The sequence below is a fragment of the Populus trichocarpa genome, chromosome 13 (genome assembly GCF_000002775.5).
Source record: "Populus trichocarpa isolate Nisqually-1 chromosome 13, P.trichocarpa_v4.1, whole genome shotgun sequence".
Taxonomy (NCBI): Eukaryota; Viridiplantae; Streptophyta; class Magnoliopsida; order Malpighiales; family Salicaceae; genus Populus; species Populus trichocarpa.
Window position 1 is genome coordinate 6,890,865 of NC_037297.2, and position 72,089 is coordinate 6,962,953.

The 72,089-nt window shown below is 31.8% G+C and overlaps 5 protein-coding genes across 10 annotated transcripts; 3 read left to right on the forward strand and 2 right to left on the reverse strand.

Moving 5' to 3' along the window:
* The first annotated feature begins 16,715 nt into the window (after positions 1-16,715).
* On the forward strand, positions 16,716-21,207 carry LOC7465637 (histone acetyltransferase MCC1). 4 transcript variants are annotated; one of them, XM_024584087.2, is made up of 8 exons: positions 16,716-16,876; positions 17,003-17,057; positions 18,321-18,534; positions 18,647-18,791; positions 19,226-19,325; positions 19,419-19,647; positions 20,635-20,735; positions 21,052-21,207. In XM_024584087.2, coding segments are annotated over exons 3-8 (684 nt in total). In that variant the 5' UTR covers positions 16,716-16,876; positions 17,003-17,057; positions 18,321-18,427; the 3' UTR covers positions 21,054-21,207. The 4 variants fall into 4 exon arrangements, with proteins under 4 accessions (XP_024439855.1, XP_002319255.1, XP_024439854.1 ...); XM_002319219.4 differs by having other exon boundaries at positions 16,717-16,876; positions 20,635-21,207; XM_024584086.2 differs by lacking the exon at positions 16,716-16,876 and adding an exon at positions 17,244-17,429 and having other exon boundaries at positions 17,005-17,057; positions 20,635-21,207.
* A 147-nt stretch (positions 21,208-21,354) lies between these two features.
* On the forward strand, positions 21,355-22,787 carry LOC7493910 (protein EXORDIUM-like 6). Of its 2 annotated transcripts, none has more exons than XM_052446546.1 (2): positions 21,355-22,038; positions 22,236-22,787. In XM_052446546.1, exons 1-2 carry the CDS (start codon positions 21,507-21,509, stop codon positions 22,658-22,660), a joined length of 957 nt encoding a protein of 318 aa, XP_052302506.1. In that variant the 5' UTR covers positions 21,355-21,506; the 3' UTR covers positions 22,661-22,787. The 2 variants fall into 2 exon arrangements, with proteins under 2 accessions (XP_052302506.1, XP_002319256.1); XM_002319220.3 differs by having other exon boundaries at positions 22,239-22,787.
* A 6,340-nt stretch (positions 22,788-29,127) lies between these two features.
* On the forward strand, positions 29,128-56,642 carry LOC7493911 (THO complex subunit 7A). Of its 2 annotated transcripts, none has more exons than XM_052446586.1 (3): positions 29,128-29,308; positions 29,511-30,101; positions 56,348-56,642. In XM_052446586.1, exons 2-3 carry the CDS (start codon positions 29,511-29,513, stop codon positions 56,477-56,479), a joined length of 723 nt encoding a protein of 240 aa, XP_052302546.1. In that variant the 5' UTR covers positions 29,128-29,308; the 3' UTR covers positions 56,480-56,642. The 2 variants fall into 2 exon arrangements, with proteins under 2 accessions (XP_052302546.1, XP_002319257.4); XM_002319221.4 differs by lacking the exon at positions 56,348-56,642 and adding an exon at positions 30,954-31,197 and having other exon boundaries at positions 29,131-29,308.
* LOC18104186 (bark storage protein A) lies at positions 38,279-39,996 on the reverse strand. Its single transcript, XM_006375932.3, is given in 6 exon segments — positions 38,279-38,585; positions 38,684-38,860; positions 38,945-39,036; positions 39,039-39,129; positions 39,384-39,542; positions 39,647-39,996. Coding segments are annotated over 6 exon segments (978 nt in total). The 5' UTR covers positions 39,935-39,996; the 3' UTR covers positions 38,279-38,414.
* Positions 56,643-64,159: 7,517 nt separating the features above from the next.
* LOC18104187 (bark storage protein A) lies at positions 64,160-70,612 on the reverse strand. Its single transcript, XM_024582957.2, has 6 exons — positions 70,467-70,612; positions 65,550-65,704; positions 65,287-65,445; positions 64,860-65,045; positions 64,572-64,748; positions 64,160-64,476 (listed from the first exon to the last, which is right to left on the reverse strand). Exons 1-6 carry the CDS (start codon positions 70,597-70,599, stop codon positions 64,309-64,311), a joined length of 978 nt encoding a protein of 325 aa, XP_024438725.1. The 5' UTR covers positions 70,600-70,612; the 3' UTR covers positions 64,160-64,308.
* Between the last annotated feature and the right edge of the window lie 1,477 nt (positions 70,613-72,089).

Consider the following 72,089-nt stretch of genomic DNA (forward strand, 5'->3'; position numbering starts at 1 on the left):
TTGTTCACTTTTTAATACTTTGCTTGTTAAATGGTTAATCTAGATTTATGTTGTATAACACTTGGTACAACAAATACTTGGCACTTTCATAGCCCATACTGTATGGTATAACCGACACCTGAGCTATGAAAGGAACTTGATTTGTTGTTAACATAAGTTATAATCATGAATGCCTGACAACATTTACAAGTATTAGCATTATTCGAATAAGATAACTAATGTAATCATGTTAACAATTTATAATCTGATTGGAACCTCCTTTGTGTGTGGTTTCCAATTGAATAAAAAGAGTTTATACTATACTTGTTTGAAATACCATTAGTGGATCCTCTAACCTTGACATTTGTTGTTATCATTGTTTAATCCTTACGTTAATCTTCCATCTCAAAGTCCTCATCAACTTCTTCCTCTTCTTCTTCACTATTATTATTATTGTTGTTATTGTTGTTGTTGTATTATTGTTATCTATAATTTATACAATTAACCTCCCTGTGGTTCGACCCCGGTCTTGCCGGGTTATTTATTACTTCGACACTCCTGCACTTGGGAGAAGACATCAATCTTTTGGTCGTGTCATTCAGCCTATATCTCGAGTTCTAGAAGTCCAAATGAGCTCATTTTTGTTTTGTTGGAAAGCAGAGACAAATTCCATAACTTTCATGAAGATTATCTATTCAAATTATGATGTTAGCTATGACGTTTTGTTCAGACAAGAAGATAATGGTTGTCACCAAGTAAAGAGGTGGCCGCCCACTCAATAATTAGTAATCAAATCAATAGTTTCAAATTTTAGCCTATAAAAGGAGGCATTTGCCATACATTTAGACATTTTGGTGTTCAGATCAAGATCATTCTCTCTCTTTGTATTTTGTAATGTTCAAGTTTTGTTTTATGTTATATTAATCTCTTGTTTATGCTTTTCATTTCCTTTACTATACTTAGTTAACTTATATCATGTTTATGTTCTTATATTGTTTATTTATGTTTTTCTTCTTCATGATGTTTAGCTAAGTTAATTTTGTCGAGGTGAAAAGGGTACACTAATGGTGTAAGAATAAGTATAATATAAACTCAACATGGACTTTAATGTTTGATACTAACATGTTTTGTATTTGTTATCTTACTCACTCTTAATACCTTGCTTGTTATATGGTTAATCTAGATTTATGTTGAACAACCCTTGACACAACAAATACTTAGCACTTTCATAGCCTACTATATGGTATAATCGACATTTGTGCTATGAAAGGAACTTGATTTATTGTTAACATAAGTTATCACAATGAATACCTGACCACATTTACAAGTATTGGCACTACTCAAATAAGATAATTAATATAATCATGTTAATAATTTATAATTCGATTGGAACCTCCTTTGTGTGTGGTTTCCAGTTGAGTAATAAAAAGAGTTTATACTATACCTATTTGAAATACCATTAGTGGATCCTCTAACATTGACAACTGTTTTATCATTGTTTAATCCTTACATTAATATCACATCTCAAAAATTCTATTCAACTCCTTTTCATTTCTTGTTTATAATTTTATATAGTTCACCTCCCTGTGGTTCGACCCCAGTCTTGTCGGGTTATTTATTACTTCGACACTCCTGCACTTGGGATAAAACATCAATCTTTTTATCGTGTCAAATAACATTTTCATGATTAATTTTGTAAGGAGTAATCATGTCAATAAAAAGAGTTCCAAGAATAATAGCATGATTAATATCAATAGTAACGACAAAGAAATTTTTGAGATAAAGCCTGTTATTAAAAATTGATGCTTGAGTTTTATATTTAATATCTAATTTAGTATTATTTGCTGCAAAAACATTTTCAAAAGTGTTTTGTAAAAACCATTTTGGAAATATTCCTTCATTAATACAATTCAGATTTGCACCTATATCGAATAAGGCAGTAATGTCTATTTTAAAATCATTTGAAAAAATTAATGAATTTTTATGATATATTTTTTAAAAGTGATTTGAGTTAAAACATGCAAAAAATCTTCAGGAACATGTTTAATGTTTGATAATGCATGATTTTCTAGGGTTTGGTCTTTTATTTCTGGTTTAGAATCAGAATAATTTTCTAATTTTGAGAGAAAGTGTTGTAAAATAGTAATCTTTTTGTTGAGCTTGTTTGAGGTTTTATAGTTCAATCTTAAGGGTTTTCTTATTCAGATTATAGATTTGGGATAGTAATAAGAGGTTTGAATTTCTTCTTTTCATTGAGAATTTTGGTAAGGTCATAGGCAAGGTTGTTAAAATCGCGATTTTAACACGGCACGGAAAATACAAAACAAACTCGGATCGTAAAAACGGATCGTAAAATCATAAGGAAATTTTTTGACAATACTTGCACTGAATGTTTTTTGAATTCTTATCAATATCTATATCATGTTGTCATCCTACATCAAGCCTATTACCAGAGGAATTATTTCTAGATGTCATGTGTTCAATAATTCAAGAATCAATTTAAATCAACCTTGTAATCAATTCAAACATGATTATTAGAATCAAATTGTGATCAATACAAACACAACTTAGATATTTTATAAACATATTTTATTTTGGAAACATCATCAATAAATAGTGAATAAAATTATGACTATATCAAATTGCACATCAGTACACTGTAAATATTATATCATTTTAAATTTTTTTATAAATATTTTTAAAATGCAAAAAAAAACAGGATTGAAAAAAATATTAAGTGTTATAGATGTTGGTTTAGAATTCAATATATATACAGGAGTTTATATGTGAGTTCCAATTTTTTTTTTAATTTGATTTTTTTTATTTTAAGTTAAAATTTTTTAATATTTTTAAATTATTTTAATATCTTAATATTGAATTTTAAAAATAAAAAATATTTTTTAATATTTTTTATAAATTATTTTAAAAAATTATTATTATTACAATTCCACGCAATTTAAAAGAGAAAGCTGGGCTACTTAGTTTGGTATTGTCATGTTAAAGTGTTCATTTTTATGTCAAAAACTAATCTTGAATGTGACTTTCTAGCAGCAGAAAATGGAACCTCTGTAAGATTCTTACTTTTCCTTCGACAAAACTAACCATTGACATAGAGTGGTCTGTGCTTGGAGTTGCTTCGTGTGGCCAACAATGTTTTGCCTGAAAGGTCGCTTGGAAGGATAAATTGGGCGGTTAGCATCAAATAAATGGTGAAATGACATTTAAACAAGAAATTTCGGGAATCTGCAATATATAATGGTTTTTTTGGTTAAAATCGTAAAAACAGTTGTAAACTCGCGATTTCATCCGATTTTACCCGATTTTACCGATTTTACCCGATTTTAACCCGATTTTACTTCTTTTCGAGTTTTTAAAGCAATTTGGCACGTTAAGCATGTATTGACTCGTAAAATCGTACGATTTTACGAGTCAACTCGTGATTTTAACAACCTTGGTCATAGGTGTTTATACTGGTTGATGGCAATAAAGCTATGGTGTTTCTAAATTATTGAAAGAACTTAGGAGTTTGTCTAGGTATGTTTTTTATAGTTAAGGGTCATCATGTGTTTTTATAGCTTCAAGAATAAACTCTTAATCTTAGGTTAGAACATGTATTTGTTTTGAAGTGGTGTGGTTTGATGTTTCTAAGTCAGAATTAGATGTTGCTAACTCATCTATTTAGAAAAGTTCTTCAGAAGGGTTTGATAGGTTAGATTCAGTATCATATGCCTTAATCAAAAGGTTTTGGATATGGTGAATGACTTTCTCTTCTAAATATAGTTCATTTAATTTTGTATTGATTCGATAGAATCTAGAGGTATGGCCTTTCTGGCCATATTTGTAACATGTAATGTTTTTTTGGTCAAATTTTGGTTTGGATTTTTATTTTGAATGAAAAGGTTTTGTTGGCTTTTTAGTAGTCTTTTTATAGTAAGGCTTAGTTTTGGTATAAAGATGTTTTTTTTTTATATATTTGTGGGCTATTCTTTTGTGATGTGGCTTATTTGGCTTTGAGGTAATAAGTTTGGAGTATGAACCATTACAGGTTAGCCTTGGTAGGGACAAATTAAACTATTGGCAAAAATTACCTAGTTCTTATTGAGTTCTTCTCATCTCCCATTTGAGGTGTCTTTGAAGTTTAAAATCTTAACAAGCTCTCTATATGTTAACTGGTCATAAGAGACTGTTTTGAAAACAAAAGTATCTTTAATTTTGTTTCTGACTCTTTCTCCTAGAAGGGTTGGCAATCTAGCAAGGAATTTTTCTTTCTAGAAAGATTGGTTTGAATCCACTGAGTTTTTTACATCTAAGGTTGGAAATGAGTTCAACATTTTTGTCTTTGAGATGGAAATGATCTCCTAAAAAATATAGAGAAATAGTTCAAATAAGGGTTGAGATTGCATCTTAGATGGTGTTTCTGTCAGAGTTAAGAATGAGTATTTGGTCTTTATTCATTTGGATAAAGTTAAGGATCTCAAGGTGTTGGGTTTTAGTGAGATGGTAATCCCACCATCTTTTTAACTGGCCAGAAAATCCAACTATAAAGAGCTCAGCTATAGCTTTGTCTAAGGTTTTAGTTTGAGTTTTATAGGCATTGGCTATTATGGTCATTTGTTGTAAGGTGTTTAAGATATTGTATTCAGACATTTCATCTTTGTTCCATTCATAAAGGGAAGAGGCATTGAATTTGTGTTGGTTTATAATTAGTGGTTCATTATGGGTGGCTATATCACGAGCAATGGTTGTTTTAGGAGTAGGATTCTTCCAAATAAGTTTATTAATTTCAGGAGTTTTTTCCTAAAAGGCTTCTCCATCAGAGGTTTGGGTTTGATGATTTTGGATAGTGTTTATGTGGCTCGTGGAGGTGTGAGGATTGTTGCTGACTTGAGGGGTGTCAGGAGAAATCAAGGTCGAGGATTAAGTTTCAATATGGTTAAAGTGATATTTAATGGCTTTGAGAAAGTCATTTATGTTATTATGGAATTGAGTATGGCTTAGTTTTGTGATTTTGTATGCCTTGATTACTGAGTTTTTTAGTTTCTGGTCTATGGCTTTTGTAGCTTCAACCAGAGGTCCTTTAGATTTGTTTTTCTATTTTAGTCAACTGTTTTCTTATGATATTGAGTTGGTATTGGTGAAGTTGTTTTTCTATATAATATGTTTGGTATTTGTAGTGATATCATTACTTGGGTTTTTGTAAGGGACAGCATCTATAGTCTGACTATTATGTGGGATTTTGAGGTTTTTTAAAGGTGGATGTTCAGACTCAATGGAAGTACCACTAACAAGTTCCCAAACAGGAGTTTCACTTCTAAATATTATGGGACATACATGTTTTGTAAATGAATATGCAATATGATGTTCAGTTATATAAAATAATTTGAACCAATCAAAAAACAAAATTTGAACTTTATGTAATGTAATGAAATTATAAGAAATTTTTATATTTCATGTTTTTCTTTCATAAAGGTTTTGAAAAACCAAGATCTCTTCTCAGCATTATGGTTGCTATAAAAATCATTAATAAAATATTTTTTTATTTACAATAAAATCTACTTCAAGAACATTCAGCTCATTTTAGATGTTTTCAGTTACAAATGAGAACATTAGAGAGGTTGGAGGAGAAGGTTGGTTTGTGTTTGAATATAATAATTTGAGTATGTTTGTGATATAATCGGTATTTTGGAAACTAGTGCTAGGAATATCAAAGGTTGATTTCATAGATGAGTTTGTGTGGTAAAGCATATTTATAACTGAGAAAATCTCAGAAATTCTTTCAAGATTTATTATACTTGATGTAGAAGATTCATCTAAGAATCTAGAACTGATTGATCATCTATAGAAGGATAGTTTAACTTCACAATCACTATATTGGGTTATGTGTCTGAGTTGAATATTTGGTTATTGTGGTTGAATAAACTTAGGCTGAGTGGCACCTTCAAGGATCCATTCTTCCTGTAGGATAACATCTTTCCACTATATAGATTTAGGAACTATTATGTTTCATTTGGAAATGTATGTTTGAAGGAGTAAAGTTTCACCTTTTGGGATTATATACATATATATATCAATCAATTGTTACATGGATTATATAAATTACACTATTTAACTTATTTAATCATATTTTATTTAGAATTATAATTTATATTTGGGTCAATATATCAAAAAATCTAATTGGTCCCACACATAAAGAACAATTGATAAGAAATTAAAATTGGATGATTAATTAAGTGTGACTTAATTGTAAATAAGTATTGTCGCACGTGAGCGGCGTTGCGGCGATTGTCCACCACTCAAGGTGGACTGTAAAGGTCTATCTGACAAATATGGAGAAACAAGGAATTCTTGTCTCTTATCAGTAAAATATGGAAGTCGCCACCTAGTATTTTGATCACTAGGAACCCTAACTGGTCTCAGAGATAGGGTACAGAGACTGGTTGCGTAAAGGAAAGGTATTAGCACCCCAAATACGCCCTACCTAAGATAAGCTGCATTGTTTTGTCGTCTAATAAAATCGAAGGTTTTGGTTGCGTTTTCTAATTGTTGGTCCTGTCTGTCTCAGATTCAAGGAAAGCCCTTCTCAATAAGAAAATTCTTATCTTAATGGGGTGAAACCTAACCGTTCTAGTGTCTGAAAAAAAAATTGAATATCCAGAATACGTATTACATGTAATGTCGTACCCCGGATACTAAAAGACAAACAAAATAAAATTTTTGTTGTTTTTAAAATTTTGGCCAATGTTCTCTTGACTTTAATAAACTGGTTATTAAAGCCAAAATGCATGTTAAAACATTGTTTTTTGGTGTATGAAAACACAATATGATTTTTTTTTAGCTTTGAGACACTTGGCCGTAACACAAAAACATTTTTTTCTTTCTTCAAATTTTTTTTTTAAGTTGACGAAAACTAGGTGTTTTAATATCGGATTTTTTGTAGTTTTATGGCATAAAATACAGACTGATATTAAACAAAATAGCTTAAAACAAAACGCTTGGAAATCGTAAAATTTTAAACATATATTTTTTTTGCTGGGCCGGACCCGACCTACCATTGTTGGGTTGGACCGGACTCAGCCCAAGATCCATGAGCCTAGCCACATCAGATGGTTACTGTGTATGAGCACAGTAACCATCTTCACCTCGCCTACAGAGGCGTGCACCATGCATGTCCTGCATGGCAAGGGAAGAAACGAAAGCAAAAGAAAAAGGGGCAAAGTTTTTAACTGGAGAAGTGAAACTCAGCCTCAGTCGTCAGTGATAGCCAGCGATGGCGGTGGTTCCAGGCGGGGGCGGTGTTGGTGGCAACTCCTCCTCTGTTTTTTTCTTCTTCCTTTTTCTCTGTTTTTCTTCTCGTTTTTTTTTCTCTCTACCTCTCTCTGTTTTTTCTTTCTTTCTTTCTCTCCTCTCTCCTCTTTCTCTTCTTTGCCCTGTCCTCTCTTCTTGTGCTCTCCCCCTCTGTATTTATAGGTAAAAACAGAGGGGGGAGAGAGGTCGGGGCGGCCACTATGCTGCCGTCCCACGACTGCCCGAGGAGGCACGTCTCCTCCGTTTCTCTAACACGTGTCAAGGAGCCACGGGTCAGCTTAGCAAGTGGGTACTTCGGGTCGGCGTCTTTTTGAGTTTTTTAGAGGAAGAAAAGTCGGTGAAAACAGGGGAACAAAACTTTCTTCTTCCCATGTTTTCTATGCGTCCAGAGGAAGAAGAAAAGCTACAGTGCCTTTCAAAACGACACCGTTTTGGTTTCTTTTTTTTTTAACAGTGTATGAAACGGCGTCGTTTTAGCCAAAACGCGCCATTTCATTAAATGAAAACGGTGCCAAACTTATGTCAAAGTCCAAATCGGTCTTCAATTTGTAATTTGTTCAATCAAGTCCTAAATTGCAATTTTGATTTAAAAATCAATGCAATTGCATCCCTGCCAAAAATCAAACAGCGGCCCTGAAGTTGGTCGCCTTTTTCACTTTGATCATTGGTCTTGAATTTATGCAATTTGACCCTCAATTGATCAAATTAACTCTCAAAAATTATTATTTGACCCCAGAACTTTAATTTCTTCCCATTAAAGCCTAAATTGACTTCAAAATCAACTTTTCTTGCAATCAAGCCCTCCATAAATTCAATTAAACCTTCACTAAAATTTAATTGAGTCCATAAACATCTGATTTTTGGACTTTTCTTTCTCAAATTGAATTTTCTTTGTCAACAAGGCTCTCATCAGTCAACAAAATATCGTCAAATTTCAATCTTTGTATTTTAGAACCTCCTCAACCAATTTTTGACTATTTTCTGAGCGTTCTAGCATCCTCGTTTTATTCTTATATTTTTCTGATAATATTTTTGATTTTTTTGTATTTTTTGAAGAGAGAAAAAATGTGAATTGAAGAATAACCCAAAAATAGGTTATGATAGTAAATAAGTTTTAGAAATTAAAGACTGAAATGTAGTTTATATATGGAATTACAATTCTAGACCTAGAAAAATCAAGTAGGGTTATTAGGTTTCCATATAAGTAAAATGTTATGCTTAATAATTTATGTACACAAGATTAGATACACCTATTAAAATAAACAGAGTAGAGAAAAGAAAATGCTAGCACTTAAGACATAACAATCTCTCTCTTTTAAAAGGGTTTTAGGGGATTTCTAATTTAGTGTTTCATGTGAATTATTTTTTTCATGACCTGAACTCGGATCCATGACCGACAACGCAAAAGTGGTGCCTAAGATGACACCCCACCTATGCCAAGCCTCATAAAACAAATTATACAAAATTCGTAGCGTTTCATAAACTTTCAAGATATTCCTCAAAACTAATAAAAACAATTAGTAATTCAAAATACTCATTACATTAAATAAAATCCAATATTTGAAATAAAAATTTAAACTTTAATAATAAAAAAAATATAATAGTGGAGCGTCTAAGATATTAAATAAAAAAGAATAAGAAGAAAAAGTCTCGCGGAAGTAAGTAAGACATATCAACAAATAAAGTTGCAAGAACTCCCAACCAAAGGTTAACCTGCTTACAGAAGCTAAGAACATTAAAATAATATTAAAAATCAACTAAGTGAAGGAATAATATGTAATATACATTGTAGATATTCATAAGTTATAGGCCAAAATTTGATAATATATGTCTATATATACTGCTATGATAGTAATATGGTAGTGGAATACATGTCAAATAATAGATAACATACAAAATCATAAAGTTTCGATAATAAACGAGATTTACTGCCCTGATAACTGTAGGAGGATTAGTTGTTATAGGCTATTGCCTCTCTCACTAGCTAGATATACAGACTATTATGTTTACATAGACTAATTACTCTCTGTTAGTATGGAATTTCTAACAAGTATACTGATATCAAGACATAACAAATACTCGTATAGTTATCAAAGCAAATGAATGTCATATCGAATAGAATTTCATTCAATGAAATGTGAGTGTAAATTCAAGAATGGATGAGTCCTCAGAAAATAAAATAATATATATATAAATATTCAAGAATTAACCAATTGTACTCACCATATAATAAAATACATATATTATTTATATTACATGCATATTAGAATCCTGATTTGCTAGTCTCCCAAACTGCAAATCCCAAAAATAATCGACAAGTTCCTCAAAAAAACATAATTTTAGTCCTCATATCAGTTTGTTTTAAGCCAAACTAACACCCTAAAACATCAATTAAATCTCTTAAATCATTCAAACCCTAAAATAAAACTTAACCAACATATTCAAGCATAAAAAGAACATCAATATTTTACCTTAGAAACCCTTAACTCTAACTTTCACTTTTTCTTCCCTTTTCTTCTTCCTCCTTCCTCCTTTTTATTTCTTCCCCTCTTCCTCTCTTATTGTCCTCTCTCAAAGAATCATGTTCTTAGTTTTTTTACTTCCTATTTATATATCAAAACATATGAAAATACCCAAAATACCTATCAATTATTTATACCCTTAACAATGCATAAAAATGCACCATTAACTTTTCAAATCCATTTTATTTTTATTTTGGGGTATTATAGTTGTTAGAGGTCAGATAATTGGTGACTTATAGTTTATGACAACCTAAACTTGAAAAGTTGATAAAATCTCAAAAGAAGAAATAATCTTAAGGTAATATTTGTTCAAACCCTAAATGACTTTAGATTGTCTAATGGGATTTTTGGCGACTCCCTAAAAAATTTTAAATTACTATTTATACTATATTTATATGTTTTTAGAGACCCAAGATGATCACGTGGAGGAAATTGAATGGCTCTCCAAAGCTAGATTTATTAGGTCAATAAGATATATTGGATAGATGTCAAACATAGTCCCTATATTAAAAAAGAATGGCAAATTAAGGGTGTCACACCTGACATCGCGACATTATGGAAACCCATCCTCTTTCCTAAAAGAGAAAAGGGTATTTGTGTTTAGAGGGAGAAATTTTTAAAAGTTGTGTTAAATGTAAATGAGTCAACATCTAGTATTATGATCACTAGGAACCCTTATTGGTCTTTTAGAGTTTTGAAGTAAGAAACTGATTATGCTAAAGAAAAGATGTCATCATCCTAAAACATCTCACTTGAGGTAAACTGCATTGTTATTTGTTTTTTTATTTCTAATGGTCTATTGTGCCTAATATACTAGTGATTTATCTATATTTGTAAAAAAGAAAAAAATAGATGTACTACAATGAGTTAAATTCTAGGTGGATGGTTTAAGTCTATCCATGCTAAGGTTTAAGATATTTTGTCATTCCTAATAGCTTAGTGAATTGACATATATATGACCATTTACTCTTAATCATAACATGTGACCTATTATGGTCTACAAAGCCATGTCAATAAATAATTAGGTCGGTCTTTATTGGACTCATTGAACCCAACCCAAATCCTATTAAGAATTGTCACTAAACACTTTGTTTATGCAATAGTGGCCCATGGATAATGGCTGGATAAAGTCCATTTATCTTATAACACCAAGTATCACTTATATTTTTCTGAATGAAGTTCTATACCTTAGCCTTAAATATCCAAGCAATGTCCTATTATATGTTCATCTATTTGGAAGTAGGATCCAGTAGCATGAATGTTCTTTTTTGGACTTGGTTTGAACAATGATCTCTATGGATTCATTTTCCTTAAGATGTGTTGCTAAGATTAGCAATCACCTTAATATTTCAAGTATTAATTGTTGCCCTGAATCAATATTGTATACACTAACTGGTAAGACTTGTTAATGATGTATATTTATAGTAAGTGGACAACTTTATTCGATCATCAAATTTCTTATATTTATCCTTATTATTGGTATGCATTTTAAAATGTAGCTTACTAAAGGTTTTAATGGTCTCAATTGGAATATGGGCACCATTAACGAATAATGAACTCAAAAGGCTTAGCAATTTTACGAACACATTATTTATTTGTAAACAAAAAAAAGTGTTACTCCTCATTGGTGTACAAGGTAATGTGGCTTATTGTAAGTCTAATTTCCCCAAATACTATGAATAAATAACAAATCAAAAACTTAACTTTGATATAAAGAAAAGAAAGTATTTCTCTCATTTTGTTTGAAAACACAGGGAATGAGGTGTTAATCTTTATTAATATCAATGGTAATAGCTTGTTATAAATTCATTACCCAAAACACTACGAGTGAATAACCAAAAAAATCATAATTTTTATATGATTTGAAAGGAAAGAAAAGTTTTTTTTTTAGATGATGGGAATTTCGACCTATGTGAACATTTTTTAATATAGGTCAAACCAATAGGCATTATAAACTTGTTCTAAAGCTCAAATACTTGTGTGATTTTATTTTAATTTTTTTTGTTGAAAACTGATAAAGAGCTTACCTACTCCCTAGGCAGTCTCAAAATTAGAATCAAGATGCAATTAAGCAATAACAATGCAAGATATGATTAAGAACATGTCACTCACAAGAAGAAATCTAGTATGGTCTTGACCAAATGCAAGAAAAAAAAATGAAAACTAGATAGATTTTAAAACAAACAAGGAGGTTAGATAGGTCTATTGAAAGACCTACTTTGACTTGGGTTTGATTCTACTAACTCAAAAAACAAAAATAGAGACTTTCTTAAGATTATAATGTATATTTTAAACATAGTTGGAAACAACAAAAGAATGAACCATACAATCACTAATAAATTAGCAACCATACTAGGAAACACATAAGGGTACCATACTCGCATAACAACATTAGATTAACAAAAAAAAAAAACCCAAGTTAACCCAACATACACATGTCCTAAATAACAAAAAATGTTAAGCTTTCAATATAACATAAACAAGAGTGAGCATGCAAACCCCTACTAGCCTAACTTCAGGCTGTGAATTTTCTTTTAGGTTCCCCAAGGATAAGTCTCATCAACAACTGATCATCAAAACTTCCCACAAAAAAGGCATGCAAAATGAGTTCCAATAACAACGGATTCATTACCAAACAAAATTAGTTTTCCGTATACTCATAGCCATACACACAATTTCATAAACATTAAACAAGCATTAAAAACTTAAATAAAATAAGAAAAACATAAAAATATACAAAAATTGAAAGATTAATGAATGGCTAGAATGGACAGTGGGTTATCCACCCAGGATTCCTTAAAAGCCCTAGATTTCCCAGACTTGAGTACTGAGAATCCTCACAATTCTCTTGTTTGGAATCCTAAAAACCTAATCTTTTCAATCTCAATTTCTACCTTAAATTTTCCTTTAGCTAATCCTTTTTATTCCTCTTACCATTTGTCTCTATATATTTATGTCGTCAATCTCCTCTTTCTCTTACCGTTACTCTTTTTTTAAAACCATAAACCAACACATTTATAGAGGGAAGGGAAACCAACTTAGGCTCAAGACCTAAAAAAAAAACATTAATCCTAAGATCACAGATATGCCATTTAAACCTTTAATAAAAAAAAAAACAAAACAAAGGATATACCTAGTTGATAGGCCAGTACGAGAGAAAAATGCTCTCTTACAAAAATTACCACGACAACCATTGAGGATAAAAAAAAAGAACATCAATGCCTTTTGAGAATAAAAACTACCTCAAACAACATGTCAAAAAACAAGAAAAAAAACAAAACAAAGAATATACCCAGTTGACAGGCCAGTACGAGAGAAAAATGCTCTCTTATAGAAATCACCAGGACAACCATTGAGGATTAAAAAAAAAGAACATCAAGGCCTTTATATCTACTTTGAGAATAAAAACTACCTCAAAAAACACGTTAAAAAACATGAAGGATATACACAAAAATCAATCAAAATGATGCCTAAACTAGGCCAACCAATATTGGTGATGAGGATTAGGCCGAGAGCAAAATGACAAAGCAACTAAGGTTTCTAAGTTTTGGCCTTTGAAGAACAAGACAAAGGGTCATTAAGGATATATATAGAAATCATAAAACGACAACGTTTAATGAGGTAAAATTTCAAATTGTTCCCAAAATGTCAACACCTTTTTATTTTAATACCCTCAAAGTTTTAATTATACAATTTAATTATACAATTGAGTATAAAAATCAAACCAAACAAATAAACTTATTTAATTGGGTCCTTAGAAAAAATTAAGAATCCCTTCAACTTTTTTTATTTTTAAAATGGTCCCTGGATTTGGAAAACTTTTCGATTAAAGCTAAAATTTTCTATAAAATTAGAAATTTATTCAATTAAACCCCTGACTGAATTAATAAGATTTCCTAAATTATGTAAATTTGATAATTTTTATCCTTGGTCCTTTAATTCTCTCAATTACAACTAGGTTTCTTCAATTACACCATTTGTGTGTCTTTTAAATTTTTGTCGTGTCTAATTAGAATATGAGAAATTTTGATTAGCTTGATTTAAAAATTATTTTTTTTTATTTTATAATATAACATGTTTTGTATTTGAATTTATTTTATAGCAATATTATCTAAATTAAAATATTTTATCCAACAATATATCAAATTAATTTATTTTTATATTGTATCTTAATATATCCTAATGTATTATTTCTTATATAAATATATTAGTAATTTATTATTTTCTAATAATATTATATTTTAAATTATTTTATTAATATATTATTGTTGATATATATAAAAAAATAATAATGAAGTATTGTACCACTTTAGTTTTTGGATCCTTCATGGAAAGTATTCTTTAATATTTTAAACAAAAACACACTTCCCTCCATCTAAAACTTATGTTTTCCTTTGACTAATTAATTTTTCACAATGTAGCCAAACATGAGAAAATAAAAAAAGACGCTTTCCAAGAAAACACTTTCTAGTAACACAAACAAGGCCTAAGTAAAAAATGGTTTTTTAAAAAGAAAAATTATTAAATCTAGTGAAGTCCATGACTATAATTGTTGGTTTGATGAGTTAAGTTGTGAATTCTGGATCAATATAATAGGTTTTTGTCTCAATAGTAGAAAAATACTAATGTCTTCTTGAAGTTTTTTTAAACCCAAACCACGTTTTTTGCCTGGTATTCGAGTTGTTTTAAGGTCCGTCAAGTTGACTGGATCAAGTCAAGGCAAGTAATCAGGTTGAGAGGTTTTAAAATTAACCTACTAGATTGAGTTTAATAACAATACTAAATAATTTCTTATAACTTGAATATTTTTTTATATATTTAAATAACTTTTGATTCAACTGGTGCTCATGTAAACTAGTGTGTGTATGTGTAAATAAAGCTAAAGATATTAGTGTTTTAATGTGCATTTTGCACACTGAAACTATTAATTTGCTTGTTGAGGTTAATTTCATTAGGTCCATAGATAGGGAAATCTTTTTAACATGACACATTGATTATTGTGAGAAAGGACGAGGTTAGATAGTAATTTTACTTTTTTCATTGCACGGTGTGATTACTTAATTACCTTTAAAAAGACTTCGGTCAATAGACTTTTTAGTTTTTGACTTGATTTTTACACATTTATGTTATTCATTGCTCTTCAAAATAAATAAAAGATGCCTTTGACTTAGAGATTCTTTTGTCTTTTATATTTGGTAGTTATTAGATGTCATTGGAGGCAGTAGGGTAATTTCATAAGTAAAAAAAATTAAAACAAACAGAGAAATGGATGAACAACAACCGTTGCCTTCAGAAGACGCATGTAACGTTGTTCAGTGGTCAAAACCTAGCTTCCAGGGCAATGACTGAAGTGTCTAGGTGTCCCCTCCACTTAAAAGCAACGTGTGTTATATAATTGTAACCGGTTTGACACGTGTGAATGTTTTATTCCTTCTTTCCTACTCGATTTTCATGTTGGCCTTCCAAAAAATCAAATCAGCCCCTCAGGTTATTATTCTTAAGATTTGATCCCTATTCTCTTGAATAAATTTTTTTTATTTAGAATAATTAAAGAAATTAAAGATTTTTTTCAATTTCATCCCCCATAGATTTTTTAATATTTTAAATTTGACTCTCATTCTTTTTATTACTATTTTTTTCTTTAAGATTATTTCTAAATTTGTTTTTTTTTTCAATTTAATCCTTGAGTTTTTTTCCTATCAAATATAATATATATATATATATATATATATATATATATATATATATATATATATATATTTTGTTAATATTGCTATTTTTTTACCTTGGAAGATTTGTTTAGATTGATTTTTTTTATTGTTTCATCCTACATATTTAATTGGCCAGGTGTTTAGCTTCTTAGTTAAGCCCGGGTCTAAAATCTTACAGCTCGTGGGTTTATAAAATTAACCCAAGTTTATGAAGTTCACCTGAGCTTCCTTAGTTTTTTTTTTAATTTGTTTTTTATGAGATTTTTCAATCATTTTAAAAATAACACGAGTTGCCTTAATGTTTTTTTTTCTTTGTTAGATTTAGTTTTTTTAAAAATGAATTATGTCTTTAAATTTAATTTAATTAATTGCTTTCATCCTCCAATATTTAATCTTCAAGTGTTGAGCATCTGGGTTGAACCCGGGTCTATAATTTAACTGTTTAACCTGGACTTATAAGGTTCACTTGGGCTTGCTTGATTTTTTTTCTTTTTTTAAGTTTTTTTTTTTTTCTGATTTTATCCTCGAACACTCGTTTTATTCCCTTTCTATAAGATTTATCAGTCATTTTAAAATAACAAAGGTTTCCTTAGGGTTTTTTTGTCCTTGTTATATTTAGTTTTTTTAAAAGGAATTTTGTTTTTTAATTAAATTAAATTTATTGATTTTATCTTCCAACATTTAATTGAGCGGTTGTTGAGCTTTTTTAGCTAAGTCCATGTCTATAATTTAATGCGTTACGAGTTTGAGAGATTAATCCATGTTTACAAGGTTCACTTGAACTTACTTGGTTTTCTTCTCCATTATTAAGCTTTTTTTGGGGGTTTCATGCCCAACATTTTATTATTTTATTATTTGTTTTCAATAAGTTTTTTTTATCATTTTAAAAGTAAAAAAGATTAACTTATATTTTTATTTTAGTTTTTTGTTGAATTTAGCTTTTTTAAAAAAATTATTTTTTTTAATTAAATTAAATTAAATTAATTACTTGAGTGTAAGTATAAGATACTCTTATCATACATTTTTATTTTATTTATTTTCTAGATCATCGTTCTTGTAACATGTAAGATATCTTTTACTTTTCAGATTATTAAATTTTTCTTCTTCCTTCTAGAATCGTTATTATCACATGATAATTTTTTTATATTAATAAAAAATTAATCACAGGACAGCAGGGAATACAAAGGTCTAGTCTTCTTCTTGTGACGGTGATACAAAAATAAAGAGAAGTGAAAAGTCAAGTCACCCGAATATAATGAAAAGTAGTAGACTAGGATTCCAAGATTGCAAAATAATCTGAGAACAAAACTCTCTGGTTTATTAAAGAGAAGAAGATTCAGTTTTCCATCAAAAGCAAAGGCAAGTATCAGATTCCTTTATCAGAATCTCAGCATGCTTCCTTCCTTGTTTCTTTCTTTCTTTCTTTCTTTCTTTCCTTCCTGCTTTCTTTCCATAAAAGTTCCCAATCTTCTCCTCTTTCTACAGCTTTTCATTCAAGATAATAATCAGCCTCCAAAGCTGCCTGCAGAGAATCAAGCAGGTAAGTACTTTTATTCTATTTTTCAATGTTAGATCTCATCTGGGTCTTTGTTTTTTCTTCCAAATTTGACAACATTTTTTTTTATTAAATTTCTCTTCAACTTCGCTTTGTTAATTAATATTTGTTTGAATTTGTTACAGTAGAACAGTTGTGTATGTTTGATCTCATTGCTTTTTGACATTGCAGTTCGAAAGTTTTAGTCTTTTTTTTTTTACATGAATCGAAGAAGATTGAAGGAAGAACTGGGATTGTAGTTTAGTTTAGAGATGGCTAGTTTTTGACACTCTCTGTTTTTCTGTGGGGATTGTGGGTTTCAAATTTGGAAAGGAGAACTGATAACATGGCTTACTGTCTCTGTCTCTGTCAACCCTGGTATTGTTGCTCAGCTTAATTAAATTGTTATCATCTGATTATTAAGAATTGAATTGAATGAAATGATGTGAAGTTGCTATTTTCAAGAGAGTGGAATGGTGCAATCTCTATCCGCTTTTTGCTTAATTATCTGTGCATGGGAATTTTTTTTTTCTCTTAGTGTTATCTTATTGTACACTTGTAGTGCTTTTGATTTAGTGGGGGAATGAGTGATACGTCTCAGTGCTGATTCTTGCAATTCCCAATCTGCAATCAATTAGAATCATTTGAATCATATGATTCATACTGGAATGACTTGAGGAGCATGGGAACCCAGTAACGAGTTTTTAGAATCAGTATTCTTTAGGAAAACATTTTTAGCATTAAGACTCTGTCATCCTTGCTGCCTATGGACAAAACATACTAGAATACATGTACTGTAGCTCAAAGAATGTAATATGTTAAGGCAAAGATATTAGTTGTGAAAGTTATATGAAGTTGGCTGCTTATGGTAAGCAAAAACAGGATTAATGGGAGGCCAACAATCTTCTGATCTTAGCCATTCTTTTAATCCTGTGGGGTTGGCTCAAGTGGCAAAGAGATTGAGCTCAAGATGCACATCCACGTTCATCTCCCTCATGTTTTTCAGGAAAAAAAAGCTTGTGTATGGGTGACCTACTCATGATTGAGCGGTCCATGGTTTAGCATCGTTCTCATGATCTGGGGTTTATGCACCTTTCATATGACTCCTCCCATATAAAAAGAAGAAGAAGATGTTATGTATTCTTTTATTCTTACCTATTTTCTATCTCCTGACATGTGTTTCTTGTCTGTGCTGCTGCTTTCTGGTAATTTCTGTGTTTTTTTCCACGGTAACAAACTTATGATAGGATAATCCTCTGTGTGTTCCAGCAACTGATGCTTGGAGACATGACTAATATGGTATAAATGGAAGAAGTCCAGCTGCATGTTCTCCAAGTTTACCATATCTTTGAAGGCGATTAAAAGCAAAACCATCAATGGCAAACCAAAACTTTTCTCATCATCCAACCATATGCTACAGACCTATACAACCTTCTGATTTGGAGGTATTAGAGCGAATCCATGCTGAGATATTTCCTATCAGGTTGATAGCTTCATCTAATGCTCCTTTTCCTTTTCTTTTGAATTTTTTTTGTGGGTTTTAATCTGTAATATGCTTCTCTTGCTTCTAAATGGAAATGCATTCCTCCTTTCAGGTACGAGTCAGAGTTTTTCCAAAGTGTTGTCCATGAACGTGATATTGTTTCTTGGGCTGCAGTCGACCGCAGCCGACCTAATGGTCACAGTGATGAACTTATTGGTTTTGTTACTGCACGGATTGCAATGGCAAAAGAAGCTGGGGTGGGTTTTCTACTTTTTCAAGGGGCATCGCTTGCATCTGTGCATCACATAGGCATATTTGGCATATACCTGTGTGATGCAGCAACTAATAAAAGATATTCCCTATATGCGTCAAGCCAGTTATGAAAGGATAACTCAAGCTCATGTGTTTTATGCAACTCCTGTGACAAATATGAGCAAAAGAATTTCCTCATTCTAACGCCCATGGTATTTTAATGTTGCATCTGTAGTGGGATTGAGCTATGGTTGGTTTTTAACATTTTGCAACCCACATGCATTCATCATATGAAGGATGCACCTGGATTCTTCATTCAAGCTTTGTTCTTTTTTCATTACCCAAAAGCATAACATGTGTAATTCTGATATCATTATTGCTTTCCACAAATTATGTCTCTCTTTCTACTAACTCATGTGAACTCACAACTGCTTTGTAGATAGGAGATTTGCTCAGATATGACCCCTCAAAACCAGATCAAACATTAGTTTATATCCTGACGCTTGGAGTAGTAGAAACTTACAGAAATCTTGGTATAGGTAGGATCTGCACCGCAAAGGAACTTTACTTTGAAATGTCTGTTTGAAATATGTCTTGCTTTATGATTAATTACTTGGTTGTTTGATTTGCAGCAAGGTCTCTTATTCGTCAGGTTATTAAATATGCTTCAAGTGTTCCAACATGCCGTGCAGTCTACCTGCATGTGATTTCTTACAACATTCCTGCCATTCATCTGTACAAAAAAATGTCCTTCAAGTGTATACGAAGGTTGCAAGGTTTTTATCTAATCAACGGCCAGCATTATGATTCATTCTTGTTTGTTTACTATGTAAATGGTGGTCGTTCTCCTTGCTCACCATTGTAAGTAGAAAGCAGTTCTTTTATTTATAATATCCTTTTATTTCATAATTTGCATTTGTGCCTTTCTGCAAGAATTTTTTTTTAAAATATTTTTGGTGGTATCTGCTGTTTTGTGAGGAAAACATAAATTACAGAAAGGTAGAAATTTTCCAGGAGACATTTTTTGGGTCATATTCTTTTATTCACCCGGACAGTTGAAATTTTCTCACATGCTCTCATAAATTTTGGAAGACCAAAGTCTGATTGGATAACTGACCTTGTCAGTGTATGCCCATTCTATTGTTTGTTTCGTCGCTCTGACTGGGAACATGGTCATAATTTCTTATGTCCATGTATTTCTTTTTATTTTTTCTTGAATATCTCCTTGTATTCCATTCTTTTATCCATAGATTTCTGTTTTGCTTTTTCATTTTTAATTTTATGATCACCATATAAAAAAAAAAACACCAGTGACAGGAAATAAACATATAATTTAACTTTTTAAGTATAACTGGAAAAAGGAAATTGTGATTTCCTCATTGGAGATAAAACAATGGCTCTTTCAAATTAATTTACTAGTGAGAGTGGTTTATGGTTTTGTTAACTGATGATCATACATAAATTTTGCAAAATAGTAACCGGAGGTATTGAATTATAAATTGCATTACTTTTGTTATTTCTTTCTGCAAATTCTGAGTTTCTTAAACGATCATCTGAACTGTGAATTATGAAATTTCAACTGGCACTAGGCTGACAATTTGTTTTCAATCTGACAAGATGGAACAACGTTCCATGTATATGTTAGCAGCTATGTGCATCATAAGCATGTAATGATACCAGATTTTGCATTATGCACTTTTCTCTTCATTTCTTGTTTATTTCCTTATTTTCTCATTATAAGCGTGATATTCTTGCAGCATGCATTTTATTATATCTTGTTCTGTTTGACGTGGCCAGAAACATTTCCAGAATTCTTAATGTTGAAGATTCTTTTTAATTTGTGTGCAGAGAGCTTCTTTTAGCTGTGGTGAGTTACGTGACAAGTGGTCTTAAGTCAGTAGCTGCAAGGATAAGGAAAAATGAAGAGAAGACAGCAAAATGGCCCAAATGTAAAGATACCCAATCTCTTATATCAATGCAAACCAAGAGAAACATCACAACTCAAGGCACTGGTTATGAATGTGTGTAATGTATGCTCACTTTGTTGTCTGACACACTTGGATTTGGAAGAAAAGGAGGAATAAATTGATGCATACGAAATGTTCTCCCCTTACCTGCACTGTTGGAGTTTCTATATATCATCTGATTTCTCCTCTCCTTCTTCATTAAGGGGTGATCTGTTTTTGCTTCTTTTATCACTTGTGCGAAAAGTCATTAGTCATTACATGTGTTCCATAAATATGATTACTGATTTTTCCATTGCAGGATATGTGCTGGCATGTCTATGATCAAGACTTGCGTGAATGCCTGGTTGCTTACTGTTGTAATCAGAGTTGTAAATATAACATCACCGTATAATTTTGATTGTGTTGTTCGGTTACCTTGCTAGCTTAATAAAAGGATGTAATAAGTCATTTAGCATCTTCAATGTGTATTTGCAATAGAGGAGTTTGTTTTTTCTCTAGACAACAGGGAGGAGTTAGTTGTCTCTCCCATGCCCATCTATCCAACACAGAATTAATTGAATGAATAAAGCATTTCCTGTCTCAAAACCGAGATGCCCGCAAAAACTCAAACAACTGAGGCAATAAGCTCCATGAAATTAGCTCCTTAAAGGATTCGAGTAAGAACAGCTGTCTTGTAACCATAAGCTGCCTATTTTTAGAGTACCAACATCCTATCCATGGAAGCAAACTAGCCATAAATTGAAAGATGGATGTATGGTGACCAATGGAATAGAAAGGCAGCAAATCTTGAGAATGGCATCATCTCTCCCAAGTGGTCCTCTTGTTCTTTCTCTCTACTTGCTCCTCTTCCCTGTCTGTCTTGCCACCGATAGCGCTTCCATAACCTACCATGGGGGGCCTCTCCTGACAGGAAACCTACACCTAACTCTCATTTGGTACGGTCAATTTGGGCGTGTCCATAAAAATGTCATTAGGGCCTTTGTTGAATCTCTACATTACAATGCGGGAGCCAACTTACAGCCACAAGTCTCGTCATGGTGGAATGTTGTTGAGAGCTACCAAGAGGTTGCCGGGAAGGGAAGCAGCCCTATCAACGTAAAAGTTGTGAAGCAAGTGACTGATCTAAAATATTCAGCAGGGAAAGTTGTTACTAGCGAATTTATTCAGAAAGTTCTGCGGAAGGCGACTGGTGGAGACTCCAACACCATCCCTGTTATTCTTACTGCTAGAGATGTTCAAATGCAGGGGCTGTGCTTCACAAAATGCTCACAACATGGAATGCTTGGTAATTTTATTTAATGTTCCCTTTCTATCAATGATAGTCTTAGCTTAGTTGCATTTATCAGAAAAAAATGATAATATCAATATTCCTTACATGATCACATCATCGGAAAATATCGGTATCAGAAAAGAAAATCACTGAGAACATATGCAACGATCTCATTATATTTTATATTGGTACTGATTACTGATTTGAAATAGCAGGTGATCATCAGCAGCCATATATTGTGGTGGGCAATCCAGAAAGTGAATGCCCAGGGTCTTGTGCTTGGCCATTCCAAAAGCCAGACAAAGGGCCTCTATCTATAACATTGAACCCGCCAAATGGCAATTTGGGCGTGGATGCCATGGTTATCGCCTTCGCAAGGGCGTTGGTTGAAGCTGTGACCAACCCATATAAGACTGGATTTTTCCAGGACAACAGTAATAATGCCAACAAAACCGTGGAGGCCGCATCAGCTTGCTGGGGCATTTTCGGAAGCGGAGCATTCGATGGCTACACCGGAAAAGTACGTGTTGATCCAGAAACCGGAGGGGGTTTTAATGGCCATGGATCAAGGGGTAGGAAGTTCTTGATCCCTGCTGTCTGGAACCCTAAAACAAAGTCATGCTGGACCTTACTTTAACAAGCCATGAACGTACAAAGGGAGAGGTGAAAAATTTAATTGTATAGCTTTTCAAAATTCACTCCTTGTAGAAAATCAAATTCAACGTGCCAACATTCAATGTATAATTCAATTGCTCTCTTGGAGTGCGCGCACGCATGTTTTCAACCATTGATCAAGGGGTTTGATCAATTAGAAGTTACTGTTTGTATATTTGCATTATGCTGCGGTGACTAAAATTTTATCAAATGTAAAAAAAAAAAAAAAAAATCCAGGTTTCAAGAATTTTTTTGAAAATATTATTAAATATGGAAATATAGTTGTTTTGAATTTTTCTCCATTTCAATTTTCAATATTGAATTTTTTGAAAATAAGATTTTGCAATTTTTTATTTATTTTTTTATGAAGTTATTTTAGTCTCATAAATTAGGTTGTGGGTTTAATATGATATCCTGGGTTGACTTGGATTGTTTTATTATTTATTTATTTTTAATTTATTGCTTTTAATTTTATCCTTCCACTATCAGAATTTTGTATATTATCAAAGGATTGATCCGTCGCTATTTAGACACTGGTTTTGTTCAGAAAACATTTATTGACGACATAACAAACAATTATTGTTCGCCGGAAAATTTCTCATTGATAATTTCTATTAAGTCAATAAGTCTTTTGGTAATATAAACATCGATAGATTTATAGACAGAAAATACATGTCAAACAAAAACAATTACCAACATCATTTTGTTGGTGATTCCATCGATGAGTATGTCATATCACCGACAAATAAAATCATTTGTAATTTTATTGGTGATTTATTTCATATTATCGACGAATAGAATCTGCTAGTGATTTACATATTGCCAATGGCATTTCATGTATTGTTTTTCAACTATTTGGAACTTTTTGAGTGACTTAGTCCGTCGGTAATTTTGTCAATAATGTGTTTAATATTTTTATTTAAAAAAATCAAATAAACATATTATAAAAAAATTAAAAGAAATAAAACTAAAATAAAATAAAAGGATTAAAAAAGGTAACAATATTTCTATTATTTTTAAAAAATCCGTTAGCGCCTTTTCTATACGAGAGACTACCCAATATTTATGCACCTACAAATATGTATCAATAAATAAAACCACAAACCAATTAACTTTATTTATGACTAATATGTTTTTATAAATTGATTATTTTATAAGATGAATAAGGTAAAGAATTGAACATGTAAGTATAACATTCAAACTTGAACACGTCCATCGGTAAATTTGTTTATAATTAAAATTTGAAATTATTAATTAAACTTAAAATTGTAAGAAGACCCCTCAAAATTCTCCAATGAATTTTCAATTTGTTGGTAATTCCGTATGTAATGGTCAGTGACAAAGTCATATAACTTTTTTCCAACTCTCTAAAATTCTTCGACCAACTTATTCCATTGATAATATCATCTATAATTACATTAAATAAATTTCATTGCACATTGATGTTTTAGAATTTAATTAGAAATGTCTTCTTCTTCTTCAATTGTATCATAGCCATGTTCATCATAATCTTCTTTATTGAATTGATACTTGTCGATTCAAAACATCATTTAACTCTTGAACATCAACATCAACAAAAATATTCTTATATACATTAAAATTTAAATTTTCTTCTAAGTCGGTAGATAAAGCAACTTGTTATGCATCAACTAATTCATCAATTTAAAAGAAAACTTGAACACGAGCCCTAGGTATGTTTTTCACTATAGACAACCAATTAACTCTAGAATGATAATTTCTAAAGGAAAGAGTGTATATGTAATAAACATGTTGGCATACTTGGCTAAAACAAAGACATCATCGGTGTTGCGAAGTCTAGCCTTTATATTAATTTTGATCAAACCATGATGAAGATCTACTATGATTCCTTTATTATTGGTATCATAACAATAATATTTGAATAAAAAAATTTCATTCTGCTTGTTATGATATTGCAATTCAATCACATTTTCTAACTTTTCATAATAATCAACTTTAAACTCATTAGAAGTTGATCTCTTAACACAAACTTCACTGTTATATGTCTTTTTACCCTAACCATACTCTTCAGTATAAAAGACATATCCATAGTTTTAATTTTTTTTAAAAAAAAAATATTGTTTATGGATTTTTTTTAGGTAAATGAAGTTGCACTTGGATTTTGACCAGCTCACCAAATTAACTGGATCAACTTTCAACTTGTTTCGATATAAAACTTAGTTTAAGTCAAATTTTAAATAGATAGGTGAACCATCTTTTTCAAATATTGTCTCTGCCACCATATCATTTTGTTCACTTGCATAGGTCCATTTGTTAACAAAAAAACACCCTATGTTGTCAACTTTCTCTTGTAGTGACCATAAGCCATGAGATGTTTTCCACAATCAAAATTATACAACCGTTATATTTCATTTATGTTCTCGTGAAATAAATTTAGAAAGGACATTTCATATATAATTCAATAATATTTTTTTTTTGGATAATAGATATTCAGGATTCAAAAAATTAAACTTTACTAAATAAAAACAATCTTAAGAGCTATACTACTAAAAAGAGACTTTTTGGTTACTAGTTTTAAAGTTTAAATTCAAAAAGAAATGAAAATATATATATATATATATATATATATATATATATATATATATATATATATATATTTTCATTTCTTTTTTGGGCATGCTCCATCAAATTAGGCCAACTAATGTCACTTGCCTACAAAACGAAGCAAACAAATTTTCAAGGTGGCTATGCAATGCCCGGGTTTTGACTTCATAAAGGATGTTGTATTTGCTAGGAGGCTAGTGTTATCGGGACTTGGTTAACTGAAACGTATCACATAAGTTATAGATAACACAATACTCTTATTTATTGCTATAACTAGTCCAGCTAGTAGGAGAAACTTTTCAGCTTTTTTATTTTTCAAGATCACACAAACTAAATGAGTAGCTAGTGATCTTTTGTTTTTTTTTTTATAGGAAAAGAAGAAGAAATGGGAGGAGGGGGAGAGGAGGGGTCGATTGTCAGGTTGTAACTTAAAAACTACCAATGGATTCACCGACGAATATTAGCGACGAGTTTATTTCATCGGTAATATCATTTATAGTAATAAACATGTCATTTTTTTTCATTCATTCATTTCCAACTGTAATTCCCTAGGTATACACCGACATAAAAAATTCATCGGTATATTCCAAGGGACATAGCTATGATATTCCATCAGTAAATGTCACTGTAATTTAAAAAAATAATGTCTAATATGCATCATATTTTGATTTCATGATTTTTTTTTATTATTAGAAAACACGTTAACAATGTTTGGATATTTTTTACACTAAAAAAAATTAATCCAACCTGTAGCGCAGCGCAACACAGACCAGTAATCTAGTTATTATCTATTTGATAGTGTAATTGTTTTATGGATTTACATAATTTTGAAGATTAAATTTCTTTATTTCAAATTTAATTATACATTTATATTAGGAAATGGTAAACTTAAGTAATAACTTCTTTACACGTGGAAGAATTATAGTCAACCTCGAAGTAAGTATATAATGAGTTGAAAATTGAGATAAACTAAAAGATAATAAGCTATTAACAATTAAGTCCTTGTTATTAAAGCTTATTTTTTTCTTCTAAATACCACTCAGTTGCAGTGAAGAGATATTTTCTTAAAAACTAATTTTTGGTTTTAATATTTATTATTATAAATATTTTGAAAACTATGCATTGATGAATTACTACGTACCAAGTATTTATTATTATAAGTAAATATTTTTTATCTACATTTGTGTTATTTTTTAACGACTTTTATCCCGGAAATAACTATTTATAATGTGCTATATCGTAATCTTATAATCTTCTAATATTATATTTATTTTTCTTATAAGAAAACATGGCATAAACCTAAGAATGTACGTCACAAAAAATATTATAAAGATTCATAAAAAATTATAAAACCAGAATTAATTTTGAAAAAAACTAAAAAACTGGGCTAGGCTTCCGAGAGCAACACCGCCCGGAGCACGGGCTCCTGGCTTAGTAACATAAATTTTATTTTATTTTATTTTATTTTTTTAAATTAATATTTTTTATATATATTAATATAAAAAATAATTTTAAAAAATAAAAAATATATTATTTTAATATATTTCTGAATAAAAAACACTTTAAAAAATAACTATAATTACACTTCCAAACAAGCTCTCTACTTATCATAAACACCATTTTTGTATAATTTTATCGTCACCTGGGAATACATTAATTTCTGTTGTTTCTTCTTGCCTTCACTTTGTTTTGAGCTGGAATTCTAGATTCAGAAAGAAAAGACACGTTTGTTTAGTTTTAATGTGGAATGCGTTGTTTGCCTTGTTTCTAGCTTAGTGTGATAAGAGATAATGGCATGCCCGTTGGTTTAATATCTTAATATTTATTATAATTAATTGGTTGATTATACATGATATTATTATATTTATATAAATATATTATTTATTATTAATAAAAACTTAATTTATCTTTAATATTCATATAATATTAAATTAATGAATCTAATATTTGATTTATAAATTTAGAATAAAAATAAAATGTATGAGATAAAAATAATCTTCAAGAAAAAATATAAAATTGTTATAATTATAGGATTTATATTGCATCAAAACATCATTCCTAAAATATTCTTGATCGATATTCTTTTAAATACAGGACATTTAATGGAGTCGTAGGGACTGATAAATATTATGTTCTTTCCTTTATGAAAAGATGCAACTGTTCTTATAAGTTGATGTATTAGTATATTTAGAACTAATATATAACTTCTTGTTATAAAACATATACACTAAATTGACCCGCATGAGAATTTCATTTTGAGAGATCACCAATATCTATAAAAAGGCTCACATGATGGTTGTGTAAGTGATTTTTAAACTTGAAATCACTAAGTTATTTTATATAATAATATCTATTTGTCCCTTAAATAATATCCATATATTATTTAAGGATAATTTTATAAATTTAATCAATTAAGTCCCTACTTGATTATTCTAAGACTATAATTATAATCCCCGAATTAAATACATTCTAGTGCTTAATTTATAAAATTATTTTCAATCAAGTCACACTTGATTAATTATCCCAGTTTAATTTCTAACTAATGGTTCTTAATGTATGTGACCCATTAGGTTCCTAATATGTTAGCCCAAATATAAATTAAATTCTAAATAAATAGAATTAAATAAATCAAACAATTTAATTTATTATCAATTCAATAATTAATTAATTTATATTTAAAGACAAAGTGCACCGTCTAACAACGTGTCATGATCCCCAATATTAGAAAAGTTATAAGTGGTTTGAGATCTTTTAATGACCGGTTTCTCAATATAATTATTATTTTTTTAGCAATAATGTTTTGATTTAGATATTTTAGCATAAAGTGTGTCGGCCATGTCAAATCATATTTGTTTATAACATTATAGTCATTGATCATTTGAATAAAATTTGAAACTATTTTCAAATTTCATTTCACCTTGCACAAGGATTTAATAATCAATATTATTTGAGAGCATGTGGAATATTTTTCTTAATTCATCTATGATAATGAATCCTCTTTTGATCATTAAAATACTTTCATATAATTTATGTTATATTCAATGTTTGTTCATTTGTTACATTTACCAAGATAACGTATAATATGATCAAAATATAATACTTTCTATATAAAATAACTTAGTAATATTAAGTTTAAGGATCACTCACACAACCGTTACGTGAGCCTTTTCATAGACACAATTGATATTTTTATATGAAATTCTCATTCGAGTCAATTTAATGTACATGTCTTATAACAAACACTTATATATTATTTCTAGGTATCCCTTACACCTCGGTTTATAAGAACAACTGCTTCATTTCATAAAAAAAAATACATAATATATAATGGTCTATATGGCTCTAATAAATATTCAGTATTAAGAAGGCATTGACTAGAAACATAGAGGAACAATAGTTTGATGCATTATGAATCCTATAATTATAACATTTTTAATATTTTCTTTGCAAAGTGTTTTTGTTCCATGAATTTTATCTTTAATCTAGATTTATTTATCAAACATTAAATTCATAAATTAAATATAAATAAATATTAAAGATAAATAATGTTTTTATTTAATAGAATTAAATATATTCTATATGAATAAAATAATATCATGTGTAAATAATTAATTGAGTACAAGACATATAATCTCACAATGTGACTATCTTAATATTTATTTTAAAAGGGCATTATATAATGTGCATTAAATTTCAGAATTCCTAATATTTTTATATTCCATTTAAAAAATGATTTAACCTGCGAGTGTCCAAGGAGCTAGTGAAAATTAAAAGGTTTGTACGCTCAAACCAGTGAGTAATTTATCTTAAAAGTACCTAAGAAAAACATAACTCTAATTAAAGTCACAACCGACAAGTAGTCTATAATCTACACACTTGAGAAATAAGGGTCTTTGATACGGCGAATACTCTGCCTCTCTTTTCGCTTCTCTCTCACACTCACACAGCTCTCCAGCTCATCGAAAAGCTCTTGCCATATCTGACCGCCGGAAAAAAATCAGTCCTCCCCCGGTGGCCACCGCAGCAGCTATCGGCGTTTCCTAATTAGGTTTGTCTCCCTTTGATTGTCATTTTCACATATCTGGTTAGGGTTTACTGATGTTTCGAAACTAATTTCAAATTCCTTTTTTAGGTTAATTCAATCGATTATTCATTCTGTATACTTTATCGCATCATTCTAATTAGCTATCAATTAAAATAAAAACTCTTAGAATGAAATAACAGTAATGAACTATCATGGATTTTATTAGATGTTGAAAGGAAGAAAGATTTCTGGAAGAGGGGAAACAGTAGCGGCGAACTACGCATTCGGACCGCTCGAAGATGATGTAATTATAAAACATAGGCTACTCACCCGCACCACCACTACAAGGGGTGAACCCCCGCTGAAGAAACTTCAGAAGAAGTTTGCTTCGTATGTTTCCGAGATCGAGAAGGATGAGGATAATTACAATGACTGTGTCAAACTTTCTAAAGCTTTTTTACAGGAATTGTCTACTTTCGAGATTCCATTACTCAAGAGCAAAGCTGTTATTGATTCTAATGTAAGAGAGAAGGAGAATTTTAATGAGTTGAAGGATGACATAAATAGGCAGATTTTGCAGGCACAGGCTGATATTGAAGATTTAAAGAAGCAGCTTGAGGAGAGCAAAATTGAAAGGCAGCATAAGGAGGAATGTGAGGCGATAAGGAAATTGATCGCCACGCAGCCTCCAAGGTCACTTATGCAGAAGGTGATAACGGATTTGGAGAAAGAAATTGCTGCTTTGGAGGCAGAAAATACAGCCAGTTCTAGGTTACTGGAACTTCGAAAGAAACAATTCGTTCTCTTGTTGCATGTGGTATGTGGCAATTTCCATAAATTTGTCATTCTTGTTTCTTATTGATTGAAAATTTGGTGAAAGGTTCATTTATTTTACATCAATTCAGTTTTTTTCTACTCCATTTGTTTTCAAGATTCTTTTTTTCCAGCAATGTATTTCATCTCAGATTGTGTAATCTAGGCTTCCTATTCATAACAAGTTTGTGCTGTGGTGGATCCCCATTCTTAATTCCTTCCCTTTTCACATAGGAAAACTTATATGAACCTTGGACTTGCCCTGGAAACACGAAATCTTGTTAATTACAGGATTATCAAGCGCTGTTTGTGGCAGTTAACCATGAGTGCAATAGTGTCATGTCAATAATAAAAGTTGAATTTGTATTGAGAGGAAACGATTCTAGAAAGTGACTCAAGTGCCATGGTTTGAGCTTTGGGTTCTACCTTGTTGTGGAAGAGCATGATGCAAATTAACATCGAAGAGGAAAGAGGAGGAAGAAGTTATCAATTGAAGCTTTTAAATTATATAATATGCCTATTTGACAACATTTTCCATTATTACATATGTGTGCACTTTTACTTTGTTACTTTCAACCTGTGTCGTATGGAGACAGAAAACTTGTATCGTCAGTTTAACCTTGGGTTTTAAGCGCAGTTTCAGTTGCCAATCCATGTCTTTTCAATGCGTTGTTCGTGCATCTGTGTTATCTAATTGATAAATGTTTCTTCGCATATTTTGGTCAATCAGGCAATGAAGTAATAGAGTGCTTCTAAATTCTGTTGCTGCTTTCTTGATCACTTGCCGCATTAGATTGAATGCAAATGTCCAGTGTACTCATTTATTTTCCTCATCTTTTGTTTAACATTTCCACAGGTGGATGAGTTACAGAACACTATAGAGGAAGATGAGAAGAATTTGATTGAGGAGATGAGAGTGGCAACAGAAGAGCAGAAGAACGGAATGGAGGATACTGGTGGGGTCTCGGAAGCCATGGCTGTTGATTAGGAGTGACATGTTCCATGAGAGAACTCGTGTTTAGTGAATGTACTATTGAAATTTTTTAGCTGAGCCTCTTCTTCTTAAGATTTATTCTATTTGAGCATGTGCACTTTCAAAAGTTTTGCAGTCGAGTTCTGTAGTCTAAATCTATTTAGTCATGGAAAATGATTTACAAACAATTTTATTAAAATAAGACTCCACGCAAACCTATACAATAGGTAATAATTGGTAAATGAGATGATAACATTATAGGTCTCTGTACTTTGAGAATTTTTATAATTGAGGGTATCAAAATTTATTCTTTTTCAAACATACATGAGCGAAAGGGAAATTTGAAGATCAGTAATAAAATCTTGAATTATGATTTGTGATTGGATCGTATTAGATAGAATTTCATGTTGCCTTTTCTTTTCCTTTTATTGTGTTGTTTTTACTTGTGTCAGTGGTACCAGAGTCTAACAATTTTAAGGTATTGCTTGTTATGTATTGAAATCCCAAATTATTTTGTTTATTGTGAACTACTAAATAACCAGCTGGAAGAGGCCATAAAGCATAATATTTTAAGATAGCAATCAGATGTTAAGAAGGCTTTCAAATAATTCCAAACAATTATTTTTTGAATTTTGCAATATTTTTGTATTTTTTTTATTTAATTTAAAACCATTTTCTCTTAATTTTATTTAGGATGTGTTTTTTTTTATTTTCTTGGGTTTCCTTGTTAGTTTAGTTAAGTTTTAAGTTTATTTAGAGAGTAGTAAACTTGCAACAATGTTAGACGGTCTGAACATAAAACATTCAATAATAAAATTAGAGTTTTTATATTAATTTTTTTTCAGTATAATTTTATGTTATTGTGCTTACTCTATTTTTTATGTTGTTTTTGTCTGTATTAACGGGTAGTAGAGCTAATTGAGAGATCTATGAGACTAGTGCCAATTAAAAATTCCACTTTAAAAATTCCACGCGTCAGCAATACTTTGCTTCTATGTTCCTAAAAACTTCAGTATACAGTCAACTATTTATATAAGTTAATAATAGTCGGCATATTGAGTCGGCATGTGTAAATTCTGTCAATAAATGTACTATTATAAGTGAAATATTGACGATTTACAACTTCTCTCTAAGGATTATATCAAACGCTGCAAAAACATCAACAAGATGTATCACAAGGCCACACCTTTCTCTTGTATACTGTTCATCATCTTCTTAAAAACACTACTAGCAAATAAAAAACATAAACATTTTGCATCAAAATTCAATATAAATGAGCTTTTCATATCGAATCACGAAAACCCAAATTTATAATCCAAAATATCCCTAAAACTTAAGATTTTAAAACCCAATTTGAGCTTTTGCCGAAATGATTCTATGCATAAGGCATCGATGAACTGAACACAGGCATCATCATGGTTGAAACTTGAATTAAAGAAGTGGGTTGTGTTCAATCTATGAAAAAGAGTGGGATGCCACCTTTAACTCTTGTGAACATCTTCTACTTGCATCATTAACATCTTGAGACTTATGATCTCCAACATCGAACACTAATCCGGATGTTTTTTTAATCTCAACGTCTTGCCCTCTCTCCCACATGAACATTAGTTCAAGATTAGTGGTGGCCATGGATTCAAGGCCAAAAAAAGACCTTGGTTCCTCGCTAGCTAAGTCAGACATAAAATTATATAAAAAAGACAAAGCTCCTTCTAATCTCTCTCTCTTTCGAGTGTGAAATGTATTGTGGAGATTTGGCATAGAGTTTTTAGAGAGGTGGGTTTCGGAAGGGTGTTGAAAACTGGAAAAATTAATATGTGAGTTTTTCAAAGAGGAGATCTGGTGTGAGATCCCTATGACTTGTGATGCCAAGGAAGCTCTTTGAGTACGGTGTTGATTCTCTGCACCTCAAACCGATCAAATTATTCTTTTTTTCTTACTCTCTTTTTGTTTACGTCCATCTGTCAGTGCAGATGAAAGAACTAACATTGAATAGATTTGCAGGCTGCAACAATGGAGGTTTAGGAACTACCCCAATGGAATTATTTCAAAGGTGAGTTGATTACTGGTTTTGCTTTTTACGCGTGTTTTCCTTCTTATCTCGGATCCCTATCATCGTTGCTTTGGACAGGATCCAAGGTGTGTGTGTTCTTGAATGAGATCTTTTATCGGCACCAGACATTAATCACCAGTGATTTTTACTAGAAAAAATCAATTAGATTAGTAGAATTAAAAAAAATTACTAATTATATAAGAGATAAACTTTGGCCCACAGTCCCAATGGAAGTTACGAACCTCATCACTATCTATTATTTGGGATTTTATTGCCAGGAATATCCCTGAATATTCGAAAGATTTTTTTGTAAATCTAATGTCATTCGGTGTAGTAAATACTTTTGTCGGCTTTGTAAGTAATGCATGCGCCTCTGGAAGGAAGAAAACATGTTGTGTTCTTCGACCTGGTCCCACGAAAACGATGACAGGAAGAGTGTCGCTCCTGAATTACAGTGAAAGGAAGGACGGCAAAGATGCACCACAAAAGAAAAACTAATATTCGCTCAGAATGCCAAACATTTATATATATATATATATATGGTTCTTAAACACCATGCAGGAAACGTGCTTCGTCTTTTGATGGCTTCCATTTAGCAACTCTTATCCAAAAGGCAGGCAAGTGAATGGACCCCAAAAATCCCACCACTCTCAATCTGTTCACGCGAGATTTCTCCAAAAACCCCTTAAATTTTCTGCTCTTGCAAATCACCACAGTCATTTTTATATGTATTTATATCCCTCGCCATTACCATTCCTTGAACAAGTGTTAAGCAAGGACGAAGGCATGTAAAGGCCTGGGTGTTAACTATAGTCGAGGTCAAGATTTTATCAATATTTTTTAACTAGTTTATGTAAAAATAATTTATAATTATTGATTGAGATATTAAAAATTCTGAAAATTTGCATGGAGCCTTTTGGTATGATGCTTTATCTTGGGTTAAAATTTCAGAATTTTTGAAGAAATTTGATGAAAAATCACAATTTAACCAGTTTTACGTTATTGAGTGTAGTTTTCAATCCGACCATCAGATTGAGCTGAAAGTTTATGAGGGATCTTAAAATATATTAAATAAAATCTGGTTAAAATTTTAGGATGAACAGAGCTTGGTAGTGCTAACAAAAAAAAAGGACCGTCAAATAAAAGCAAAACGACTCATTAAGGGTAAAATGATTATTTGCCATTAAAAAATAAAACAAATCAGTTTTTTCTTCCTTTTATATGTTGCCGATAGGGCAGAAGCAGAATAGGAAAAGAAAGAAAAGAAAAGGCGAGAGATAAAGAGAGAAAAGTAAGGGAAAAACATAAAAAAAAAATCCAAGAAAAAAATAAGAATAGTGAGAGAATAACCTTGTAAACTTACAAAGTCCAACTTATAAAACATTAATCTAAGAAATAATCAAGTGAAGGAAGGAGGAATTGAGAGAGAGAGAGAATTTAATTATTTTGTTTTCCAGTTAACATGAGATTGTTATTTTATCCTGGTTGAGGGGTTGTTACAATATCGATTTAGATTCGATTACAGATGAATTATATTCTACAAAACATTGAAGAATGTAACTTTAATAGTGGGTTTATTTTTACTTTCACTTCAATTTTATGTACTTTCAAATTTATTTTTTAATATTTTGGGCAGTGTATTTGAATTAAAACTTTACTGTTAACTTCCAAAATTCATGTAAATAAATTACTAAATTATATTAAAAAAATTATATATTTATTTAATAGCCCAGGCTAGAAAAATTCCTAGCTCCGCCCTTGGTGTTAAGTATATCAAAAATAACTCTAAGGCTATTTGCGTGTTTGGTGATGCCGTGTTTCTTTCAGGTGAACGTTTAGCTTCTTAGTGAAGTTCATCAGAGACTAACCTAGTCACTCCACAACCCCACCAAGGATGCAGTTATAAAAAATCCATTTTATGTCTGAAGGTTTTTCAGTACTTCCTCAAGTGGGATCAAAATATATATAAATTTTAAAATATTCAAATATATATAAATTTTAGGGATAATTATAAAAACCCTTCTATAGTTTGATCTGAATTTCACTTTTTCTCTATACTTTTATAAATTACACTTTTCATCTTATAATTTATATGTTCAATAATAGTTTACATCCTCAATAATGTATTTTATTTGAATTTTTTGTTTGATACAGGATGTAGAGTGTAATTTATGAAAAAATAGAAAGAAAGTGAAATTCAAATCAAATTATTGGAGCATTTTTGTAATTTTTCCTAAATCTTATGATATTTAAATTTCTAAAAATGGTTAGGCTCAAATTTGTTAAATTAGATCTCAACTTCATTAATGGTGGTTAGAAAAAGAAAAACTACTAGTAAATAGAGCGGGGTTTTATATAAACCAAATATATAATCCCATAACTTAGAATGATCGATATTCATTTGTGGATATTGAAAGATCAAAAAGAGTGAAAAAGATACTTGAGTATCAATATAGTATGATCTTACCTCAAGCAATTCATAAAATCAATTAATTTAATCTCTAATTAAAAAAATTATGTTAAATTTAGACTTTGTCAAATAAAGTTCTCAAAATCAAACTTTAATTATTGAAAAAGATACAAAACTTTGTGATATCTAACTAAGCAACTATGAATAAAATTTGAGAAAATATTACCTTGAATATAGACGAAGAGATAACGGGAAAATAGAGGAATAACCCAATGGGCAGGGTGCTTGATTATTAACATGGTTTTGGTTAGATTTTGGGTTAAATACTAATTATTAACCAAAAAACTAAATCACAACCGCATTTCACTATGAAAAAAAAATTGCACACACACAGCTTATTGTTCATTTACTGGTTATTTTTGTCATTTTTTATATTTTAGTTCCTATAGTTTTGCACAGTTTATAATTCGATTGCTAAATTCATTGTTCATTTCTTTTTAATTTCATCTCTTGAAGTTAAGTTTTCATGCACTGAAATCTATTTTAATTTTTTTATAGTAATATTCTCTTTAAATAAACTTATTAAAAAAAGATTTACATAACTATTCGATTATGCCATTATTTTCATATAAGTTTATGGTGTTATTAACAATTACTTACAAATAATTATACATTAATTACCTAATATGCATAAGTTTCTAAAATATTTACTTGTTAATCTATTTTGTTGTTTCTTGTTATAAATTTTTACATATTGTTTCTCAAATTTATAATTCTTGTATTTTTAAATAATTTAAATTAAAAATTATCAATCCATGATTTGTTTTGTTTTTTTAATCAACCTTTCTATGACGATTATGATAGTTTTTTTTAAAGAATATTTATCATTAAAAAAACATGTTTTTGTCAAGAAAAAAATAAGAGAAGGGATTTTGATTAAAGAGAAACATTTTTTTTTTGTATTATTTGAAGTCTTTAAAATATTTTCAAATATTTATTTTAATTACTTTTAGTTTTAATGCATTAAACCACATAGCTAAAAAAATATCATTTTTGTTAAAAACAAATATTATTATGAAAAAGTGAATTCAGACTAAAAATTAACATTTGTATACATAATCTAAATCATTAGTTGTCTTACAAAAATCTATTTTTATTTCAATATAATTAAATAAAAAAATTGATGAGGGTGTTGTGGCACAAGATAAAATATCTACATGCACGTCTATCTTTTACTCTTTAAAAGAAAGATTAGGTTCCCGTGATAGACTTTAATTAATATTAACAACTTTTTTTACAATATATTGATTCATATATTTGTCAATTTATTTTATTAAATGTAGTTATCAACTTTTCAATTTTCCATTAAATATTTTATAATGCAAAAAAGTGTATTCACAATGCATGCACACTATTTTTCTTGGATTCCTTGACTAGTAAAGAAACTAAATTAAAATGTTATACCTTTGTTTCATTTACTGTGATATAGAAACAGTTGCACTGTGGATTGCTATAAAACAACTGTTTTTATCCCTTATTTTTTATTGTTTTGGAAATATTATACAACTATGGCAAATGAACTTTTACTTTTCAATTACAATTATATTGTAATTTTTGTGCTTTAACGGTGTGAAACAACCCGAACCCGACATTAAAATGAATATTACAAAATAGAATTTTAGTTTATAGTTTTCAAGAATTTGAAACAATAGTGACCAAATTTAAAATTTAAAATAGCTCTTTTTGTTTTTTTATTGTTTATGGTTTTAAGTTTTATAATTTATATATAAAAAATAAGTTTAGTCTCTAAAGCTTTTAATTTTGCACATTTCAATTATAAACTTATTTATTTTTATTATATTTTAGCCTTTGGTGTTGAGAGTGAAGAGATAAAGTCATTGGAAAAAGAAGAGGAGAGAGAAATAATTTATTCGACTGCATTCCAACCACATAAAAAGTATATATTGATGTCAATGGTACCTTGGATAGAGGAGTTAATTGAAAATGATTTTTTTTTCTTTGAACATACTAGAAAAAGTAGATCGAGACTAGTAAAGCTGTTTTTATTTGGTTGGATCTCAAGTTTCTAGAATGATTAGAGAGTGCTTTAATGTTAGAAATAAGTTTATTAAGGTTTTTATCATGTTTTTATGATGTTTTCAAGAGTAAATAAGAATTTTTAAAGCTGTATAAAACTTAAACCCCACTTTTTGACCATTAAATGTGTCAGAATTTGAACTAGAAGATTATCTGCTCATTGAAATAGAACCAATAACTTGAGCTTAGATGTTTTGTTCAAGATCCATTAACAATTTTTTTTTCCTTTTTCTATTCTGTGAATAAAATTCTCTTGAAGTTGATTTATTAAAATAATATTTATGGATCCAATTAAGTCAATTTTAAGAGAATTAGAGATTTTTATGATAATATTAGCAATTTCTTTAAGAATAATTATGTATTAACTTAAAATGTATAAATTTTAAAATAATTTGCTTGTTAATATTGAATGAGAATAAAATATCTATTTTTCATATAATTTTCTTAAATTTATTATTTCTAAATTTATGTGTGTAAAAGTCATTGGTTCATATTTATTTTTTATTTTTTAATTAAAACATGAATTGATGATCATAATAAATTTTGACTTAAAAAACAACTTTTTCATTGCAAAAGTTGTTAAAGAAACCTCATTTTTCCGATTCTTGACAATGTTAAAATCATCCATCGATCATCCAATACGTTATATAATGGAGAAAGTTCATAGCATTTTTATTCGAGTTTATTTAATTTAGTAGGCCAAACACAGTTCTGCTCATTTGAGTGCAATCGGTCATCGATCTCTTTCATAGCACTCAAACGACTCAGAAGCAGATACAAAATCCCATCACTCACAAGCCAGACGTGGCGTAGGAATTGACTCAATGAACTTGGCTGCGGCAAGGAAAGCATTGTAGGAGGCCAAGTAGCTAGCAGGCGATAATCCTGGATTTGCTTCACCTGCTACATTGGAAGCACCTCGGATCACGATGAATGGCTTTTCATTTGATAAAGATGTCTGCAAATCAAATGACCAATAAATTTTAACTAGTTAGCCGAGCACATGAACTAGAGAAAACTTTTCTGAGTTCAATGAAATTATTCCTTCTTACTAACCCAAGCTACAGCAGCGCTTTCTTGATCGGCAGTTGAGACGTTAAAAACTTTGTGAAGGAAATCTCCATATGCTTTATTTTTAATGTAAGAATCAGAACTAGAGCCGTTAGTTCCAAACACAATCTTAGGCTTGGAAGGTAGGCAAACTCTATCGTAGCATTGTCTCAACTCCAAATCCTGCAAATCACAGAAATTATTCAAGCGTATGTAATACAGTGTGTCTATTGATAAAGAAGAAGGATCAAAATTAGATTGACAAACCTGAAGCACTTGAGTGGCAGCACTATACCAGGATGTGGTGCTGGGAAACCAGAAAACATCCTGCGGTGATTGTCCTTTAGAGAACAATTTTATTTATCATAGTCTACGCTAGCCAACAAGTTCTCTCCGTTCACTGGATAATTAAACTCGCCAAAGTTCAGCGTCCCTTCATCTGACCCGAATTTCTGCGCCATTGTAAAAATTAAAGCTGGTTACGTATAAGATGTGTGTGTCTTATAATTAACATACAACTTAAACCCAGAAAATTAAATTAAATTTCTTTCAAGTCATCCAAATATATAGGGTAGTTATATATTTTTTTTTCATGGAAAATGCTCCATGGTAAATTCCAGAACCAAATATTATGTCCTCGATCACCATTGTTCACAGAGTGTGTGTGTGTGTGTGTGTCTATATATATATATATATATAAAATTACCTTCCAATTCCAAGCTCCTGTGAAAGCAACAGCAAGCGGCACGGAAACATCACCTGGCACTATACTTTCTTTATCAAGGCTCCCAGCACTACCAAAGTGAATAATTCCATGAATACGGAATCTATTCAAGAGGATTTGCACAGCAATGGCAGCATTTACCTAAGTTTGGTTGCAGTTAGCAATGGACAGCAACAGTGTAATATATTGAATATTTAAATAGTGCAATGAAGAAACAAAGATTATAAAGAAACGAGGAATCTTACAGAATTTCCCCCGATCTTAACATATACAATATAACGAGCATTAAGTGTCCCAATGTGGAACCTTCTCCCCGCAATGTCAACATAAGGCGTTTCAGCATCAGGTGTGAAGAGACCAGAGTCTTGAAGGGCCTTTTCGTTGTTACCAGAAGTTAACACAAGCCCTAAACGAGTGAAATCAATTTTGCAATTGTTTGTCTCAGCAACAGGGTTTCTCAAACTCATTTGGAAGGACTGCTGAGCCAAAACCAGCAGCCCAACCACCATCACTACCAAGTTAACGCTCGACATTCTAGAGATCTGAGGCGAGAGAGACGTTGTTTAGAGCAATGCAAGTGTTTTGTGGTATTCTGGTGTTGCTCATGTGACTTTATATAGAGATCATCTAGCGAAACGGCCAATTTCTTTTTTTTTTTAATATATTGTTGACATGAAATATTAAATCTTTCATATCCATTCATTTCTTGAGGATCCTATCACCTCAAAAAAAAAAAAAAAATGTGGCAAAACTTGAAAGTGAGACGTTAAGCTAGAATTCAAGTGAAGACAAAACTTTTTAATGTAATTACTTGAAAGCCCTTCCACTACCAGAAAATCGGCGAAAACCAACGGAATTACCAGCAGAATTTTTTCATCGGTAATTTTTACCGATGGAAATAATTCCATCTCAACATCTGTCGGTATATACCGACAGAAAATATCCGTCGGCGATACGGTCAGTCTATACCGACGAAATAAGTTCGTTGGTATATACCAACCGTATCACCGACAGATTATATAGTTTTTTGGAATGTTGCAACGGTGTGATGACGTGGATTTTTTTTCAGACGCTTATACCGACGGAATGACCGAGGGATTCAAACCTGGATCTCCGTATAGTGACGTGGCACATTCACCGGTGGAATCACCGACGGGTATACCGATGGAAGGTGTCCGTCGGTGATTCCATCGGTAAAAGCCAATATATACCCTCTGCCGACACTCTCTTCCTCTATTTCTCCTTCTTCTTCCCCATCCCACCTCTCCCCTCCCAAACTGCAGCTAACCACCCATCCCAACTCTCCCCCTCTTCTCAACACAAGCACTCAAGTTTCTTATACTTTCGTACGTGGTCACAACATCCGTTCTTGTGGATTTTATCATTTTTTGTAAGTAAATATATCCTTTTTAGTTTTAACATTTAATTGTGAATTTTATTACTTTTTTAGTATATGTATTTTGTTAACGTATGTACTTGTTTGATTGTTATTTGTCAAAGAAACTTGTATTAAGAATGTATAATTTTGTAGTTGTTATAGTTTGTTTTAGATTTTGTTAAATTATATTTGTTTGTAAATTGTTGAAACTTTGTTTGAATTACACCGAATTAGATGTGTTGTGATGAAATAAATAATAGTTTGTTTAACGGGTCCATTTTAATTGTTATCAATTCTATTGCGAAGTTGTGATTTCCGTAAATTTATATATGTATAAATTTGTATGGATGTTGATAGTTGATAGTTGATAATTGATAATGAATATTTAACATAAGTGTTTTTTTAGTTTGTTGGATAATGTCGGGGTAAACCAATATTTTTGTTATGTTTATTTACGCAACGTAGTTAATTAATACATGTTGTCGTCATAATTTTATAGAGGTTCGATAGAAGTCATGAATGATCATTCATGGATGTATCGGGACTCACCCCAAGGATTGCGGAGGATGGATTATTGTAACGGGGTTTAGGGTTTTATTAATTTCACAACATTTATCCCGAGGAATTTTACTGATGGCGGTATTAGGTGTCCATGCAGGAAGTGTAAAAATAAAAAGTTTCTGCATCAAGATGTTGTAACAATACATCTTCTAACTAAAGGGTTCATGGAGGATTACCTGTGTTGGTATGCACACAGATAACTATTTGTCCCTAATGAGAGCATGGTAGAAAGGGTGGTTCGGTCAACTTCTAGTGCTAGCAACATACATGAAGTTGGAAATGACAGCAGTAATCCTTACAGGAATATGGTTATAGATGCAATGAGAATGAGTGAAGGTAATGTCAGAGAATGTCCAATCGTAGAAAAAGAACCTAATGCAGATGCAGCAAGGTTTTTTGATCTATTGAAAGATTCTGACGAACCATTATGGGATGGCTACACAAACCACAAAAAATTATCGGTCATAACACATGTGTTCACCATCAAGTTAGATCACGAGTTGAGTGAGGCCGGTTATGACAAGATTATCGAATGGGCGAGAAGTATTTTACCTGAGGGGAACAGGCTGAAAGAGAACTTCTATGCTGCCAAGTCCATGATGAAACCCTTCGGTTTAGGATACCAGAAAATTGACATGTGCCCTAACTTCTGCATGTTATACTACTTTGAAAATACTGAGCTGATCGAGTGCATGACATGTGGGCATTCCCGTTACAAACCCAGAACTGGCAGCGGAAAGACTCTCGTAGCATATAAAAAACTTAGATACTTCCCAATCACACTTAAACTGCAAAGGTTATTCATGTCACCAAGGACCGCTGAGCACATAACATGACACCAATCACATCATACGGTTGATGGAGTGATGGTGCATCCTTCTAACGGCAAAGCATGGAAACACTTTAACAGTGTGCATCCCCACTTTCAGCTGAATCAAGGAACGTGCGTCTTGGGTTATGTACAGACGGATTCAACCTATTCAGGTCATTTGCTGCTCCTTATTCTTGTTGGCCGGTCATACTGATGGTTTATAACTTGCCACCGGGGATGTGTTTGAGGCCGGAGTTCATGTTTTTATCTATGGTCATACCAGGTCCAAGCAATCCGAGGCGGAATATAGATGTTTGTCTTCGACCATTGAATGATGAGTTGACGCAGTTGTGGTCCTCTGGAGCTTTGACTTATGATATCTCGAGGAAACATAATTTTGTTATGAGAGCGGCTTTGATATGGACTATCAATGATTTCCCAGCTTATGGAATGATTTCTGGTTGGAGCACACATGGAAAACTAGGATGTCCATACTGTACGGAGAATAACAAGGCATTCACGCTAACAAACGGGGGTAAAGCTTTTTTTTTTACTGTCACCGTCATATCTTGCCATCGAATCACAGGTACAGAAAGAACAAAAATGATTTCTTTGTTCGCAGAGTTGAATAGGATGTTGCACCCCCACATCTTTCTGGTGAAGAATTGCATGATGTTGTGTCAGAGTACGGTGACATTGTGTTTGGTCTCCAGTCAGGTAAGCAGAAGTTTTCTAGTTTTGGTTTGACCCATAATTGGGTGAAGCAAAGTATCTTTTGTGTGCTTCCTTATTGGAATACCAATCTTCTCCACCATAACCTTGATGTCATGCACATTGAAAAGAATGTGTTTGAGAACATTTTCAACACCGTCATGGATGTGAAGGGGAAGACAAAGGACAACATCAAGGCTAGATTGGATGTAGCGTTGTTCTGTAACCGTAAAAATATGGAGTTGGTTTGTGATGGGTCACGGGTTGCAAAACCAAGAGCAAACTTCGTGTTAGAGAAAAAAGCACAACTACTAGTCTACAAATGGCTTAAGAGTCTGCGTTTCCTCGATGGACATGCCTCGAACATATCAAGTTGGTTAATACGGAGGAATGCTGATTATTTAGAATGAAGAGTCATGACTGCCATGTGTTTATGCAAACACTCATCCCATTAGCTTTTCGTGATTTGTTGCCAAAAAGGATATGGGATGCACTCACGGAGATCAGTCATTTCTTCAGAGATATATGCTCCAGCAAGTTGAATGTTGATCACATTGAAAGGCTTGAAACGAATATTGTCGAGACAATATGCAAACTTGAGATGATATTCCCTCCATTATTTTTTGACTCAATAGAGCATCTACCCGTACATTTACCGTTTAAGGTAAAAGTTGGAGGACCAGTCCAGTACAGATGGATGTATCCATTCGAGAGGTTAGATATTACAGTTGCTATGTAATTCATAATTAAACGTTTTTTAATTTTTTTTAATTGATAATTTTTTATTAATTCTATATATGCAGGTACTTGTTCAATCTTAAAAAAAAAAAGTTAAGAACAAGGTGCATGTTGAGGCGTCAATATGTGAGGCCTATATTATTGAGGAGATCTCAACATTTATCTCATACTATTTCGAACCTCATTTGAGAACGAGGATCAATCGTGTTCCACGGCATGATGATGGTGGTGAAGTGCCTTCAAGTGGGAACTTGTCAATATTCTCCAATCCTGGACGACCCCCACCTAAAAATGCCGTAAGGGGAAGATATTTTTCTGAAATAGAGTTCAGACAAGCACACAATTATGTCCTATTTAACTGCGATGAACTGAGACCTTTTATTAAGTAAGTAGATGTTTGACTTAAACTTTGTCAAGAGTGTACTATTTATACATTGTGATACCATAAACTAATATAATTTGGAACAACCTTGCAGGCAACATCGACGATACTTACTATCCAATAACTCACAGCTGATCGAATCCCAGATCTTTCAATTACAAGATGAACAATTTGCCACGTGGTTTAGAACACATGTAAGTCCTATCACAAACTCATTATCTCTTGCAATGTAATTAACTGTACGTCAATATTACAGAATATCCGTTTATTGATTATTGTTGTATTTGATATACAAGGTTTACCAAATGAGAGGTAGTGCTGCTATTTCACTGTCTTTACTAAGCCTGGGCCCTGAAAGAAAAGTTAAGTGCTATAACATGTATTTTGTCAATGGATATGTCTTTCATACTGAAGAATACGGGCATGGAAGAAAGACGACAACGGTGTTTGTATTAAGGGATCAACTTCTAGTGAGTTTGAAGTTGACTACTACGGTAGATTAGAAGAGGTCATCGAATTGCAATATCATAGCGAGCAGAATAGAGTGTTTTTATTCAAATGCTATTGGTATGACATAACTGACAGAGGAATCAGAGTAGATCCTCACTATGGTCTCGTTGAAATCAACTTAAAAGCTAGACACCGCAACGTAAACGACGTCTTTGTTTTCGCAAAGCAACGCCAACAAGTTTATTACACATACACCCATTCCTTTAGAAATGATCGATCAAGAGTTGATTGGTTATCCGTTTTAAAAACCAAACCTAGGCAAATCCAATGCGCGCGTGCTCTGATGCACAATTACCGACGGATTTGCTGACGGACGTCGAAAAATATGGAGGGATTTTCAAAATTTTTGGTGCGAACATCAATTAAATACCGACGGCAAATTACCGACAGAATTTAATGCCAGCCTAAAAAAATATTATTCTATTTTCCGTTGGTAATTCCGTCGGAAAAATTATTGTATAAAACCCTCCCCCCCCCCCTCCATGATTCATTTTTGCTCCGCTCCTCATTTCATCTTCTCTTCTCTTCTCCTCTCTGTTTGTATTAAGTTTTTGCAAGAGTTTTTATTGTTTTTGTTGGTAGTTTTCAACATATTAAAAGGTATGTATTCTTCTTTCTTTATCTTTGTATTTTTTTACTTTTTTTTTATTTTAATTATGTTTATTTGTGTGGTGTTCTTTGTTTTGTGTATTGTTTGTGGATAAAATCTTGAAATCAACATACTATTAAGGTAACATTTTTCATTCCTAAATTTATTTTGAATTTATGTAGTGTTCTTTAGTTTTGTGTAGTGTTATTTAGTTTTTTCTTTTAATTTGTTAAATTTATTTTATTGTTTGTATTGCCATAATACCTTGAAAATTTTGTTAAATTTTAAATGTTATTGTTGAATTTACCTTTAAAATGTTAATTGAAATATATAATTAAATTTAATTGGTTTATCTTAATTTTATGATATTATTGTTTCTTATGTTTTTAATTATTTTGATTAATTTTAATTGTTATTTATGAATTTGTATTGATGTTAGTTGAAAATATATAGATGTTGAATTTCTATAAATGTTAGGTTGTATTGAGTTGATTTTGCAATATTTGTGTAATTATCAATATTTATAGGTATGAAGTATGAAAATTGTGGGTAGTCTCTAATATAGGGGAGGTGCTGATGAATATTTTTAAATAATTGAATTTAATTATTTCATTATTCATATAAATTTGTGTAGATGTGTTGAATGAAAATTTAATTATTTTATTGTTTGTATTGTAATAATTATTTGATAATTTTATTCTATTATTGATTGTTATGTTTTTTTTATTATTTCCATCAATTTTAATTGTCATTTATGCATTTCTATAGATGTTAGTTGAAAATATATAGATGTTAGGTTGTATATAAGATATTCCAATGGAGTCAATTGGGTTGTGGTTATTGTAAAGATTTGCAGGTTTGAAAATTGTGGGTAGTCTCCAGTATAGGGAAGGTGCTGCTGAATTTTTTTAAATACTCAAAGTTAATTATGTAATTATTCATATAAATTTATATAGATGCGTAGAATGAAATCTACAGCACGTTGTCAGCAGACGGTTGTAGCTAGTTCTTCTAGCAGCGAGGAGGACGTATCCTTAGGTGCTGATTACGGCGAGGAAGTTGCGCCAACTTGTGATGCTGCCTCTTCTAGCGCAGTTTCACAGCGCAGAGACGGTGTGCCTTCACAGCGGGGTCAATTCACCAGTAAGTACCAGGCACAATGGAAGGATGACCTTTCAATGTCAGTTTGTTTAGGTTTTAGTTTTTTTATATACTTATAACATAATTTATGAACAACTAATTAATATTTTATTAATTTTATTTAATTTCAGGTTCACAAACATTGAGGCTGGCCGAACAATAACATCGGCGTTTAAATCATCGATGGAGATTCCATTGTTTCAATGGAGTCAGGTTTCCAGACATCCTGAGTGGAGACCTAATATCGATGCATGGTTTCGACGATTTCAGGTAGGTGTTAACTTTTAATTTCCAGGTTATTTTTAATAAATTATTTTTATAATTTTATATCTTGTACTATTTTTATTTTAAATGAATTATTTATATACACAACATAAATTTGAGTGGGACAACGCGAACAACAATGTTGTGAGAAGGGTATGAGAGAATCACGCGGCAACTAGGTAACATCGAAAATAATATTTATTTTTGTTTTATAATTTTATGTTCTAAATTCTAATTTGTTACTATGGAAGTAGGTTGCATGATTTTTGGTACGATACCAAAAAAAAAGCAAAAAGATACGCGAGGGATAACGGTCTTGAAGGATGGAATGAGGTGGCGGTTTGGCAGGAATTCAAACCGCTATTCATCTCGAGGGATTTATGAACGGCATATATTGAGCACGTGACGTCTGAGCGGTTCACACGACGCTAACATTCTGGTGCCGACAACCAGAACCGGCAAATTCATGGTTCGGTGACCACACACACCGGTGGCTCCGTCCTGTTCAGCGCACATGCGAAGCGGATGGTAAGATTAATTTAAATGAAATATATCATTAATTAATTTGTTGTTGCTTATAAATATATTTAACTTGCAACCTTTTTTTCCTTACAGGCTACGTCTCTTAGACGTGAGCCGAGTCCAATGGATCTATTTGTAGAGATGCACGTGCGAAGTCAAGACCGCCAAAAGGGGGTGCAACAGTTCGTGGACAACCGTGCTCAGCACTTCGTGGTATGTTCGTTCAATCATTTTGTTTCGTAACTTATTATTTTCTTGAATTGAATATGATGATTTTTTTAAAAAAAATTCAGGAGACCTATAATAGCCGGTTGAGGGAGAGATATGGGGACGATCCTTCGACCTATCCGGATTTCGATCTGGATTTGTGGATGGAGGTAGGATTATTTGGTGGACCCGATAAAAATCGGGTCTACGGGCTCTCCAACACTAGGGCCAAAAACTTGCGGTCGGCCTGTAGTGTCTCAACCGTTGGGAGCTCTCCATCAGTATTGAGCACCCAGTTTGAGGAGTTCGTGGCCTTGAAACAATAATATAAACGACTCTCGATAGATTATGATCAGCTCCGTCAAATGGTCATGGAGATGAGATCAAGGATGGATGATGATACATGTGCAACCCCTTCTTGGCCACACGGTCCCGGGAACAACCAACCTCCTCCTCCTTCTCCAGCTTCTCCGTTATTCTAGTTTAATTTTGTTTTTGAAACACATTAAATTTATAATGAATATTTGGATGAATATTATTTAACATTATTTCTTTATTTTTAATGTTTAATACAATTTTATTTGGTTATTTAGTTTTTTTACTATTAATAAATAATTTTTTAAAAAATATTTTAAATATATACCGACGAATTTCCAGACGGAACCAGGCTGTCAATATTTTACCGAGAGTTACAAAACAATTACCACCCATGCCACAATTACCGCCGGATACATTCTGTCGGTGATTACCATTACTATTATCGACGGATATATTCCGTTGGTATTTGACAGAGAGTTCTGAGATATTTACCACCCATGCCACAATCACCGACAGATATTTCGTCGGTGATTACCATTGAAAAGACAGACGAAATTATTCCGTCGGTAAAGTTCTCGCGGGAAATTGTTTTTTGGCGCACTTCACCGTCTATAATACCGTCGGTGTTTGGTTTTTTATTACCGACAGAAATAGCGATGGAATGAGAAATTACCGACGATAAAATTTTTACCTACGGTCAGCGCGCCTCACACCGACGGAATGAATCCGTCGGTAAAACTGTTTAATGGTGTAGTGTTCATTATGCATGGTATGGAGCAATTATGGGTGTACTGCTCTTTCCATGATCATGCAAGATCCTAACAATCATCAAATAAGTTAAACATCTTTTTCGTCATGTTGTAACATTTTTTAGCAATAGAAGTTGATACATGTTGAAGCTAAATATAATAATTTAAAAAAAACATATTTTTATTAGCGAAAAGGACATGTAGATATGAGTTACAAATTCATAAGCTTATCCTCTCTAAATAATAATAATGAAATTTATCATTTTAGAAGGTTTATAAAGTTTTAAATAAGTCAGAAACCCTACCATAAGTAGGGATAAAAAATAAAAATATGAAATTACAAAGGAAAAAAACATAAAATCCAAACATAACCTGAAATCTAAAAATAACAAGGAAAAATCACAAAAACTATCAAAACCAGAGGTGATCTCGACGAGATTTTTGATATCTGAAGATCCGATGGTCCGTATAGCAATATAGTATTATTATATGAAAAACAACCTCTGAAAACTCCTATAAAATTTTGAGCATAATCCAACGGCCGAATAAAAAGTCTAACCCTTTTGAGCTGTTATCCTAGTCTGGTGTGATCAGACCTCTTTTTAGACCTAAACCTGTCCCATCGATCCATAAATGCATCTACTATGCCACTCGCATGATCTATCTGGGGCAAATTCTCATCTAGTTGTGGTAAACCTGCACCTAACTACTCAAAATTACCTGTTAGCTTGACTGCATCAGAAGTTTTTTGTAAAGAACTTGCTTTCAAAGCAGATATATTATCTTAGAAAAGCAAGTTGAAATCAATTATAAGGGAAGCATGTATTCTTATATTTCCCTTATAATTTGCTAAGAGGATGCTCGCCTTATAGGCAAGCCAAATCCTAAATAACAAAACTTCACCGCCAGACAATTGAAAAACATCGATGGAATATTCTTTCGGTGAGTAAACTTTATTTTTTCAGCCATTTACATTGTTGATGGACTTACCGATAGAAACACGTTGTAGAAATTATTTTTTTCAGGGATTTGCTATCCATTGGCATTTATGTTGGTAATTTGTAATGCCAACGAAACATTGGTGCCAAAAAATAAAATGCACCAACCAACTTTCATTAGTCATTGTGTCACTAAATAAATTATTGATGAAATGTTTTATCGCCTATTCCATCAGCAATATTTAGTTTTTTCCAATGAAATAGGCGACGATATTGGTGACATAATGTCCATCGCTAATTCCATCGAAAAACTTTATGATGAAATAGTACCTATATTTCTAATGGAATCATTGATGGACAAAAACATTTGTTAGTGATTCCGGTTGAAGTTTAATATATATATTTTTAGTTATGTAGTTGTTAATTTGAAAAACAAAAAAAAATCACAATAAAACCAAACACTACCAATTTTATTGAGCATCAATTTTTTTTATTTCAATATTCATTAAAAAATAATTTGACAACAATACATACATTGCTACACAGATGAAGGTGGAGGTAAGGGGGGGGGAATCCTGATTAAAAGGATTGGAATGAGGAGTGGGATAATATAAAGCCATGTATTCCCGCTACCACAATCTTTAGATTTATCGACAGAATTTTCCATTGGTATTTGTACTATCATCCCGTTGGTAATTAATTTACCAACGAAATCACCGACGGAAATGCTTTGTCTGTGAATCTTTCGTCGGTAATTTTTTGGCCGTTGGTAATAAAAAAAATATTATTACCGATGGATGTACTGACAAAAAAGGCGTGCAAAAAAAAAATTATCCACTTCATTCCATCAGTATTTCCCTCGGAAAAATACCGTATGTAATTCCGTCGGTAATTATTTAAAAATATTTTTTTTAACAAATCCATTTTACAAAACTATAAAATAATTAAATTAATATAAATCAACACTCTATAATACTCAAAACGCTTGGAAAAAAGAAGAAGAAAATCATATGAAAAAAAATCCTACAACAATATTCATACAATTATTAAGAACAAAAACAATTAAAAATAAAATAAAATAACACGAAAAAAGAAAAATATTACCTTAATGTGGTTGCAAGTGAAACTAAGAAGAGAAAAAAAAAAATTCATAAAGTATATTAATTAAAAAAAAACTAAGAAGAAGAAAGGAGAAGAATAAATACCTGAGCATGGAGGAGAAGAGAAGGAGTTGAGGAGAGAAGAGAAGAGAAAGAAATGGATATTGATGTTTTTTACATATGGGGAAGACGAAGAAGAAGAAGAAGAAGAAAAGAGCCCCGTCTGTTGTGAAATTAGGAATTCTAGGCTTTTTATTGGGCGTTTTACAGATGGATAATTAAATATTAATATTTTTAATCATTCCGTCGGTGATTCCGTAAGTAATAATTAATTTAAATTTTCAATTTAATCAAAAATTTCCAGAAACCGCCAAATATCACCGACAACTTTTAAATCCGGCGGTGATTTCGTCTATCATATTTACTTTAAAATTTTAATTTAATCAAAATTTTTCAGAAAACCGCCAAATAACACCGACGACTTTTCAATCCGTCGGTGATTTTGTCTATAAAGAACAGTAATTAACAGTGCAATTGGGAAGTGAACATTTCCAGAGCTCTCTGGAAAATACTGACAGAATTTTTTGTTGGTGATTCTTTTTGTAATTGTCATGATGAACAATGTTCATAGTTTACCAACGAATTTACCGATGGATTTTACCGATAGAATAAATTCCGTCGGTAATTTTGTTGGTAAAAATGGCACGTCATTGTTTTTTTGCTTTGTTGTAATTATTATTTTTTCCGCCGTAATTCCCTCGGTAAATATCGAGAGAGTATTTCCATCGGTAGAATTCGTCGGCAATTTACCAACAAAAATATTCTCTCGATATTTCCGTTTGTATTTATCAATTTTCTGGTAGTGTCCATCATTTTCTCTCAATTCCTTCTATTTTGTTCTTCTAATTTTGCTACTCGTTCCTCAACCTGTCATAAGACCCTTGCTTGAAATTCTAACATCGACTAACTTGGGTTAGACTATTATGTGTCTAGAGTTGAAGCAGTACAACATGATGTTATTTCTCTAGTTGATGCCATTTGCATCCTATAAACTCGATTCTTATCTGGTCTATTAATTGCTCTCTAACTTCCAACCCACAATTGAGGATTGTGAGTAGGATGCGTGGAAATGTCTCCTCCATGTTTTTCAAACATTATAGTATTATATGTTTCCTACAAAACAAAACTTAATTATAATTAAAAGAATTATAAAATTACAAGAATTTATTTATTTTTTTTAAAAAAAACTTACAATGAATGCCTTAGTTCTAGCTGCTATCCACTAATTTCTTCACCCTTTTCCCCTATCCGACACTTTTATTATATAAGTTTTCTTACATAACTCCATTGGAGAATAGGCTCAAGCCTAAACTATTGTTCCAACAAAATAAATATAAATAATTATTTGCCTAATCAACTCATTCCTAACAAAAGGATTAGTTGCTCGAGGAATGAAATACAATAAGCCAAAGTTTTAATTCGATTATTATGAGCAAAAATGGATCTAACTAGGGAAGCAAGAAAGCTAAGCTAGATATGGACACTAAATGTCAGGAACCGAGTTGTTTTGCTTGGACACATGAAAACAAGTTGATAAACTTTTGTAAATGTTCATGAAATCGAGAAGATATACATTGTCATAATAGTGCTCCAACTATTAGTGAATATCTTGAGAAACATAATACATTTATTTTTGTAACATTAATTTTGGTTTTAACATATTAAATTATGATTTAATGTTTTATACTACCTTTAATTTAGTTCAAGCCTTGAATGTTAGCATAACATAAAGGTTTAAACTTAACAAAGTACTTTTAAAACGTGAACTTAAACAAATTAATGTCTACATGCGAAATAGGGAAATGTAATAGAAATAGGGAACATAAGGTTTCTAGCTAGCTTGTAAAACTAATAGAACAATTAATGTTGTCGAATTTTTCTAGGTTACGAAGAGTTACTCTCTTGATTTTGAAAATTATAATTAAAATAAAAACTATTTGTAATTAATTAAAGGATCTATTTATTATAATTCTACTATAAATATAAGTGTTCACGAGATAATATATCACCACCTTTTTCTTTAAATTGTCAATCTTAATTCTTAGGTTCGCTTTGGTGATCTAGAGGTATATTTTCCTTGAATCTTTCAACAAATTCAAAATGGTGGAGGACAAATAATATTTCCATTGAACGCTTTGGTGATTTATTTACATTAAAGCTTCTTGTTCAATCCCATATTCCCCATATATAAATAAATTCATAATAGAAATGAAATATAATATATTATAATAATTAATTAGTTATTATATAAGCTTTTAAAACAATAAAAAAGTAAAAATATGGGTGAGAATTATAATAGAAAGAATAAAAAACAGAACATTTTTTTTAATATATAAAATGGATTTATTTTTTCAAATTTTAGAGAGAGAAAAAGTTCATCTAATAAAAAACATTTTTTGTTGATTTATTTTTGAAAACAAATCACCAAACATAGTGACCAACCAATAACTTGTCCTTAAACCAAACATGTTCTGTAAATATTTTATTAAGATTTACAGGTTAAATAATGCAAAAGAAATATTCACGTGAGTGAAACCCTAAGTTGGTATATCAATTTTATAATCTGATCATGATATAAGGATAACCTCGTCAAAAATAAACTAAATAAAATTATAAAATTCATTCATTAAATAACCTAATGTTAAAGGGTAGAATTGAAAAAAAATTAATTAAAAAGAGAAATAAAAAAAATTGAGTCAGCTTGGATTAACCCGTTATCCCTGCGACTATAGACATAAGATTGAGATAATCTTATTGGTGATACCGAGAGAGGGAAAGTGTTGCCTTTGAGATTGGGTGAAGAAATCCAAAATCAAGGACCAAACTGAAAAAATAGTTGTGAATGCAGGGTTTGAAATTGATCAAATTAAAAAAAAAGCACGAACATCAATTTCTAATAAATCTAATGTTAAATAATGAAATTGAAAAAAAAATCAATTTTAAAAATAAACTTATAAAAACAAGTTAACTCGTGTTAACCTTTTAAACCTGTGATCTTGGTTATGAGATCAGAACTAACCTCATACAAAGCAAACCCTAAAAAATAACTAATCAAAATTCTTAATCATCTAAATGTTAAGGGATAAAATATAAAAAAATACAATAAATAAATTATCCAAAACAAAATAAATAAAAATTAAAAAAATAAGGACCAAATTTGATATAAAAATTAAATAAAACTAAATGACAAGGGGTGAAATTGAAGAAAGAATCAATAATAAAAGAAATAACAATAAAAAAAAATAAGGATCGCATTAAAAACAAAAATAAATAAATTAAATAACACATTTATATTTTAAAAAAGGAAAAATAAAAAAAAGAGAGTGAAGAAAAAAAAACACATCCAAAAACGCTACCATTAACTTGCATATCATCATTAAAAAGAAAACATCAAGATATTTCCAACATTATCCCAAAAAACAGCAAGACTATGCAATTATGAATTCTTCATGTGTTTTTTTTTTTTTTTTTGTAATTTATAAATTAAGAGTTTGAAGATGTAGGTCATAGATTTTTGTACTGTGTATAACACTATCTTATCCACAATCCACGTGGTACCCATATGAACCCTTTATTCGTTTTCCATTAAATGGCTGATATATATTGTCTGAAGTAATGAACGAGAGTCTAACACCTGTTTGTTCATCGGATAATGTGACTCGTTGTTTCTCCTACACTAATAAACACACGTTTTATAAATAGTTGATGAAGACGACAGAATGGGCCTGCGCTGCCCAGCTTATCAATTATCAAGGACAGCGCCCTAAATAATTTTTTTTTAAAGTTCGCACTGTTTTAAAAAAATCAGTAAAATAATACCATTAGAATTTTTTTTTGAATAAAATAACATTATTTTGTGGTTGAGAATAACGATTTTTACAAAGTCGCAATTGAAAATAGTGATTTCTAAATAAAATTGTTAAACTTGCTATTCTCAACAAGGTTTTGGAAATCCTTTTGAAAACATTTAAAAAAAATTATTTTTTTATATTTTAAATTAATATGTTTTTAATGTTTTCAAATTATTTTGATATGTTAATGTCAAAATAATTTTTAAAAAATAAAAAAAAATATGATTTTAATGTGTTTTGGAATGAAAAACACTTTGAAAAGCAACCGCTGCCACACTTTCAAACACTCTCATATTAAACATGTTATTTTTCCAAATGTTTTTCTAAAGGAAGTAGTGTTTCATTTAAGAGTTAATTCCTAATTTTTTATACTGGAATATTTTAGACTCTTGTTTTGACCTTAATTTTTAGAAAAAACTAAAATAGATAGAGGTTATACTATGCAGAATTCATTGTACATACACTCATAAATCACTTAGTGATTTTTTTCATTTTGGTTATCAAATTATTTTCTCATTGATTATGTCTTTTTGTTGCAAAATTGATAGTGAATTGCTTCTGATTTATTAATCAATAGCAAAATTCAAAGAAAAAAGACAATAGTGAAAAATGCAAATACTGATTTCGACCAAAAAACTAGTCGACCTTAGTGTAAACGGGTTTGATAAGGGGAGCTCTATTGTGGTGTTGAAGCAGGAGATTTTTCTTAAATATACAATCTTATGTTAATGAGAATAAATTTTGATATGATTGTTGGATCGAGCTAAAATTTTGCTAGGAGATTCTAGAGGTTTTGTTTCCTATAAGGTTAAAATATCGCAGCAATCAAAGATTGGAAAGAGCTTCCGATAATACTCAATATTTTCTATATTTTCATTGTTGATTTAAGATTATTTTTTTTTGTTTATGATTCTTTTATTATTTTTCTAGGTTTGTTTAGGCCTTTTTTTCTAGTATAAATAGAGTTATTTAATTACTTGTATTTGAGGAGACTACTTGAAAAGAAAATGTTCATGAATAAAATTTTGAATTAAGGATTTTGAGTGATCCATTTTTTAGCATAATTTTATGCTCCTATGTTTGCTATCTTTCTTGTGTTACTTCTATCTATATCAGTTGGTATCAGAGCCCAACGATCCCAGGTTTTTGCTTTATATGTGTTGCAATCCCATGTTATTTTATTTATTATGTGCTACTAAATAATTGTGGCTAGAAGAGGTTGCGGAGCAAGACATGTTCAAATAAATTAAAGAGGATGAGGAGATTCCTCATATAGAGAGAAATATTCAGGAGCTGGTGATAGAAAATATGGAGAGACTAATTACAAAATTAACATTTCAACCGGAGATAATAATCATGCAGAGGAAAGTTAAATAATTATCTTATCGATTAGGATGAAAAAAAAATATCGGAGGATCATAAGAAGAGTGATCACAAATCCATAACTAGTTTTAAAAACTCATTTCAAAAGCATGAGTAAAGGAGACAATTTTTTTTTTTTTTATCAGAATGAGTATTATGAAGATTTCAATAATCTTATTTGTGATGAGGTAAATGTGGACTGAAATTGCCCACCATTGTATGATGTTTATTTTGATGATGATGATAATATTGATGATGATATCATTAATAATAACATAAATAGTAGTGATGATATCATTGATGCCCTCCTTATTGATTACTTAGAAGTTGAGTGCAAAACAAACAAGGAAGGTGCTCAAAACAATTATTGATTTAGACCATATTAATCATTTTAATTACAAGTTTATTATTATCACAAAGGTAGATGCATTCAATCGATTATTGATGTTTCGAAACTAATTTCAAATTCCTTTTTAGTTTAATTCAATCGATTATTCATTCTGTATACTTTATCGCATCATTCTTTTTAAGCGCAGTTTCAGGTGCCAATCCATGTCTTTTCAATGCGTAGTTCGTGCATCTGTGTTATCTAATTGATAAATGTTTCTTCGCATATTTTGGTCAATCAGGCAATGAAGTAATAGAGTGCTTCTAAATTCTGTTGCTGCTTGCTTGATCACTTGCCGCATTAGATTGAATGCACATGTCCAGTGTACTCATTTATTTTCCTCATCTTTTGTTTAACATTTCAACAGGTGGATGAGTTACAGAACACTATAGAGGAAGATGAGAAGAATTTGATTGAGGAGATGAGAGTGGCAACAGAAGAGCAGAAGAACGGAATGGAGGATGCTGGTGGGGTCTCGGAAGCCATGGCTGTTGATTAGGAGTGACATGTTCCATGAGAGAACTCGTGTTTAGTGAATGTACTATTGAAGTTTTTTAGCTGAGCCTCTTCTTCTTATGATTTATTCTATTTGAGCATGTGCACTTTCAAAAGTTTTGCAGTCGAGTTCTGTAGTCTAAATCTATTTAATTAGTCATGGAAAATGATTTACAACAATCTTATTAAAAGACGACTCCACGCAAACTTATAGAATAGGTAATAATCGGTAAATGAGATGATAACATTACAGGTGTGTGTACTTTGAGAATTTTTATAATTGAGGGTATCAAAATTTATTCTTTTTCAAACAGATATCATCGCAAGAGAAATTTGAAGAGGTGGCATGTATAATATGAAAATTTTGTTGAGTTGTTATTTAAGTGACAATTATGACAAATATTAAGTGATAATGTGGGCAAGTTAGTGATGATGTGACACTAATGATATGAAAAAATATTTATAATTTATTCTCTACATTTTTGTTTTGTTTTGAATTTTAACAATTAAGATTATTTACCTTTTATATATTTTCATATATTTGGTTCATGTCATAAATTTACATGGAAAAATCACCCTAATAATTCTCCTAACATTTTAGCATGGTAACTAATTTATAAGATTTTTTTTTCTAATATAAATGAGCTTTTCATATCGAATCATGAAAACCCAAATTTATAATCCAAAATATCCCTAAAACTTAAAAGATCTAAAAACCCAACTTGAGCTTTTGCCGAAATGATTCTATGCATAAGGCATCGATGAACTGAACACAGGCATCATCATGGTTGAAACTTGAATTAAAGAAGTGGGTTGTGTTCAATCTATGAAAAAGAGTGGGATGCCACCTTCAACTCTTGTGAACATCTTCTACTTACATCATTAACATCTTGAGACTTATGATCTCCAACATCGAACACTAATCCAGATGTTTTTTTAATCTCAACGTCTTGCCCTCTCTCCCACATGAACATTAGTTCAAGATTAGTGGCCATGGATTCAAGGCCAAAAAAAGACCTTGGTTCCTCGCTAGCTAAGTCAGACATAAAATTATATAAAAAAGACAAAACTCCTTCTAATCTCTCTCTCTTTCGAGTGTGAAATTGATTGTGGAGATTTGGCATAGAGTTTTTAGAGAGGTGGGTTTCGGCTGAAGGGTGTTGAAAACTGGAAAAATTAATATGTGAGTTTTTCAAAGAGGAGATCTGGTGTGAGATCCCTATGACTTGTGATGCCAAGGAAGCTCTTTGAGTACGGTGTTGATTCTCTGCACCTCAAACCGATCAAATTATTCTTTTTTTCTTACTCTCTTTTTGTTTACGTCTATCTGTCAGTGCAGATGAAATTAAGAACTAACATTGAATAGATTTGCAGGTTGCAAACTACCCCAATAGAATTATTTCAAAGGTGAGTTGATTACTGGTTTTGCTTTTTACGCTTGTTTTCCCTCTTATCTGGGATCCCTATCATCGCTGCTTTGGACAGGATCCAAGGTGTGTGTGTTGATCAGCTTCCAAAAACTGTTATGAGCGAAGACTTCATAAAGAGATTTGTTGAGCTCGAGGATTCAATCATAACAAGATTTTTTTGTAAATCTAATGTCATTCGGTGTAGTAAATACTTTTGTCGGCTTTGTAAGTAATGCATGTTGGACGCATGTTGTGTTCAACATTCGGTGAGAAATCAAACTACTCTGGAAGGAAGAAAACATGTTGTGTTCTTCGACCTGGTCCCACGAAAACGATGACAGACATAGTGTCGCTCCTGAATTACAGTGAAAGGACGGCAAAGATGCCAAACATATATATATATATATATATATATATATATATATATGTGGTTCTTAAACACCATGCAGGAAACGTGCTTCGTCTTTTGATGGCTTCCATTTAGCAACTCTTATCCAAAAGGCAGGCAAGTGAATGGACCCCAAAAATCCCACCACTCTCCATCTGTTCACGAGAGATTTCTCAAAAAAACCCCTTAAATTTTCTGCTCTTGCAAATCACCACAGTGATTTTTATATGAATTTATATCCCTCGCCATTACCATTCCTTGAACAAGTGTTAAGTATATCAAAAATAACTCTAAGGCTATTTGCGTGTTTGGTGATGCCGTGTTTTTTCATTGAAAATAATACCGCAGTCTACTTGAACTTACAATAGTAAAGAAATCTCTTACCACCAAAACAACTGCTCGCACAGTTGCGCTTGAACCTGTGAACAAGAGCTTACATGTAAACCTCTTGGTTTGCAACACAACCATGGAGCAGGTTCATGGCTAGGCTACTGTTACATGGTGCACCGAAGCTGGCACGTAATTGCTAGTGAAGCGAGCCATGAGAAAAGGGTCCTCGCTCCTGACGGTGTAAAAAAGGAAGGTGGGTAACAAGGCACTGCCTAATTGAAAGCCAAGGGTTAACTTGTTAGATATGAAAATGCATGGCCCTGATAAGTTGGAATTACCAAACCCACAGCAGAGCCACAAGAGATGTTCGGCTGGAGACAATGATTGCTTGTATTGATAAAACGTACAGACGATCATTTGGGCCCAATTCTACGATCATGTCGCCGGTTATGGATAAAATGTTTTTTACAAGTGGTGATGGAATTGTGAAAAATCTTATAAAATAAGTTCTTTGGTTGTATAAGATATTCTTTAATACTTTAATTAGCAAATATCGTGGAATTATTGTGTGGAGAATAAAAGGTAATGCATGGTGTAAAACAAGAAAATAATGTGTCAAGTGAGCTACAAATAACTTTTCTCCACCAATAATATATATATATATATATATATATATATATATATATATATATATGGCTTAGAATGACTTGATTAACTTTTATAATATACATGTCACAACAATCATGACATGTCACAATAACCAATATCCGATGAGCTACAAGGTCTAGCCAATAGAAGCACACCAATATTTTCTCCACCAATAATATATATATATATATATATCCTTTTCCTTCTCCTTGAAAAAATTTCACGATTTGAGAGAGTCAATATACCTAGTCACAAGGAAAAATCTAGATCAATCCTTGGCCAGACATAACACCAATTAACCATAGAAAATCATGTCGGCAACATACATTCATATTTTAGCCATAAAAGCCAGTCATACCATATAAGTCAGCCATGTCATAAAATCCAACCAACCATGTCATTTTTAGATCATTGAAGACAATCATGTCATTATAGTCATTCATGTAATTGTAGACCTTAAAAGTCAGTAATGCCATTATAGACTTAAGGCATAGACTATTTTTATTTATACATTTTGTTTTCACATACATGACACATTTTTTACACTTGTTGACTTAAATATTGGAGTGTACCATGTTCCAATAAAAACACTTGTTTTTTTTTTCAGGTAAACATTTAGCTTCTTACAGTGAAATTCATCAGAGACCAACCTAGTCACTCCACAACCCCACCAAGGATGTAGATGTAAAAAATCCATATTATATCTGAAAGTTTTTCAGTACTTCCTCAAGTGGGATCAAAATATATATAAATTTTAATATATTCAAATATATATAAATTTTAGAGATAATTATAAAAACCCTTCTATACTTTGATATGAATTTCACTTTTCCTCTATACTTTCATAAATTACACTTTTCATCTTATAGTTTATATGTTCAATAATAGTTTACATCCTCAACAATGTATTCTATTTGAATTTTTTGATTGATACAGGATGTAGAGTGTAATTTATGAAAGTATAGAAAGAACGTGAAATTCAGATCAAATTATTGGAGCATTTTTGTATTTTTTCCTAAATCTTATGATATTTAAATTTCTAAAAATGGTTAGGCTCAAATTTGTTAAATTAGATCTCAATTCCGTTAATGGTGGTTAGAAAAAGAAAAACTACTAGTAAATAGAACAGTGTTTTATATAAAACCTAATAATCCCATAACTTAGAATGATCGATATTCATTTGTGGATATTGAAAGATCAAAAAGAGTGATCAAAAAGATACTTGAGTATCAATATAGTATGATCTTACCTCAAGCAATTCATAAAATCAATTAATTTAATCTCTAATTAAAAAAATTATGTTAAATTTAGACTTTGTCAAATAAAATTTTCAAAATCAAACTTTAATTATTGAAAATGATATAAAACTTTGTGATATCTAACTAAGCAACTATGAATATAGACGAAGAGATAAAGGAAAAATAGAGGAATAACCCAATGGGCAGGGTGCTTGATTATTAGCATGGTTTTGGTTAGATTTTGGGTTAAATACTAATTATTAACCAAAAAACTAAATCACAACAGCATTTCACTATGGAAAAAAAAAAAATTGCACACACTCACAGCTTATTGTTCATTTACTAGTTATTTTTGTCATTTTTTATATTTTAGTTCCTATAGTTTTGCACAGTTTATAATTCGATTGCTAAATTCATTGTTCATTTCTTTTTAATTTTATCTCTTGAAGTTAAGTTTTCATGCACTAAAATCTATTTTAATATGTTTTTTTCTTTCTTTGTTTATTTTTTGTTAAATGTTCTAACCTTAAAATTAATGATCAATTTTATAAAATAAAGTTTGAACTTTTTGTTAAGAAATAAATTGAGAGATTAAGGATTAAGATTTACATAAAAGAAGAATAAAAAACCTTTTCAAAAGTTACATTTGATCCCTCAAGTTTTAATTTTTACATATTTCATCCTTATTCTTTTACGTTATTACTTTTTGGTTGTGAATTTTTTTCTACATTTTAGTCCATATAGGTTGAAAAATGAAAGAGAAAGTTGTCAAAAAAGTTGAGACAAAAAGCTCTAGGATGGCAGAATTTGACTATCAATAGCACTTTGATTTTGTTGACTATGAATTCAACTTCAAAAAAGGAACTCAAAGTAGATGGTTTCTACATTTAATGGTGCCAGAAAAGTTAGATCGATACTCGAAAAAAATAATTAATTTTGATATAATTTTTAGTTTTCAGACCAATTAAATTGTGTTTTGTTATTAGAAATGAAATTTTAAAAGTTCATATGATATTTTTCCATGTTCTTGGATAAAAAATGGTTTAAATATAGATTTTGGGTGCATAAACTTGGACCTTGTTTTTCTAGTCTATAGACCCACCTTTAATGATTTAAAAGGTTGGAAAAAGGATGATGCATTATCTATATAAGTAGGTGATCGTTGTCGGTTTAATTTTTAAAAAATAGAGTCCACTAACCTTTTGTCCTCTTTTAAAAAAAATACTATGTGTATTTAGGGTTTTAATTATAGAATAGACAAGTGGACCTATTTTTCTAGCCCAAACATGTTTGACCCTTCTTTTTACAATATCCATTCAATATTTTTCTGATTGTTTTTTATTTAATTTTTTTTTATAATAATATTCTCTTTAAATAAACTTATTAAAAAGAGATTTACATAACTATTCGATTATGCCATTTTTTTTCATATAAGTTTATGGTGTTATTAACAATTACTTACAAATAATTATACATTAATTACCTAATATGCATAAGTTTCTAAAATATTTACTTGTTAATCTGATTTGTTGTTTCTTGTTATAAATTTTTACATATTGTTTCTCAAATTTATTATTCTTGTATTTTTAAATAATATAAATTAAAAATTATCAATCCATGATTTGTTTTGTTTTTTTAATCAACCTTTCTATGACGATAATGATAGTTTTTTTTTAAGAATATTTATCATTAAAAAAACATGTTTTTGTCAAGAAAAAAATAAGAGAAGGGATTTTGATTAAAGAGAAACATTTTTTTTTGTATTATTTGAAGTCTTTAAAATATTTTAAAATATTTATTTTAATTACTTTTAGTTTTAATGCAGTAAACCACATAGCTAAAAAAATATGATTTTTGTTAAAAACAAATATTATTATGAAAAAGAGAATTCAGACTAAAAATTAACATTTTTATACATAATCTAAATCATTACTTGTCTTACAAAAATCTATTTTTATTTCAATATAATTAAATAAAAAAATTGACGAGGATGTTGCGGCACAAGATAAAATATCTAGATGCACGTTTATCTTTTACTCTTTAAAAGGAAGATTAGGTTCCGTGATAGAATTTAATTAATATTAACAACTTTTTTTTACAATATATTGATTCATATATTTGTCAATTTATTTTATTAAATATAGTTATCAACTTTTCAATTTTCAATTAAATATTTTATAATGCTAAAAAGTGTGTTCACAATGCATGCACATTATTTTTTTGTGTTAGAAATTAACTTGGATTCCTACCCTTAGAGCAGCACAAGTACTTGACTAGTAAAGAAACTAAATGAAAATGTTATACCTTTGTTTCTTTTACTGTGATACAGAAACAGTTGCATTGTGGATTGCAAAGAAACAGTTGCATTGTGGATTGATACAAGACAATAGTTTTTATCCCTTATTTTTTATTGTTTTGGAAACATTATAGCAAATGAACTTTTTTACTTTTCAATTCTAATATTCTCCTACATTATGTTGTAATTTTTGTGCTTTAACGTATTTGATTTGGTGTGGAACAACCTGATATTAAGATCAATATTACAAAATAGATTTTTAGTTTATAGTTTTCAAGAATTTGAAACAACAATGACCAAATTTAAAATTAAAATTAAAAATAGCTCTCTTTGTTTTTTAATTGTTTATGGTTTTAAGTTTTATAATTTATATAAAAAAATAGGTTTAATCTCTAGAGCTTTTAATTTTACACATTTCAATTATAAACTTATTTATTTTTATTACATCTCAGCCTTTGGTGTTGAGAGAGAAGAGATAAAGTCAATACAAAATAGAAGAGGAGAGAGAAATAATTTATTCAACTGCATTCCAACCACATAAAAAGTTTATCTTGGTGTTAATGGGTTATCCTTAGAGAGAGAAGTTAATAGAAGATGATTTGTTTTTCTTTGATTATGCTGGAGAAAGTAGATCGAGACTAGTAAAACTATTTTTTATTTGGTTAGATCTCAAGTTTCTAGAGTGATTAGAGAGTGTTTTGATGTTAGAAATAAGTTTATTAAGATTTTTATGATGTTTTTAGGATGTTTTCATGAGAAAATAAGTTCAAAAATTGGATTTTTGGAGCTGTATGAAACTCAAACCTCACTTTCCGACCATCAAATGTGTCAGAATTTGAACTAGAAGATGACACATCATCCGCTCATCGAAATAAAACCAAGAACTTGAGCTTAGCCTTTTTGTTCAAGATCCCTTAACAATTTGTTTTTCCCTTTTTTTATTTTGTGAATAAAATTCTCTTTAAGTTGATTTATTAAAATAATATTTATGAATCCAATTAAGTCATTTTAAAGAGAATTAGAGATTTTTATGATAATATTAGCAATTTATTTAAGAATAATTATGTATTAACTTAAAATGTATAAATTTTAAAATAATTTGCTTGGTAATATTGAATGAGAATAAAATATCTATTTTATATAAAAGTTTCTTAAATTTATTATTTCTAAATTTATTCATGTAAAAATCATTGATTCATATTTATTTTTTATTTTTTAATTAAAACATGCATTGATGATCATAATAAATTTTGACTTAAAAAACAACTTTTCAATAGCAAAAGTTGTTAAAGAAACCTCATTTTTCCGACTCTTGACAATGTTAAAATCATCCATCGATCATCCACTACCGGAATTAAAACTAGGAACAGGTGAATACGTTATATAATGGAGAAAGTTCATAGCATTTTTATTCGAGTTTATTTAATTTAGTAGGCAAAACACAGTTCAGTTCATTTGAGTAGCAATCGGTCATCGATCTCTTTCATAGCACTCAAACGACTCAGAAGCAGATACAAAATCCCATCACTCACAAGCCAGACGTGGCGTAGGAATTGACTCAATGAACTTGGCTGCGGCGAGGAAAGCATTGTAGGAGGCCAAGTAGCTAGCATGCGATCCTGGACTTGCTTCACCTGCTACATTTGAAGCACCTCGGATCACGATGAAAGGCTTTTCATTTGATAAAGATGTCTGCAAATCAAATGACCAATAAATTTTTAGTTAGCCGAACACATGAACTAGAGAAAACTTTTCTGAGTTCAATGAAATTATTCCTTGTTACTAACCCAAGCTACAGCAGCGCTTTCTTGGTCGGCAGTTGAGACGTTAAAAACTTCGTGAAGGAATTCTCCATATGCTTTATTTTTAATGTAAGAATCAGAACTCGAGGCCTTAGTTCCTAACACAATCTTAGGCTTGGAAGGTAGGCAAACTCCATCGTAGCATTGGCTCAACTCCAAATCCTGCAAATCACAGAAATTATTCAAGCGTATGCAATACAGTGTGAGTGACTCTAGGCAGGGCTGATCAGTAGTATTGATAAAGAAGAAAGGATCAAAATTAGATTGACAAACCTGAAGCACTTGAGTGGCAGCACTATACCAGGATGTGGTGCTGGGAAACCAGAAAACATCCTGCGGTGAGTGTCCTTTAGAGAACAATTTTATTGTATCATAGTCTACGCTAGCCAACAAGTTCTCTCCGTTCACTGGATAATTAAACTCGCCAAAGTTCAGCGCCCCTTTATCTGACCCGAATTTCTGCGCCATTGTAAAAATTAAATCTGGTTACGTATAAGACGTATGTGTCTTATAATTAACATACAACTTAAACCCAGAAAATTAAATTAAATTTTTTTCAAGTCATCCAAATATATATATATAGGGTAGATATATATTTTTTTTTCATGGAAAATACTCCATGGTAAATTCCAGAACCAAATATTATGTACTCGCCATTAATGTTCACAGAGTGTGTGTGTGTGTGTGTGTGTGTAATTACCTTCCAATTCCAAGCTCCTGTGAAAGCAACAGCAAGCGGCACGGAAACATCACCTGGCACTATACTTTTTTCATCAAGGCTCCCAGCACTACCAAAGTGAATAATTCCCTGAATACGGAATCTATTCAAGAGGATTTGCACAGCAATGGCAGCATTTACCTATGTTTGGTTGCAGTTAGCAATGGACAGCAACAGTGTAATATATTGAATATTTAAATAGTGCAATGAAGAAACAAAGATTATAAAGAAACGAGGAATCTTACAGAATTTCCCCCGATCTTAACATATACAATAAAACGAGCATTAAGTGTCCCAATGTGGAACCTTCTCCCCGCAATGTCAACATAAGGCGTTTCAGCATCAGGTGTGAAGAGACCAGAGTCTTGAAGGGCCTTTTCGTTGGTATCAGAAGTTAATATCAGGGAAACATGCAGAGAATCTGCTCAAATCAACACAAAGAAGGAATAGCAGAAAATCATGGCACAGACTCTGCCATCAACGATATATATTTGGAACGTAAAATCTGCAGCTGTATATTGTAATAGTACAGTTTTAGCATTACCATTTTATTTGTTTCCAAAACTGATTCCACGTTGTTGTATATATTGCACACAATAATTATCAATACATAAGGTGAATAACTCATTGAAACAGCTGCTGTGTTGTGTCTCTTTATGGTATCAGAGCACTCAAATTCTAACGAATCACCGATCCAAAACACCATGTCATCATCCTCCGATCAAAACCCAAATTTCACTCTCAATACCCAACCCTCTTCCACAGCAGACAAACCACTCATTGCCTTCAATATCACAGCACAGATCAATGAAAAATTAACCCCCTCCACCTTCCCTCAATGGCGTGCTCAATTTGAAGCACTTCTTATTGGTTACGATCTACTCGACTATGTCGAAGGCACACTTCTGTGTCCCTCCTCCTCTGGCACAGCCACTGATGAGCTCTGCAAGCTCTACTGGGTCCGGCAGGACAAACTTATTCTGAGTGCTATTCTGGCCTCCACATCATCCTCAATCACACCACTCATTGCTACAGCAAAAACATCTCATGAAGCTTGGAAAAAGCTGAAAAATCTATATGCTAGCAATCAAGAACTCGTGCTATGCAGTTAAAGGAGGAGCTCACCTTAATCCAGCGTGGACACCGGTCAATTACAAAATATCTCCATGCTGTGAAGACCCTGGCTGATGAAATAGCCATTATTGATCACTCAATTTCAGATGATGACCTAACGCTTTATGTATTGAATGGTTTAGGTTCAGAATTTCGGGAGATTGTAGCGCCTATTCGAGCCCGTGAATCACCATTGACATTTGAGGAGTTGCATGATCTGCTGGTGGGACATGAGGCATATCTGAGGCGCTTGGAAACAGCAACGCAGCACCTAGTAGCTTCTGCCAACTACACAAAGACGAAGTCTTCTAATTATAGAGGGAGTCAACAGTGGTTCCCCAAACCAAATGACAACCCCCGGGGGTATCATGGTTCCAGCACAGGCAGATATTTTAGTGGCACTCAACGTGATGGACGTCGTTTTAATTCTGGCAGAGCCAACAACAACTTTAATAGACGTTCTCAGCCTAAATGTCAAATATGTGACCAATTTGGTCACGTTGCAAAGTCCTGCCCTCAGTTTCATCCACAGAATGTATCTGTCAATTGTGCCACAACCTCTACCGGGAAGAACAACAATTGGTTACTTGATTCGGCTGCTTCACATAATATCACGGGTGATCTTTCCAATTTATCTGTTCATTCCGAATATGATGGAACTGATGAAGTAATACTCGGTGATGGCTCAGGTTTGACAGTCTCACATGTTGGTTCTTTGAATTTACAGTCTACCCACCGAAACTTTACACTCCATGACACCCTCTATGTTCCAAATCTTCGCAAAAATTTAATTTCTGTCCATCATTTCACCAAACAAAATAATGTCTTTGTTGAACTTCATCCTTTTCATTTTTTTGTGAAGGACGCGACCACGGGGGCGATTCTACTAAAAGGAGCGTGTAACGATGGCATCTATATCTTTCCGGATTCAATGGTGACGCCTCAAAAGGTTGCTAATGTGCATGAACGGACTTCCATTGATGGATGGCACAAGCGTCTTGGGCATCCTTCACTCAAAATTGTTCATCATCTTGTTAAGAATTTTTCCCTTCCCATTTCATCGCAAAATTTTTTTTCATCTTTATGTCATTCTTGTTCCATTAATAAAATACATCAACATTCCTTTCGTAGCACCAGTCTTCAAAGCCATGCACCCCTTGAACTTATTTACACGGATGTGTGGGGCCCAGCTAGTTATACTGGAATTGATGGTTCAAGATACTATCTTATTTTTGTGGATCACTATACCAAATATATTTGGTTCTATCCAATGGCAACTAAATCCAGTGTCTCTAACATTTTTCCACAGTTCAAAAAGTTTGTTGAAACCCGTTTTCAAAAACCGATCAAAACACTCTACTCTGACAATGGAGGTGAATTTATTGCTTTAAAATCTTATTTCTCACGTCATGGCATTACTCACTACACCACTGCTCCATACACCCCTCAACAAAACGGCGCTTCCGAACGCCGTCACCGTCACATTGTGGAAACGGGCCTTACACTACTTCAAGATGCAAAACTTGATTTTTCGTATTGGCCCTATGCTTTTCAGACAGCATCCTACCTCATAAACCGACAACCCACACCACTCCTGCAACACAAATCACCTTTTGAAGCTCTTTCTGATCAAACCCCAAGTTATTTAAAATTAAAAAAATTTGGCTGCATTTGTTATCCCCTCACACGTCCCTATAATTCCAATAAAATGCAACCAAAATCCAGAGCATGCATTTTTCTTGGTTATTCATCTACTCAAAATGCATATAAATGTTTTGATCCTCATTTACACAAATTCTTTATCTCTCGTCATGTATTGTTTGATGAAACTCAATATCACTGCCCCTCCTCACAAATCCTGTCCAAACCGGTTAGTCCAGCCAGTCATCAAGTCACTCCACTGCATTTTGGTTTCCCACCGATCGTTGTGCCACCACCAATGGTCTCCACAACACCAGCCTCATCACTGTCTCCGGAAGACTCCCCTGCCATTGTTGCATCCTCCCCAGGTAATTTCAATACCCCTGCGTCTTCGTTAAATTTGGAACAACACCCCCCTCTTCACCCTACTGAACTGCATAGTCTAACTTCTCCTCTTTCACATTCCATTGTTTCCAGTCCTATCCCACCCGTCAATACTCCTCATCGCACCCGCACCATGACCACACGATCCATGAACCAAATCTTCAAACCTAAACAACTTCACACAGTAACCAAACACCCTCTTCCCCAGACCTTAGAACCAACTTGTGTGAGCCAAGCCATTACTCAACTTCATTGGCGTGAGGCTATGTCAAATGAACTCACTGCTCTAATGAAACATGGAACATGGGACCTAATGCCATTACCTCCCAACTGTGCAGCCGTGGGTTGCAAGTGGGTCTTTCGGGTAAAAAGGAATGCAGATGGCTCTGTCGATAGATTCAAAGCCCGCCTTGTTGCTAAGGGTTTCCATCAACGTCCAGGGGTTGATTATACGGAAACGTTCAGCCCTGTAGTCAAACCAGGAACTATATGTGCTGTATTATCTATTGCAGTCATGCGTGGCTGGGAATTACATCAAATGGATGTTAACAATGCATTTCTTAATGGTGCATTAACTGAAACTGTCTTCATGGTGCAGCCTCCGGGGTTCAGAGATTTATCCAAACCTAACCATGTCTGCAGGTTGAACAAGGCCATCTATGGCCTTAAACAGGCACCTAGAGCTTGGCATACAGCACTCAGAACTGCTATTCTTCAGATGGGATTCCACACCTCCAAGGCCGACTCTTCTCTATTCATTTACAGCAATGAATCCAATCTCTGCTACTTACTGGTTTATGTTGATGATCTTGTCATAACAGGAAACAATCCCACGCTTGTGACCACCTTCATTCAGCAGCTAGGAGATATGTTTTCTCTCAAGGATATGGGACCTCTTCACTTCTTCCTGGGTGTTGAAGTCATTCCCACCAAGGCCGGCTTATTCCTCACACAACATAAATATATTCGTGAGCTTCTAGCTAACAGCAACATGAGTGGTGCCAAAGATATCTCCACGCCTCTGTCCACATCACAGTCCCTTCAACTGGTTGATGGCACTGCTGCTGTGGATAGCTCAGAATTTCGCCGCATTATGGGCAGCCTTCAATATCTCTCTTTGACGCGCCCAGATATTTCATTTGCAGTCAACAAACTCTCTCAATTTATGCACAAGCCCACTACAACTCACTGGACAGCAACCAAACGGCTTTTACGATACTTAAAACAAACCATTTTCTATGGTATTCAGGTTCACAGAGCTGGACCTTCAGTGTTACACACATATTTTGATGCCGACTGGGCTGGGAATGTGGATGACCGCACGTCGACGTCTGCATACATCAGTTTCTTAGGACCTAATCCCATTTCATGGACATCCAAGAAACAGAGAGCAGTTGCACGCTCCTCAACAGAGGCTGAATACCGGGCACTGGCTAATGCGGCCTCAGAAACAATTTGGTTGTCCACTCTCTTCAAAGAACTTGCATTTCCAATCCAAGACTCTCCTCTGCTGTTATGTGATAATCTAGGAGCCACGCACCTCAGCTTCAATCCAGTGAACCATTCACGCATGAAACATATTCAAATTGATCTCCACTTTGTCCGAGATTTGGTGCAACAAGGAAGTCTTCAGGTTAGACATGTACACACACAAGACCAACTCGCTGATCTGTTAACCAAGCCACTGTCCAAACAAAGAACGACTGTGTTACGTAACAAGATTGGTCTTGCCGATGGAAGCTCAATCTTGCGGGGGCGTATCAGGGAAACATGCAGAGAATCTGCTCAAATCAACACAAAGAAGGAATAGCAGAAAATCATGGCACAGACTCTGCCATCAACGATATATATTTGGAACGTAAAATCTGCAGCTGTATATTGTAATAGCACAGTTTTAGCATTACCATTTTATTTGTTTCCAAAACTGATTCCACGTTGCTGTATATATTGCACACAATAATTATCAATACATAAGGTGAATAACTCATTGAAACAGCTGCTGTGTTGTGTCTCTTTAGTTAAGACAAGACCTAAACGAGTGAAATCAATTTTGCAATTGTTTGTCTCAGCAACAGGGTTTCTCAAACTCATTTGGAAGGACTGCTGAGCCAAAACTAGCAGCCCAACCACCATCACTACCAAGTTAACGCTCGACATTCTAGAGATCTGAGTAGAGCTAGCTCAGATGAAATGAGGTGAGAGAGAAGTTGTTTAGAGCAATGCAAGTGTTTTGTGGTATTCAGGTGTTGCTCATGTGACTTTATATAGAGATCATCTAGCGAAACGGCCAATTTATATATATATATATATATATATATATATTGTTAAAATGAAATATTAAATCTTTCATATCCATTCATTTCTTAAGGATTCAAGTGAAGACGAAACTTTTTAGTGTAATTACATGAAAGTCCTTCATTATGCATGGAATGGAGCAATTATGTGTGCACTGCTCTTTCCATGATCATGCAAGATACTAACAATCATCAAATAAGTTAAACATCTTCTTCGTCATGTTGTAACATTTTTTAGCAATAGAAGTTGATGCATGTGGAAGCTAAATATAATAATTAAAAAAAGCATGATTTTATTAGCGAAAAGTGGAGATGTGAGTTACAAATTCATAAGCTTATTCTCTCTAAATAATAATAACGAAATTTATCATGTTAGAAGGTTTACAAAGTTTTAAATAAGTCAGAAACCCTACCTCAACTAGGAACCAAAAATAAAAATATGAAATTACAAAGAAAAAAAAACATAAAATCAAAACAAAACATAAAATCCGAAAATAACAAGAAAAAATCACAAAAACTATCAAAACCAGGGGTGATCTCGACGAGATTTTTGATAACTGAAGATCCGATGGTCCGTATAGCAATACAGTATTATTATATGAAAAACAACTCTGGAAACTCCTATAAAATTTTGAGCATAATCCAACGGCTGAATAAAAAGTCTGACCCTTTTGAGTTGTTATCCTAATCTGGTGTGATCAGACCTGTTTTTAGACCTAAACATGTCCCATCGATCAACAAATGCATCTACTAGGCCACTCATATGATCTATCTGTGACAAATTCTTATCTAGTTGTGGTAAACCTGCACCTAACTGCTCAAAATTACATGTTAACTTGAGTGCATCAGAAGTGTTTTGTAAAGAACTTGCTTTCAAAGCAGATATATTATCTTAGAAAAGCAAGTTGAAAGCGATTATAAGGGAAGCATGTATTCTTTTATTTCCCTTATAATTTGCTAAAAGGATGCTCACCTTGTAAGCAAGCCAAATCCTAAATAACAAAACTTCAGCGCCAGACAATTGAAAAACATTGATGGAATATTCTTTCGGTGAGTAAACTTTATTTTTTCAGCCATTTACTTTGTTGATGGACTTACCGATGGAAATACGTTGTTGAAATTTTTTTTGCCGGGGATTTGCTATCCATTGGCATTTATGTTGGTAATTTGTAATGCCAACAAAACATTGGTGCCAAAAAATAAAATGCACCAACCAACTTTCATTAGTCATTGTGTCACTAAATAAATTATTGATGAAATGTTTTATGGCTTATTCCATCAGCAATATTTAGTTTTTTCCAACGAAATAGGCGACGAAATTGGTGACATAATGTCCGTCGCTAATTCCATCGA

What these genes read in the sequence shown, in the direction of transcription:
- LOC7465637 (XM_002319219.4), top strand. Translation starts at nt 18,428, where the DNA reads ATGGCAAACCAAAACTTTTCTCATCATCCAACCATATGCTACAGACCT. An exon ending in GCTGAGATATTTCCTATCAG is followed by an intron (nt 18,535 to 18,646) that starts GTTGATAGCTTC and finishes TCCTCCTTTCAG; the next exon opens with GTACGAGTCAGAGTTTTTCC. An exon ending in TTACAGAAATCTTGGTATAG is followed by an intron (nt 19,326 to 19,418) that starts GTAGGATCTGCA and finishes TTTGATTTGCAG; the next exon opens with CAAGGTCTCTTATTCGTCAG.
- LOC7493910 (XM_052446546.1), top strand. Translation starts at nt 21,507, where the DNA reads ATGGTGACCAATGGAATAGAAAGGCAGCAAATCTTGAGAATGGCATCA. An exon ending in CTCACAACATGGAATGCTTG is followed by an intron (nt 22,039 to 22,235) that starts GTAATTTTATTT and finishes GATTTGAAATAG; the next exon opens with CAGGTGATCATCAGCAGCCA.
- LOC7493911 (XM_052446586.1), top strand. Translation starts at nt 29,511, where the DNA reads ATGTTGAAAGGAAGAAAGATTTCTGGAAGAGGGGAAACAGTAGCGGCG. An exon ending in TCGTTCTCTTGTTGCATGTG is followed by an intron (nt 30,102 to 56,347) that starts GTATGTGGCAAT and finishes ACATTTCAACAG; the next exon opens with GTGGATGAGTTACAGAACAC.
- LOC18104187 (XM_024582957.2), bottom strand. Translation starts at nt 70,599, where the DNA reads ATGTCGAGCGTTAACTTGGTAGTGATGGTGGTTGGGCTGCTAGTTTTG. An exon ending in CAGGAGCTTGGAATTGGAAG is followed by an intron (nt 65,046 to 65,286) that starts GTAATTACACAC and finishes ACAATGGCGCAG; the next exon opens with AAATTCGGGTCAGATAAAGG. An exon ending in CTGCCACTCAAGTGCTTCAG is followed by an intron (nt 64,749 to 64,859) that starts GTTTGTCAATCT and finishes TGTGATTTGCAG; the next exon opens with GATTTGGAGTTGAGCCAATG.